Here is a 71,327-nt window from a genome sequence, read left to right as displayed (position 1 = left end):
GACTATAGATGCTTCTATGATGACAATCCCTTTTACCTTCACCTCAAGCTTTTGCTGCAGAGGCTATAGCTGTTAGGGCCTCTATATGAGCTATTCTTGAGGAAGTCGAACATAGGTTTGATGATGTTTTTGCTAACCTTGCTCTTAGTCAAGCTCCTTTCAGTTTCCCCACCTTAATTGAGCAAGAAATGAAGGTCATCGAGGCTATTGTAGGTAGAAGGTCAAGTCTTGAGGTGGTAAGGTAGCTGAACAAGATTCTCATAATTCTTTAAAACATCTCACTAATGTTTTATGAGAGCTATAACTATCATTTGGCCTTAATTGGAAAAATAGCCTTTAATGTAAAGAAATTTCTTGTATAACCTTTTAGTTTGGTTTTATGACCATTGTTCTTAACATTCTTGTTTTTAGCAGACTTTCATAATATGCGCAAATTTCAAGAGGTGTTGGACCAAGAGGAACTAAATAAGAGAGACCATTACTAAACATAGGGTAAACCAAGTTGCACTCTAATGGTTAAGGAGAAAACTGTTGTGGAGAACTAAGAAGCCTCAAGGTAGTTTATACATCGCTAAAGGAACAAATGCAAGTTGTTATTCTTCAGTTGAACTCCACTAAAAAACAACTTCAAGGCACTTATAATCAGGTGGATATCTTGAAACAAGAGATCTATAAGGCGAAGGCCACCTAAGATGGTCTAAAAGCTAAGCTTTTCACTGTTAGGGAAGAAGCCTAGAGTTCTTAGGCATGGCTTGAGGCTTTGATAAATTCTTCTAAGGAGTTCCAAGAATTTTTATGAGGGTGTGCAACTTTGTCCGAGATGGTTGGGGATAAGATCTTTATTGTCATGTTTAACCTATATTTCGTCAATCAATCAAGAGGAATGATGCCTTTCATCCAATCTTGATGCCTAATTTTGCAGATGTGTTTTCTACTAGGGCTACAATTGCCCAACATGAGGAATATCTAGCCGAAGAGCCTATCCTAGATGTCTAAGCCTCCACCCTCATCTCCTCTTAGTTATGTAAAGAACGCTGGTTCTATTGGGTTTATCCATATAATGCTTTTATTTTATAAATTGTATTTTTATCTTTCATTTCTATGTTGATTTGTGTAGCTTGTATAAGTATAACACCCATAGTAAAAAGTTTCATGCAGGGTCTAAGGTCTATAGGAAATTGTTTTGAGAATTTATATAGGTTTAACGCTTATACTTAGAAAAATATTGAGTGAGTTGTGCAAAAAAAAAAGACATATTGAGTCTTTTGAGAATTATGCAATCACACTATAGATACCATGTTTAATATTTACCAAGGTAAGTTGTGCAATCTTAAGGAGACTAAGTCAATCTCATCCTTTATAAGTTAACGGATATTTCCCTAGGGAGATCATATTAATCCATATGAAAGTGAATTATGCAATCGTACTAGGGATACTAAATCAATCCTATCATTGGTGAATTGTGCAATCACATTAGCGATACTGAGTTTAATATCTACCAAGTTAAGTTGTGTAATCGAATTAAGGAGACTGAGTTTTGCGCTATTACTTTAAGGAGACTATGTCAATCCCTACTGAGGTGAGTAATGTAATCGCACTAAAGAGATTGAGTCAATCCCATCCTTGGTAAGTTTGAGGCTATTTTTTTGGGAAAACCATCATGCCAATGAGTTATGCAATCGTATTAGGAAAACTGAGTCAATCTTATCCTTGGTGAGTTTAGGGAGAGGTCCTCAGGTATCGCCTAGAGAAAATGAAAATATAATTACTTTGAATAAGTTAATTCATATATAAGAAATATACATGCTTAGCCATTAATTATGGTATATTTTTATTACCCTCTAAGGTATAGTTCACTTGATGAATTGGGTACCAATTTCTGTTGAGATTATAGTCTCAGCTCTATAGAGTTTTTTTAGCAGTCTTCATAGTTGGCTTACTTTTCCTTAGATAGTTGTTAAAAAGACTTCATATCTTTATGGTTTGAACAAGCATTTCATCTATACTTTTTGAAGGATTTTAAGCTCTTGAGATTTGAATGATATTTATGAAGTTGATAGAAAGGTGTAAACTAGATTTGCTTATCTCACCAAGTCCAAGGCCCTGAGCAAAAATGTTGAGCAATAAAAATGTTGTATAACCTTTTAATTCTCTTATAAATAGTGCACATTAAGTATTCTGACTTATAACATTTATTATAGCCGTTTGTTTTATAGCATAAAACTCGTGTATTGTGGATTACAATAGTAAATCCATAATGTTTTTTTGTTGTTGGTCAAGTTTTTTTTTTTTAATTTTATCATTTTCATGCTTGGTTGATTTAGGATCAAACCTTATGGTTTGGATCGGTTGGCTTCATATAAGATTATTAAAGTGCCAGGAAAAAACATCTAGTGTTCGATTGATGTTAGGTTTGACAAAAAAAACCAAAGTTCATTTAATTGATTTAAGACAATTAAAGCGTTAGGGATTAAATCAAAACTTTCCAAATCAGGGATTGATTTGAATGAAAAACAAAAAAATATTGGGAAAAGTTTCTAGTGCGTATAAAGCATACACCAAAGCATTAGTAAGACCGTTGCATATGGATCGTGTGTGTAACAAACTCTAAAACCCAATTTCACTCATCTATAGTGTTATTCGAATAGTCTCATCTCGACTTACATCCACAACTCTAAATATCCAATTGATCCAACTTACTATAAATATCCAACAAAGGGGTTAGTAAGGTTAAGTGGATCATATAAACAGTTGTTGTTCAACTTGGCTCCAACAAATAATTTTTCTTCTCTTTCTTTTTTTATCTCCACACAACAAATTTTTCACCAGCACTCTTCAAAAGGCCAAAAAGGGCTGCCAAATATTTTTTTGTCAAATTTGATCCTTATTCTTTTAATTACTATTTTTACCAGTCTTTTTTATTTCAATTTCATCCTTCAATATTGAGTTTTTAAAAAATTAGGCCTCTAGTCTTTTTTGCTTTGCCTTCTATAGACTAATTCTAGTCTTATGACCAGGGTTGAGGCTTAAAATAGGGAAAAGATGCTGGTATAACTTTTTCATTAGCTTTTTTATGAGAATTTGCGTGCTTTTTTTTAAAGTAAATTTTTTTTCATCCATTTTTTGCTGCAAGTCGAATTAATTTTCTTTCTAACATAGAAAAAAATATACATTACTAATTTTCTTCTATTCTCAAGTAAAATTTTAATAATTAATTTTAAAATCTAGTCACTTGACCTCCGCTTTGCCGTGGATGGTACCAAAAGTTTTTTTAATGCAAAATATGAATGTGTAAGTGTTTCCAACATGTTTTTGACATCGACAAAAATCTTTATTGTGAATTGAAAAAATAATTTATATATTTAATTAAATAAATCAAGAATCATATTTTGTAATAAATGAAAAAAAAGGTTGTTAACAATAACTAAAAATTACACTGAAAAATTGAGAGATAAATATATCAATCAAATAACGCGGACTATAAACTTAGTTGAGTTTAATAACTTTTTTTCTTAGAATCAATTCTTCATTTAATAATAATAATAATAATAATAATAATAATAATAATAATAAAAACATGCACATTGAACTTATCAATCAAATTAAAGGGAAAAAAACTATGTAAGAATGAACAAAAAGAACGTCTGTTAATATTAAAAATAATGTTATATTCTTAGTAAAAAAAACCAAGTAAAAATTAAATGCTAGTATATTAGAAAATATCACATTTTTTCTTTAATTTATTTTAAGTAATTCTAATTAAAATTGAATAATCAATAGGTTGGGCATCCACACTTTTGTTTAATTAATATATTTTAATTAATCTTAATTTAAACTAAAAGAATAAAGTTACAAAAAAGATCAGGCATCTAGGACCGGGCAACCCAGCATGCCTAACCTAGTAAAAAAAAAAAATCCAAGCGAATGAGTCTACAAGCCCATGCATGTGCGTATTGGCTTGTTTTTTATTTAGGCAAAAGGGTGAACAACATGTTGTCCACCCTTATTTCTTTTTTTTTCTTTCAAAAAATCAAATAACACATCATCTATTTTCTCATAAATTGTCCACCATAATTGTGGCCAGAAAATCAAGGGGTTTTTTTTGTATAAAAAATCATTTTCAACCCATTTTGACTTAAAAATACCATAAAAACCTCCATGAACCACATATCCCCAAAGCATCGCAAAATCACTAAGAAAATGAAATTCAGTAGAATTAATAAAACTAAGTGGAACGTGATCTATTTTTTCTTGTATATTTATATAAAAAAATCATTATTAGCAAGCTCTCCTTATCGAATTGAACCTATTGATACTAAAAACAATGAATTTTGTTACTGAAAGATGGTTATTCTTAAACTTTCTCTCTCCTTCACAATTTTCAAGTGATTTTCTCTTTTCTCTCTCAAACTCAGGAACTGAAATGTTAAAAAAAAATAAACTTTTAATACGAGATTAATGTTGCAAAAATTAAAAGGATTGTAGAGTAATAAAAAGGAAAGTAAGAGGATTATACCAAATTTTTTTTAGCAAATTTGAAATTGGTTACGGTATTTTTCCTTATTTTACACCTCAATCCTCTATTATTGGATTTTTTTTCTTTCCCTAATTGTTTTTTAATAAATTGGTCATTAATTTGGGCACATAAGGCTACAATTTTTTGCTACCCAGTATAATTTGGGACCTCTAGAATTAGAAGATAAAAATGAAAAAAAATAAAGTTGCCACCTAGATCTTTAAGAAGACTAAGAGTCCTAAAATCTACATTTGTTTCAAAGATTTGAGTAAGATGTTAGTAATGCTTAAAATAAGATAGACATCATCCTTTCCAAGAAAAGGTTACCTTAACTATGTTTTTTCTTCTAAATTTATTTCATTGATGTCATTAACTACCTAAAATATTTTATTAGCTCATTTACAACTCATTTATTCTTTGAGTATGTTTGTCAAGTTAGCATTAGGCTCTGAATCAGGAATCTCACAACTTTATTATTATTATTATTATTATTATTATTATTATTATTCATGTTATTGTTGTTATTGTTTTTTTTTGTTATTATTATATTTCTTGACCTTTTTATTATTATCATATTTTTAAAACCAAAAGGTTAAACGGAAAACCACGCTTGACCCATGTTGATCCCTACTTGAAGAAGACTCATGGACTTATTATTGATCTTGTTTTTGGTTTAAAATGTCACTCAAGGTTTACGTCGGTCCCTATAAATAGAAGATACGTTGACCTAACAATTAAAATCCAACTCTCAATCACTTGACACAAACTTAATATAAACTTGTTGATGTATTATTGAACTCATTTTAAAGTTAAAAAGAAAAAGTCATGTTAGGCCTATGATGGTCTCTCAAAACTAGGAGACATATTGACCTAGATGTTAAAAATCAAAACTTCATCAAAAACATTTAAGTACATGTTCACTAAAATGCATTTAAGTACTTTCATGCAAACTCACAAGAAGAAGAAAAAGGGAAGGAAAAGGGTTTGACTTATCTTAAAGCTGGTAGCAGAGATAATAGTTGGTTAGTGGTGCTAAGATTTTTAGGCTTCCTCTTTCTCTTTTTCTTTTTCTTCTTCTTCTTCTTCTTCTTCTATTGGCTGACTCAAAACATATTTCTAGCTCAAAACCCATACTCTCTTTTCAAGTTTTTCTGTTAGAGTTTCCTTTTCTTTTTCTTTTATCTTCTCTTTCTTTTTCCTCTTTCTATTATAGTACTTTTTAGCTCAAACTCGCATTTCTCATAGCATATAACTCTCTTTTTTTTCTCTCTCTCTAGCATAGCTCTCCTTACTTCTTGTTTTGTCCCCTTATTTATAGGCAAAGATGAAACTCCTGAAACCTTTCTTGGTGGAGTGATCGTGGCCATTGATTCAATTTGGTTAATCTTAACCCTCCATCATGGTTGTGCATTTTAGGTAAACATGCTTGGCTTAGCCTTTTTGCACTTGTTACCTAGTGATTTTAAAGGGAAAGCACTTTTTTTTTAACATGGAGAACATATGCAAGAAAGAAGAATGGTGTGTTGTTTGACATTTTTGGGTGGCAAGAGAGAGGAAATGGTGACCAAAGATCTAGTCCAAACCATGTAAAATAAAAGACATGTTACGATAGACCCATACAAGGAAAAAGGACAATCTATAATTCATGCACTAAAATATCATTGTTTCGACGCATTTGTTTTTTGTTTTAGATTGGAATGAGATGATGCCAGTTTGTAAAAAACAAACTATTTCATTTAGGTTTTTTTTTTTTGTTAAAACAATGTTATTTTGATTTAAAGGAAATTTTTGGTTTTTTAAAAGGTCCTACAAGTTTGTCATCTTTTTTAGTTCAGTCTTTGGATTTTTTTTTTATTATTATTTTATTGGCCAATTACATCTTTTTTATAGAATTTCTCTCAATATGTTCCATAATTGGATTTAAAATGGTCCCTTCATATTAGTGTCTTTTCTTATTTAGGTTACGTTTGGGAACGCGGCTGCGGCTGCGGCTGCGTTCCCAAAAAATTTGAATTTTTTTTTGCTAAAATTTAATATGGTTTGTATGTTTTGGATCGTTTTGATGTTCTGATGTCAAAAATGATTTTTAAAAATAAAAAAACATCATTGGCATGTATTTTGGCATGAAAAGTTATTTGAAAAGCACCCGCAACCACACTGCCAACCACGCTCTTAGTCCTTGGCTTTTCAATTTTCAATCATTTTCTCCAAATTCCATCCCTGATTTCATTAAAATAGTCCATTAATATTTGCACATTTTTCAACTTAGTTCTTGACCTTTTAATTTTCAATTATTTAGCCTATTTAACTGCTTTTCTCAATTTATCTTCACAATTTCAACCCTAATTGCATTTTCTTCTTTTTATATTTTATTTGTTTTTGAATTTTTTTTTCATTGAAATAGTTTTGCCTTTTTCATTAGGATATTTGAGAGGGGTCAAAGACACAATTGAAAAAAAAAAGATTAAGGATGAAAATTAAAAAAAAAAACTTTGATTATTGTGAATTGCTAGTATGTGTTGTCATAATTACTTGATTTGTAAATATAACGGGTCAAAACAAAACTATGATCATATAATTAAGCCAAAAACTAGTTTCTATTTTAAAATTAAAAGGTAATTGGAAAAGGCTAATAATTATTGTAAAAGGTAATCGGAAAAGGCTAAAATATGAGTACAATTTCTGGTGGTGCTAAGGGAATCCTTCAAAATCAAGGATCATTGCTTAAGCTCTCAGGAAATGTAGAGTGTGCTTGAAGATATATCAAATAAAGTGACCCTATGAAATCCTGCAAGTGAAATGATATGGTGATGACTCATAATTAATAATACCCAAATATTAATTCAATAAACATGAAGAACAAGAAGTGAAAGGCAAGTTTAGTTCTCACAAAAACCAAAACTGAGATATTATTTTAGGTTTTTTGAACTAAGAAATTCAGTTTTTTTTGTGAAAAAAATTATTTTTTTAATATAAAAAAGTATATGTTTTGGTTCCTTGAATACTGTTAAAAGATCCCTTTTTAATTTTTATTCATTAATTTATTTTGAAAAAAGAGTAAGAAAACTTCATTCCAAATTAGTTCAAATCAATTACAAAATAGCATCAACCATCCAAGTCAAATAACATACACCATTAATTTATCAATTACAAAATAAAGGGTTGAACCATATATATATAAGTCTATATTAATGTTCAAATCAAATAAAGGGACAATGTATGATAGTTTAATGATAAAAATGACCAAATATGCCACAAACCGAATAATTAAGTGGCAAAAATGTCATTAAACCATTCAAAATCATTAATGCTTTCCAATTTTTCATATATATCATTTTTTTAAATCGCTTGTGATTGGATTCCCCCCCCCCCCTCTTAATAGCCTTTTTTCCAATGTTTATAGGTTGATCAAATCTTGAATAAAACTTTTAAAAAATATTAATGTGTATCATTCCTTGAAATTGATAGATGTAGAAAAAAAAATTGTTGTTGATATAAAAGAGAAACTTAATTTTATTTAATTAAAGGACATGGTTATACATTAAAATATAATACCTAATGTAGTATTAATAAGCCTATCAAAATGCAACAAAAAGATTAATGTATTTCACATGCAACAAAAAATCGATTTAATTTTTCTTTTGAAACTATTAGGATAACGATACTCATCTTAGGATTTTATTTTTACGTTGAAAAGGTAAACCATGCAATTTATGAAAAGTAAATAATGCAAATAAACTAGTTAAAAAAAAAACCTAAGGGGTGTGACAAAATTACTTTAGCACAAGAGAGAAATTAATATATATTGTAATAATGTTTCGTAATGATTTCTCTCTTTATTTTTTTTTTCATCCTTTGGCTATTTTTATTTTGATCCTTTTATGCCATGTTAATTAGGGTTTGGACTTGATGATTTATTCCAGTTATTTAGATAGGAGGATCTTGCTATGTCAAGAAAAAAGGGTTTGAAAATAAAATAAAATTTTATTAATTTAAAATAATTGAATCATTGGAGATCAAATTTGAATTCGTGACAAATGTTCAGCTCTTATTTCTAGCTAGATCCGGGACAAAATTAAGCAGACATGGGAAAATATTTAGCCCCTCATTTTCTAGTCTTTTGAATTTTGTTTTTGATTGCTTAATTTTTATTTTTATTTTAAATTGATCCTTTCACATTGAATTTCTTTTTAGATTAGATTTGATGGTTTATTTAAGTTCGGTAGATATGAGAATCTTGCGATGTCGAGAAACAATTCTAACACTTGGTTGGTTTGACAAAATAAAATATAATTCCATTGATTTAATTTTTTCATATTTATTAAAAGAATTGGGACCAAAATTGATAGATAAGAGAGTAGGAGTATGAAATTGAAAAAAAAAATCATAAATATTTCAAATAAACAAAAAGTAATAAAAATAATGGGGTCCAAATCTGATAAAAAAGAAATTCAATTATGAAAATGATAAGAGAAAAACAAATAACAATCAAAAGAATAAGGATTAAAATTGATATAAAAGTCAATTATAAAGGACAAAATTGAAAATAAAAATAAATAAAAAATAATTTAAAACAAAGTATATAGAAATTAAAAGATTGGGGGATCAACTTTGATATAATCAACAAATAACAAGATTTTTTTTTTTTTTGCAACTTCTGGAAAGTATATTCTATCCAAAATAAAAGAAAAACATTGTCCTTGAAACCAAATAATCTAGTTTACATTAAGGCCATATTTGTTTGTTGAAAAATAGCTTCCTTTTGAAAAAAGGTTTCCATGGAAAGTAAATTTCTAAAAAGTAGATTCTTTTTTGATATTTGACAGTATCATAAAAAATAAATTGAAAAATACTTTTTATTGTTTGGTTATCCCATGAAAATAAAGGTGAAAAATAATTTTTTTATTTTTTTCAAATTTATTAAAAGAATTGGGATCAAAATTGATATATAAAAAAGTTGGAGGATGAAATTGAAAAAAAAAATCATAAATTATTTCAAATAAATAAATAGTAATAAAAAATTAGAAATGAAATCTGATAGATAAAAAAATAATAATTAAGAAGATGATAAGAGAAAAAATAAATAATAAAAAATAAGGACAAAAATTGATATAAAAATCAAATTATAAGGGACAAAATTGAAAACAAAATCAAAACAAAATATATAGGCAATCAAAAGATTCGGGATAAAATTTGATATAATCAACAAATAACAAAATAATTTGTTATTTTTTTGCAATTTCTGAAAAGTATATTTCACCCAAAATCAAAGAAAAACACTTTCCTGAAAACCAAATAATCTAGTCTACGCTAATGCCCTGTTTATTTACTGAAAAATAATATACTTTTGGAAAGTGGTTTTCATGGAAAATATATTACTAAAAAGTAGATTATTTTCTAATATTTGACAGTGTCATGAAAAATAATTTAAAAAATACTTTTTAATATTTGTTATGCCATGCAAAGTAAGGTGAAAATAACTTATTAATATTTTAAGTTTTTTAATTTTATTAAAACAATTGAGACCAAAATTGATAGATGAAAAAGTTGGAGTATGAAATTGAAAAACAAATCATAAATTATTTCAAATAAACAAATATAATAAAAAAAATTGGGACTAAATTTAAAAGAAAAAAAATTAATTATGAAAATAATAAGAAAAAAACAAATAACAATCAAAAGAATGGAAACTAAAACTGATATAAAAATCAAATTATAAGGGACAAAATAAAAAAGGATTCAAAACAAAATATATAAAAATCAAAAGATTGGGAAATTTTTTTTGATATAATCAACAAATAACAATATATTTTTATTATTATTTTGCAACTTCTGGAAAGTATATTTCATTCAAAATAAAAGGAAAACACTTTCCTAAAAACTAAATAATCTAGTCTACACTAAGTCCTATTTGTTTGCTGAAAAATAATTTTTTTTAAGTAGTTTATGTGGAAAATAGATTTCTGAAAATTAGATTATTTTATGATGTTTGATAGTGTCATGAAAAATAATTTGAAAAACACTTTTTAATGTTTCGTTATGCCATGAAAAATAAGATGTAAAATAACTTTTTAATTTTTTCAAATTTATTAAAAGAATTAGAACCAAAATTGATAGATAAAAAAGTTGAAGTATGAAATTGAAAAAAATCATAAATTATTTCAAATAAACAAATAGCAATAAAAATAATGGGGACCAAATCTCATAGAAAAAAAATCAATTATGAAAATGATAAGAGAAAAACAAATAACAATCAAAAGAATGAATATCAAAATTGATATAGAAATAAATTATAAGGAGCAAAATTGAAAATAAAAATAAATAAAAAATAATTTTAAAAAAAATATATAAAAATCAAAAGATTAGGGGATCAAATTTGATATAATCAATAAATAACAAGATTTTTTTACAACTTCTGGAAAGTATATTCCACCCAAAATAAAAGAAAAACACTTTTCTTGAAACTAAATAATCTAGTTTACATCAAGATTCGATTTGTTTGCCGGAAAATATTTTTCTTTTGGAAAGTGGTTTTCATGGAAAGTAGATTCCTGAAAAGTAGATTTTCTGATATTTGGCAGTATCATGAAAAATAAATTGAAAAATACTTTTTAGTATTTAGTTATACCATGAAAAATAAGGTGAAAAACAACTTTTTATTTTTTATTTTTTTCCAAATTTATTAAAAGAATTGGGACCAAAATCAATATATGAAAAATGTTGGAGTATGAAATTGAAAACAAATCATAAATTATTTCAAATAAACTAGTAGCAATAAAAAGAATGGGAACCGAATTTGATAAATAAAAACAATTCAATTAAAAAAATGATAAGAGAAATATAAATAACAATAAAAAAAATAAAGACGGAAATTGATATAAAATCAAATTATAAGGGATAAAATTGAAAATAAAAATAAATAAATATTCAAAACAAAATATATAGAAATCAAAAGATTAGGAACTAAATTTAATATAATCAACAAATAACAAGATATATTTTTTTTTTTTGCAACTTCTAGAAAGTATAGTCTACCTAAAATAAAAGAAAAATACTTTCCTGAAAACTAAATAATCTAGTCTATACTAAGGCTCTATTTATTTGCCGGAAAATAGTTTTCTTTTGAAAAGTGGCTTTTATAGAAAGTAGATTCCTGAAAAGTAGATTATTTTCTGATGTTTTATAGTGTCATGAAAAATAAATTGAAAAATATTTTTTAATATTTGATTATGCCATGAAATTAAGGTGGAAAATAACTTTTTAATTTTTTAATTTGTTTTCAAGTTTATTAAAAGAATTAGGACCAAAATTGATATATAAAAAAGTTGGAGTATGAAATTGAAAAAGAATTCATAAATTATTTCAAATAAAAAAATAGCAATAAAAAAATAGGGATCAAGTCTTATAGATAAAAAAAATCAATTAAAAAATAATAAGAGAAAAACAAATAACAATTAAAATAATAAGGATCGAAATTGATATAAAAATAAAATTAAATCAAATTCTAAGGGAGAGAATTGAAAAAATAATTAAAAAATGATTAAAAGAATATAACAATGAAAAGATTGAGAACCAGATTTAATATAATCAACAAATAACAAGTTTTTTTTTTAATTTTATTGCAACTTCTATAAAGTATATTCTGTTTAAAATTAAAAAAAAAACATATTTCTGAAAATCAAACTAAATTCTTTTTATTATAAAATATTTTTTATTGTTTAATTTTTATAATAGTAAAAAAAAATATTAGAAAGTGGTTTCTAAAAAATTAATTTTATATAAATCACTTTTCATGAAATAAATCAAACCTTTATGAAATAATAATTTAAGGAGAAAGTCTCAAGAATATAGGTTACCTAGTGACGAGAAAGAGATTTGTTACGAACACATGAAGGTTTATCTTTATCGATAAGAGAACATGCTTTGCATGTTATCATCTATGATTTATTGCAAAATAATTTTATTATAAATATTATTGATCCGAGTATTAATTATTTAATGAAGGATTTTGTCTTGATGTACGGACAATCTACCACTGGTACCCTTACTTTTCTTTGTTTTTGTTTTTGAGATTGATGATACCCTTTATTATTAATAATAATAATAATAATAATAATAATAATTGGGTACAAAACTCAGTTCGTTAAGCATTTAGCAAAGGCAGCACAAATCTTGTAAAAAAAAAAAAAAAAAACAGCCCAAATCTTTCGATGATTAGTCATGAAGTCTTTTTTTTTTTTTCAAAGCCTCATAGAAATTAAAATGTTTTTTATTTAAAAGTATATTAAAATATATTTTTTTATTTTTAAAAATTATTTTTAATATTAACACATCAAAATGATTTGAAAACATCAAAAAATATTAATTTGAAAAAAAAAATAAAAAAAAATTAATTTTTTTAAAAAGTATTTTTAAAACATAAAAATAAACAATATTTTTATAAAAAAAAAGACAGAGAAGACAACTATTTTTATTATACTCCATAGGGCAGAGTCAGAAAATGAAATTAAAGGGGTCAAATTCAAAATCTCATTTTTTTCCCTGCTTTTTAGGCTAAACCTATAAATATTATTAAGAGAGCTTTCAGGGGTTGGGCCCGACCATTCCGAAGTTTCTTTTTCATTGATCCCATTCTATATGTTTCTCTTTGTTCGATCTGAAAATAAAAAGAAATGAATTTAAAAATGCTAAAATTTTTAATCACCAAATATATGGGAATTTTTGTATCAATATCATACTCACCAAATATATTGATATTTTCTATTATCTCTTGAGATATGCTTCATGTTTTGAAAATATATAAATTCCTTTTAAAATTATATTAAAAATAAATTTATTTATATATTCCACCACCACCGTGCTAATCCCCTGAACACTCAATTTAACGGTAAAAAACCCAAAACAAAATTCAAATTAATAATACAACGACAACCCAAAAAAAAAAACTAGCCGTTACAAAGAGCGTCAAAAACCTTAACGTTTCTTCCTCTCTTCAACGTCATCTATGCCCTCATTCTTTGCTCTCTCACGTAGGAAAGATCAAAGAAACAAACCCATCTCTCTCTCTCTCTCTCTCTCTCTCTCTCTCAATCTATACCCTCACAACTAAGAAACCCTTTATTGATTTTGGTGTTTTGAAGTGATTCTTCATGGAATTGAATGCCAAGAATCCAAAATCGGCCACTCCGGTAAAAGACCGTCATGGGTTTCAATCAAAATTATCTGAGAATTCGAATCCAAACCTTTCCCATTTAAGCCCTTGTTCAAAACCCACAAATTCTCCTTCAACAAAATCCCAAAAATCTGCCTCCAAGAACCCGACTTTGAATCCCAATCCAGCCATTTTTTCACCCAGAAAAAAGATTAGGGAAAGAAGGTTTGTAGTGGCAAAAAAGAATTCGAAGAAGGAGACTTTGAATTCAAATCCAACAACTGTGGACTGTAAGTGCAAAGAGAGATATGGGGGCAGTGTAAAGAAGTGTTTGTGTTTGGCCTATGAGACATTAAGGGCTTCACAGGAGGAGTTCTTCAAGAACAAGAATGACGTTGAAGAGAAAGGTGACACAGATAAAGGAAAGGCCTTTGATTATAAAGTTGGGAGAGAAGTTTCAGAGGAGGAGATAGAAGACCGTTTAATGGATCAAAATCTTGATATTGAGGATAGGGAAGGATCAGATGCTCAATATTCTTGCGAAATTGAGAAATCGGGACAAATGGGTAGTTCTAAAATCAAGAGAAGGAGAAATAAATTACTTGAAGAAGCAAGAGACAGTGCACCTGACAATGGGAAGGTGAAGCATTTGGTTGAGGCCTTCGAGAAGCTTTTTACCCTACCAAATCCGAAAGAATCAGATAGGACTGAAGAGGAGGAGATAAAGGAGAATAGAAAGAAGGCAATGCAATGGGCTTTGCCTGGATTGCAGCTTCCTAAAGTGTTGCCTGATACTGAGTTCTCTTCTTCATTTTCATTGCCAGGATTTCAGCATGCTGAGGTATCTGAGACAAACATCTCTTCTTCTTCATTCTGTCCATCTGGTTTCTTTTTGACTTCTGAGAATCTCGGTCTGGATACAAGGATTTCTATTTCCTCTTCATGGGATGGCAGTCAAGGCAGGTTAGTGATGATCGCTGAATCGATTTTATTGACCCCCACATTTGATAAATTGTTTCGTTTTTAGTTTAGCTTTCTATATTTTGAAATGCCAGTAATTCTAGCAGGTCATCTAATGGAGGCAGGAGAAGCCGAAGAAATGTGAGATTTTCTTTGCCTCCTTTTAGTTTCTTATTTGATCTATGTATGCGTATGATGTTTCAGCTTGTGATTTCTGTGACCTTGTTTGAATTTTTAGAGTGCCGAGTCAGGTGCAACAACCGGGGGGAGGAGATTGAAGAAGAAGCAAATTAAAATCACAAGCCAAAAGCCATTTAAGCTTAGGACAGAAGTGAGTAACTTTTTTCTTTGCATCATGAGAGCCGATCATGGAGTGTTGACATTGTTTTGTAATGAATCATATTCTAAATCTTGTTGATTGGTTCTCATTATAGCAAAGGGGAAGACTGAAGGAAGAAGAATTCACAAAGAAGATACAAGAAATAATGACGGAAGAGGAGAAGCTGCGGATTCCTATCGCACAAGGCCTTCCTTGGACAACAGATGAACCACAGGTTAGTCCTTTCTCTGATTTAAGTTGGCAATGAATACTGCAAGATGCTTTATAAACTTGAAGACCAGTTCCGTGTGCTGTATAGTTAATAGCGTGTTCTACACTTATGGTTTGAAAAAAAAATATAAATAGTGTATAGAACTGAGATTAGTTGACATGTTTGTGGTCATAAGGATTATGCAATTAAGGATTAGAAAAATATTTTTGTTCACAAGTTCAACGACATTGGGTTGTTCTGTCTAAATTTACATGCCTGTTTAGGAATTGAGACTTTAATCATACATTTGTGATCATTTATTACTCACAGTGGCATTTTCTGCAGTGCCTAATCAAACCTCCGGTGAAAGAAAACACCAGGCCCATCGACCTGAAGCTCCGTAGTGATATTCGAGCTGTGGAGCGTGCTGACTTTGACCATCAGGTAATTTTCTTACTAGTAATTAGCAGCATACGAGGTTTTAGTGCTGATTTTAAATGTCCACTGCTCAATTTATTCTCCTCTCATGGTTGATAAGTGTATGCTTCAATGTGCGAATAATCATGCCATTTAATGTTACCTGTTGATTCTAGCTAAATTAAACTTTTACTGCACCAAGCCTTATTTGGAAGTAGCTTCATCATTTGTCTGTATTAAAATGCAATCAGGTATCTGAGAAGATGAGCTTGATTGAGCAATACAAGATGGAAAGAGAGAGGCAACAAAAGGTACATATAGAAAGAAAAGGCATGATTTTGAGGTTATGTTGTTTCATTTTGATTAAAATCTTCACATTCACTGTTGGCTCTTGTAGGTGGCAGAAGAGGAAGAGGTACGCAGATTGAGAAAGGAGCTCGTTCCAAAAGCGCAGCCTATGCCCTATTTTGACCGGCCATTCATTCCCAGAAGGTAAGGTTTACCATCCACTTTATTTATGCACATGCACGTCTCTCGCAAGCACTTCATTTCCTAATGAAGCTCGTTTAAAGTTTTTAGAGCTAGGATGGCCATTGCCTCAACTGCCTTCCCAGCCCCTTGTCATTGCTCCTGTATTGTATGCAATACTTTCAATATCGATGCCACAGACTTGAATTTGTTATTTCTCTGAAGGATTTGTCTAGTTTATAGGAAATATTTTGTGGCCTTTTAAAGCGTTCTGCTTGTAATTCTTGAAAGCATCGCGCTTTGTTTCACAGCGCATTCACAGAGTTTAGCACTTCTATTCAATTTCTTGCTTGTATATTTTACATCTATATTTGGCATTTTGCTCTTGGATCATAAGCTTAGATTGTACGGCTTGTACTATACCTCGTTTGTTTGATTTGTAGATTGTGGTGCTTAATAGTGTTGTTGCAAAATGGTAAAGGCTGCTTTTCTGCGTCTCCTTTGTTTGCTCTGTTGTGTCATCCAGTCCTAGTAACACATAAAGTATATATCATTGTTACGTGGATACCTTCCCCTTTCGAGACATTTTCCAGTGCAGCTTACCGAATTGTTGTGATTTCAAGTCAATAATGACGTCTTTTCTGTCGTGTTTGGATTTGTTAAGGTCAATTAAGCATCCAACAATGGCGAACGAAGCAAAGCTCCGCAGACACAAGAAGATCAAGTCCTGTCAATCCTGGAACGATGTCAGCAGCTACAGTTATGATCAATAGAGCAACAAAGAAGATAGAATAGGGTGGTGGTTAGGCATATTCATTCATTCATTCCTTGTCAATTGGTATTTAATAAAATAATGTTGACCCTGGTTCTTTTTCTCCATTTTTCTTTCATCTCTTCCCAAATCTGTATAATATACAAGGCAACCAATTTTAGTTGCAGTTTTGAGAACTGTCTCTGGCTTCTTGTGTGTGTACTTGTGCAGTGAAACTCTTGAAAATAAAAATAAAAAGGACATGAAGTTCTCAATTCTTATTTGCCTTTTCCTTTAATATTTCCATTTCCCAATTTATTTTCGTGTCTGGACCTTGATTCCGGAGATAGGGTCACCGGGAAATTAGGCTGGTCTATTTCAGACTGGGATAAACACATTTTAGACACCTTGTAAAATACATTCACAACCTCTAATAATTCAGAAATTAATTTTAAAATCTGCAATCAACTTGAAATAAAAAAATTTATCGGGTTTAGATCTATCATTTCAGGTAAGTTTAGGAGGGAACACCTTGTATAAACTTTCTCCATCAAAAGGAACTCATTGACACCAAAATCATCTACTTTCATGGCTTGAGTCGGTCTTAACTGAAAATTTATCTCTCTATTAGGAATCTAGCCACTTTTTTCTCTCCTCTCTTAAACGGGACCAAAAAAATAAGGAAAAAAAAGTTTTGGACTAAAATTTAAATTTCATAAATTGTCAGGAACTGAAAGTTTATAATTTTAAAAGTTGGAGGATTAAAGTTTACTTCAAGTTTAGAAAAAACATATCTTTTCATTCCTTTTGTTTCATCTTTGAATCTTATCTTTTTTGAATAAATATGTTTTAATTGGTAATTAATTTGGATTTATAAAAGTGTAATAATAGAAAAACTAAAAAAAAAAGACAAATAATTGTTACTGTCCACAATGATTTATTATTTAGTAAACAGTGGTGTTTCTACAAAATAATTTTTAATTAATAATGCTTCCATGACGATGTATAAGGCTGAACATTTGGCGTCTGTGTTTTCAAGGTCAATACACATTAATTGCATCGTCTATGATTTTGTGTTTTCATTTTGTAGATTGGAAAGAAAAACTTACTTGTGAGAATTCGCTTTTTTATTTCTAAATCAATTATTTCAGTGTCACTTCAATTACTAGAACCAAAATGATATTCCACAGTATGAACATCTTTGTAAATCTTGTCAAAGTAATGTAGAGAGTCCAAGATGAGAGAAGAAAATGAGAGAATGATTATTCAATAAATGAAAACCTTGACATTTCCATATGGGTTATGTCCCTTTATATATGATTAGAGGACTTCATTTAGTAACTCATCTAATAACTTGGACCAGACTCGTCCATTATGGGCGGACCAGGCCCAACCCAATAACCAACATCTTCCACTCGCCCATGAAGGACTGAATCTCTCTAATACTTTATACTTCAAACTTGCACAAGAATTTCATACTTGACGAATGGACTGTGCGACCTGAAGCACACAGTGAAAGGAGCTCCAATATATAAACCTAATACAGGCCATATAGGAGACATCAACCTTATAATTAACTATTCCTTAAAGTGTACTAATATACCTCAAGCACTTTTAGGTACACATGACTGAATATAATTCAATCTCTCAAGAATTTCATACTCAATCCATCCTTACAATTACAAGTAATCTAAATCATATCAAATATATTCAAGTGATATGATCCCGGCCGGTGAATACAAGTAACAGGTGTAGAATTAAAATTACTTTTTATTTCGCTCTCATATCAATCAAATCTGAATTAACTCGTTTTTCTAAGTGTATTCCTTTAAGTCGAACATTCCATGACCATAAGATATACTCATAAAATAGTGATCATTAATACATCACCTCATAATATAGTCAAAGGGTAAGATTTTAAGATCTTAGATATGATCTTCAGGACTCACATAATAAAGAAGTAGGGATCCATTCTTTATTCCTGTAATGGTCGCTAACACATGTAGTATGAAATACATGTTATAGTGGAGTTTACTCTTTTCTTTTCTAAGACAAAAAGTGTATGTCGTTGCTCTCCTTGTTAAAGGAAATACACTATACGAGTCTTAGTCTTATTGCTAAAAATATAGACTTCAAATCAGAAATTCTCATTTGCTCATTTTTCATTAGTGGCAGATGAATAATTTCATACTCGACTTCAATCATAATAGACATATGAATTGTGGGAATTCATTCATGTCGATTCTTTTATTTAAGAACCTCATCTTGGTCCCAGCTAATGTGACATTTTAATAATCATTTTGTGTTAAAATTGTTCCCACTGCGCTCAAGTCGCTTATTGAGCATTAAAACTCAAGTAGTTTCATCTCTACTCACAATACAAGTTGTTAGAGGTGATTGCTCATGTGAGTGAGCCAATCTAAGTCTATCTATATACTTTAACAAATTGTACTATACGATACTCAATATAATCCATAAAAAAAATAACGAATAAAATGATATTCTAATGACATTTATTCATTACTCAATCACTGTAAGCTTTCGTATGATCCTTAAAACTAATTATATTACTAATTACATTCTACATAGGCCAAGGGATCTCACATTTCTAACAAATACATCCCTTGCTATTGGTTTTGTAAGTGGATCTGCAACCATAGAATTTGTAAAAATGGGTTTTAGGATCACATCTTGTTCAGTAATTGCTTCTCTAATGTAGTGATATCTCATCTTGATGTGTTTGGTCTTTTCATGGTATTTTAAATCTTTGGCCACAGCTATTACAACAGTGTTATCACAGTAAATTGTCACTAGGTCTGATACTGATTTGATAATTTTCAAATGATACAGGAATTTTTTTAACCAAACAACATCTTGTGTTACTGCGGAACAAGCTACATACTCAGCCTCCATGGTAGATAAGGATATGCAGGATTGTTTCTTGCTCTTCCATAGTATTGCACTATCATTAAGCAAGAAAGCACATTCTGAAGTTAATTTGGATTGGTCGACATCTCTTCCCCAATCAACATCAGGGTAACCAATCAAACATAAATCTTTCTTTCCTTGGTAACATAGCATGTAATTTGAAGTTCCTTCTAAATATTGTAAAATCCTTTTGACTGTCATCCAGTGTTTCTAACCAAGGTTTGATTGATATTGGCTAACCAATCCAACAACATAACATATATCGGGACGTGTGCACATCATTGCATGCATCAAACTACTAACAGCACTGGCATAAGGTACTCTGGATATTTTCTCTTTTTCTTTTAGAGTCTTGGGACACATATCACAGCTTAAGCTCAAACTTTTATCAAAAAGGGTGTCCATTGGTTTGTATCTTGCATGTGATAGCACTCTAACATCTTTTTAATGTAAGTCTCTTGAGCTAAACCCAAAAGCCTTTTAGAGCGATCTTTTATGATTTTCATATCAAGAACATAAATGGCCTCGCCCATGTCTTTCATTTCAAAGTTTGATGATAACCACTTTTTAGTAGTATCAATCATCTCTTTGCTATTTCCAACTATTAAAATGTCGTCAACATATAAAGACAATATTATAAAACTATTGTTAGAACATTTTAAATACACGTAATGATCTTCTTCCATCATTGTAAAACCATCCTTAAGGACAGCTTGATGAAACTTGATGTTCCGTTATTTAGAGGCTTGCTTAAGACCATATATGGATCTTTTAAGCTTGCAAACTTTACGCTCTTGTCCTTTAGTCTCAAAGCCTAAACGCTGATCCATATAGATCTTCTTATTTAGTTCTCCATTGAGAAACGCAGTTCTAACATTCATTTGGTATAACTTTAGGTCCATATGTGTGACTATAACTAAAATGAGACGAACTGAAGTAATCCTCACAACTAGTGAGAATGTATCTTCATAATCAATTCCCTCTTCTTAAGTATAGCCTTTCGCTATTAGCCGAGCCTTATAACATTCTATTGACCCCTCTGCCTTACGTTTAATTTTAAGAACCCATTTATTTCAAATGGATCTTTGTCTTGGCGATAAATCAACCAAGTTCTAGACTTGATTAATTTTCATCGACTCCATTTCTTCTTCCATAACTTTAATCCATTCTCTTGCTTTAGGACTAGATAAAGCATGACTGGATGTTTTAGGCTCTTCATCATCTTGTGGAGCAATCATGAATGCTTCCTCTTCAATCTTAAATCGATGACGAGGAATTAGTTCACAAATGCTTCTTCGAGGTTGGGATTGCTCATGATCTTGCTCCATGAGAGTAGGAATAGATAAAATATCACTCCCATTATTTCTACGAGGATTAAAAGTTTCATCCAAGTCCTCTGCTGAATGGCTTGTTGCACCATAATCTAGATTTTCCATTTCATATAATTGAAAATCTTTTTCAACCTCACATGTCTTTGAAAAAACCTTTTCTAAGAATACAACATCACGCAATTCAATCTTCGTCACTCTTCCATCAGTTTTTTCACCAATAAATACAAATCCTTTGGAATGTTCAGAATATCGTATAAGGATACACTTCTTCCCCCTAAGACCAAGTTTCTCATCTTCATGAGAAGTATTGTGAATATAAGCTGCATAACTCCATGGATGGAAATAACTTAGATTAGTTTTGACACCATTTCATAGTTCATATGAGGTGGATGAGATAAATTTAGAGGGCACACGATTAAGTATATAAGCAGCAGTTAACAATGTATCTCCCCAAAACGAAATTGGTAAGTTAGCTTGCATCATCGTTGACTTAACCATATCAAATAGGGTTTTATTCCTCCTTTCCGCTACACCATTTTGTTGTGGAGTATAAGGAATAGTTAGCTATCTAGCTATACCCTTTTCATCATAAAAAATTTTAAATTGTTCAAACAGATATTCACATCCTCGATCAATTTTTAAAGCTTTGATCTTGGTACTTAGTTTATTCTTTACCAAATTAATGTATCGAATGAAGCAATCCAATGCTTCAAACTTATGTGAGATCAAATAAACATGACCAAACTGTGTAAAATCATCTATAAATATGATGAAATAATTCCCTTTATGTCTTGCTCTCACATTCATTGGGCCACAAATGTCTGAATGAATAAGCTGTAAGGACTCCTAGCTCTTTTAGCTTTGCTAAATGGTAATCTAGTTGCTTTTCCAGCAAAGCAATGCTCATAAACAGGCAATTCCTTTTTGGTAAGTGATCCTAAAAGACCAGCTTTTGCTAATCTATGTAATCGATCTTACCCAATATGTCCTAATATAGCATGCCAAGTTATGATATTTCTATCATTAATAGTGCTGGAATTTTGAACAACATAAATTTAAACATCATAATTAATAGATACATTAACGGTGTCTAACACCATAAAACCATTTAATACAAAACTAGAACCATAAAAAATATTATCCATATGTATTTTTACACAACAACCAATAAACGCAATATTAAAGCCCAATTGGAGTAAAGCAAGAACAGACACAAAATTTCGTCAAACTTTTACAGTGTAGAGTACATCATGAAGATAAAGTGTACGACTGCCTTGCAAATCTAGTTTGCAGGTACCGATCCCAAGCACAACAGTGGAAGCATTATTCCCTATGTATATGTATTTACTTCCCTTTGAAATTCAACAGAATTCCACAAAGGTTGTTCGATCCCTTGCTATGTGGTCAGTTGTTCCTGAATCTATAGTCCAAAAAGGAACAGATTCAGCAAGCATTACACAACTGCTAACGTATAAGTTAGAGGGATGATTGTAAGATGCTGCCTCATTGTCTGATTTTGGCGCTTCTTTTAACCATCGAATTTGAGGGTTAGTTAGCGAAATCTAGTGGTGGAGGTTCTTCATACTGAATCTTTACTGTGTCCCAAACAGATTAAGCTGAACAATGCCTTTCAAAACACAGCCTGATATCATTTCTCATGCTGCTTAACATCAAAATATGAGCTACACGATCTTTGCGTTTATAGGTTTGATATGCTTCCATATCAAGCTTGTGATGAGCAGTGTTTCTTTGCTCAGGTTCAACCATCGGTTGTGTGATTGTTTCTAGCATTTCTTATATTTCCAGGAGATACTCAATCTTACGATGCCAAACATTGTAATTCTTTTCACTTAGTTTGTCTCTATGGTTCAAATCAGCAATAATACTCATAGATGCAGCCATATTAAGCGCTATTGACAGCAATTATAAATATTACTATCTAGTACAATTTGATTGACATATTTTACCACTCCATTCTAAATTAAACAAATAATAATCTAACACATACAATAGAATTGAAAAGAATGTTAAACACTTAATCAATTTTCATTTGTATGGTTTAATTATTATTGGAAATGAGTGTAAAATTATAGTTATTAGTTTCAACTAACAACTCCCACTAATCAGGGTTGCAGATATTATCATATATATATATATATATATATATATATATAATGTAATTAAAACTTAAATTACATAAAATATGCAGTTCACAATAAACAACCAATTACAAAAAAATACAATATTAAGAATAATAAATTTCAGAATTATTTTATATTGTAGGCACATAAGCAGGGTCTCTAATTACGTCATCCACTTCATCAAAGTCATCTCCTCCAAGTTCATTCTGCTCAAACCATGGAATGAATTTAGCAGCAGCATCCAAACGACCTGCGCTTCTTCCAGTGTGTCGTATACCCTTTTCGGCATATTGACGTTCCCTCTCAAGCAACATTTAATCTGCGAGATTGTTGAAATCTAAGGATTCCAGCCTATATTCCAATGATAGTCACACCAACATCCATTCCTCGGGCAGAGAATTGAGAACGATTAACATTTGATGTTTCATGTAGAGTTTATAAACACCACTAATAGCTAGTTTACTCATCCAATAATACATATAATCAATGTGCTCTTAAATTTTGTGAACAAGATTAAAGGCATAACCCAATAAATAATCAATTTATTGTTGCCTATCCACTACAACAAAATATTCCAAAAAGCACATAAATATTATGCTTAATATTTAATTAAAGCATGTATCATCATATATGTTAAAAAAGATATAGAAATTAAGCAATTTATTTTAACAGTAAATAAATTGGCACCACAATTTGACAATTTATATTAACAAAAAATATTAATTGTCTTAATATTATTTTTAATATTAATACATTTTAACTGTCGAATGACAGTTACACATCTCTTAAAAGATGTGTTCATTCGGGTTTTTTTTTAACTGCTAAATGGTAGTTCCAATTGACTACTGGGATTGTAGTCAATTGAAAATGGAAATATTAACTGCCGAATGGCAGTTACACATCTCTTAAAAGATGTGTTCTTTTAGGGTTTTTTTTTAATTGTCAAATGACAGTTAATTAACTACCAAATGCCTCTAATTGACTACTGCAATTAGAGTCAATTGGAAATGGAAATGGAAATGACAGTTTTCAATCTCCATTTCCATCATCAATTCACTCATGAATTGATAATAGAATTATACAACTACCATGCAGAAAGTCTTTTCTAATTAATTATAGAAAAGACAAATTCATAACTAAATTACTTCATAAAATTTTGTAAATTCAAAATTCTCAATGAAAGTATTCTTTTAACATAAAATTTACATCTATCGTTCATGTAATATAGATATACTGCATAAAAACAATATTAAAAACCATGGCTTTGATATCAATGTAGATTGAAAAGGAAAACTTACTTTTGAGAATTCATTTTCTTATTCCTAAGTCAATTACTTCAGTGCCACTTTAATTACTAGAACTAAAATGATATTCCACAGTACGAGCGTCTTTATAAATCTTATCAAAATAATACAGAGAATCCAAGATGAGAGAAGAAAATGAGAGAATGATTATTTAACAAATAAAAATTCATATAGGTTATGTCCCTTTATATATGATTAGAGGATTACTTCTTTTAGTAACACCTCTAATAACTTAGACCAGGCCTATCTATCATGAGTGGATCAGGCATAATCCAATAACCAACACATCTAATGGTGTGTAAGTCCACCTCTTCATACATGATAAAGCTAGCTTGAGATCTGAACATGGTGAGTCAAGAAGAGAAAGCACTCTTCCGTATATTATTATTGGATATTATGACATGGAACTTGAAATTACATGAAACAACTGTTTTAGAAAAGTATGTTTGTTACGTTAAAGTGATTATTTTTTTTAAAAAAATATTTTTAATATTAATATATTAAAATGATCTGAAAAAAATTGAAGCAAATAAAAAAAATTAAAAAATTAATTTTTTTTAAATATTTTTAAAACACAGAAAGAAATCAGTTTTAAATCAATTAGTAAAAGCAATTCAATACTAGTAATGGACATTAAACTTGCATTATTTATGGTGACATCTTAATCTTTTTTTTCTTTTTTCATAAAATAACTCTATTAAATTGAATTATAAAATATCCATAACTATATCAAAATTTATGGGACTTTTTTTTCCCCTCAAAGAACAACTTAAACCTAAAATAAGCATGGTGTTTAAAATGTTAAAAAGGTCTTCTCTCTCTTTTAATAAAAATAAAAATAATAAAAATGAGAGACTCTTATTTCAACTATTGGGCTACAATTAAGTCCGATCCACAATTGATATTAACATTCATTCGGCCCACTAAAGCCCAGATCTCAAGTGACCCTATCTGTGAAATTGAAAACCAATCGGGTCAAAAAGAAGAAACCCAAAGAAACGAAACCCTAATGAGATCAGCCGCTGCTATATAAATACCAATATTATCTCTTCAGAAACCCTACGAGAGAGAGAGAGATAGCTTCGCAGCAGGTCGCAGCTTTCGCTTGAATCAAAAGAGCTCTCTTTTAGCAGAAAAACAATGGCGACAGCTAAAACTGTGAAGGACGTTTCTCCTCATGAGTTCGTCAAGGCTTACTCTGCTCACCTTAAACGATCTGGCAAGGTAATTATTTTCTTTTACACACACAAATCTATAAGCATAGTTTTCGGATTCTTGCATCCTGGATCTGTTGTTTTAGTGAGTGATGATTTGGGTTTACGTTAAAATACCTTTTGGTTTCCAAAGTTTCTCTTCTTTGGTTTTCATTTCGTTTTGTTTTTATTGTGATATATGCATAATCATAAGCTTTGTGTTAAATTTATGGCGCTTAGGAATTTATGGTTTGTTGGTCCTGTGGAAGTTTTGACTGCCGGTGTCTGTTAGGTTTTTGCCAAGGAGTAAGAACTGGCCCGTGTTTGGATTGAAAGTATGGACTTTGGAAAATATGCACTACTGGATTTGTTGAGGTTAATAGGATTGTGGAATTTGGCTTTTTAATTTGGCACTTGTGAGGAGGAGAGGAGGAAGTTGTATAATAGGGAAAACTAGAGAAGTTACCTGTACTGTTGTGCCTGGTTCTTGGATGGTTTTTTTCTCTGTCCTGTTTGTTAGAGTTATTTCATAATGTATAATTAGGTTTAATACATGTGCTGCGACCATGATCATGGTTTGTTGTACAGTTTTCAGTGTCTTATATTTGGTTTAGTACTTTTAATATTTGGAGATGGGTGTGTGATGCCTGTTTCAACAGATTTGTTTTTTCTCTTTATCAGTGGTCCTTTCTGCACAAAAAAATGAAAGCTTTATTTGATTTTGACTGTGATACTATCTTGCTTTACTGGATTGGTGAATCTGGTAATGGTAGTGTTACAAGCAACCATCATTTTGGTGTTGGGTCAGAAGTTCTAAACCTTTTCTTCTATGTCCACAAACAGGTAGAGTTGCCTCCATGGACTGATATTGTGAAGACTGCTAAATTTAAGGAGCTTGCGCCATATGATCCTGACTGGTACTATATTAGAGCTGGTAGGTCTCTCTCTCCCTCACTCGCGTGCACACAGGCACACATGGGTGCCAGCTCATACTCGTTTTGTTTTAGCGTTTGTGATGCACTGTTAATATATTTTCTTTATATATGTAATGTTTAATCTTGATTTCAGCCTCCATGGCAAGGAAGATTTACTTGAGGGGAGGCCTTGGTGTGGGTGCTTTCCGTAGGATTTATGGTGGGAGCCAAAGGAATGGAAGTCGTCCACCTCATTTCTGCAAGAGCAGTGGTTCTGTTGCACGTCACATTCTTCAACAATTGCAGAACATGAACATCATCGATGTTGATCCTAAGGGGTGAATTATTTTCTTAATGCCTTGTGTTATAATGTTTTCAAACTATAGTTTCTTTAGCATAGTTCAAATTTCAATATGCTCTGCAATGAAATCCTGCGTTGTTGCTCACTTTATCATTTCACAATTGAACTAGATTGATAATTATAATACTTCTGATACAAAAAGGAGTTTCCTACATTCTGATGTGTTTATTTTTGCTTATGTAATAGTGGGAGAAGAATCACTTCAAGCGGTCAACGGGATCTTGACCAAGTTGCTGGACGCATCGTGGTGGCCCCTTGAACAATCAGTGTTGAGCTATGTTTCTGCTTTCGTACTTTTAGATTTCAATTTTCAGTCCTGTGGAGAGATGTGACTGCAGCAACAAGATTATATGTTATGAAATTTTTGGATCCAACTGTTGAATGTTTTGTATTTGGACGTGGTTTTTGTTCTGTTGCATTTTATGATTATGCACTTTTATCTTGCTAGATCTTTTATCTTACATTTTTGTTATGGGGTGCTGTTTTGTAATAATATGACCATATTATTGCAAAAAATGCACCTTACCAGTAACTGTTTTCAATTGTCCATTTGCCCGGTGCTAGCGCAGGTACTTCTGCAAGTTTCGCTTCTAGATGTTTCATGTGTTCCTTGATAATTGCTCTGGATTATAACCATTTTTGGCCCTCGATTATTTTGGTGTTTAGTCACAAGCATTGCACAATTTCAATGGAGTAGGCAGTGTTTGCTTCTGTGGTTGCACTGTGCGTTTTTAGCTTTATGTTTTTTTCTAGAAAAAGAAATTTCTATCATAATTTAAAAAGAAAATTCAGCATATTGGTCCCACTTGTGGATTATGAAAAGCTTATTGATCAGGAAAGTGAATATAATTTTACCAAATGAAAGAGGATAAAGTTCTTGGTGGAAGTGATAAATTGTGCAACTGTGATTTGCCTTTGTTTTTACTATAGTAGATTTTAATGTATATTTTTTCATATAATATTATTTACTATAATAATATGGTTTTAATCTGTAGTTTTTTATTCCATTTTAATTATATTTTTTAATTTATTATTTATAAGGTTATTTTAGTCTTGTGGGTTGTTTTGAGTTTGTTTTTGTTATTTATTTTCTATTGAAAATTAGACTTCTTGTTTCATGACTGGTGTAATGAGTTTTAAAAGTGTTTTTTATATCTTTTTTTATATTTTTTTAATCTAGAATAAATTAATAATAAAAGATTATTTGTTTTGAGTTTTTTTTTTACTATTCATTAGGATTTTTTTTTAACCTTTTGTTTTGGTATTTGTTTAATTTTAATTATATCTATCAACATTAAATTTATTATAAATTAAATGTTATTAAAAAAATTTAACAGGAGGGGATTTAATTTTACATTTTATTACAAAACAATATTTATTAAAATAATGTTTTTTCCCTTGGTTTTTATTTTTATTTTTTAATTTATGTTTTTATTTTATTTTAATTACATATTTTAACATTATTTTTGTTGAGCTAATTTGAGTTTTTTTTTTAAATTTACTCTTTAATATTGAATTTAATTAAAAATTAAGTTTTATAAATTGTTTTGATTTGTTTTCTATGAGGTTATTTTTGTTTAATGACTTGTGTTACGAGTTTGGCTAATTAATCTGAGTGACTCGATTTATTTTTATATTTTATTTTTATTGATTTTTTTTAATTTTATGTTTCAACAATGTATTTTGTTTCAATTTATTTTGTATAGAGTTATTTTAGTCTTATAATATACATTGAGAGTTTGACAGGTTAATCTGGATTGACTTGAATTTTTTTTTAATTAATTTTTTTTAATTTTATTATTTAACAATAAGCATTTCAGCCTGCAATCATAATTTTTTTTTTTTATCTTAATTCAATTTGATAATAATAAACGAGTCATGAAAAAAGAGTTTAATAACCTTAGAAACTAATGTTAATTTTTGTTGGTGGAAGAGGAAAAGTAAATAATGACAATAAGTTTGGAGGTAGCTTGCTTTAACAAAAGGTTTGAGCTCTTTTTATTTGCTGGATTGAAGTTCCTTTTCCTATTTCCGATATTTTAATATTGAAGTGAAAAAGAAAAGAAAAGGATAAGACAATATTTTAAATATTAAGAATTCCTTTTCATCTAAAATAAATATTATTTTTCAATTGATCATTAGTAATTGGATTAAATTGCAAGACTTTTATTGTTAAGGATTAAATTTTAACTTTGAGAAACATGAAAGGTCAATCATCGCAAGGTAAGTCAAATAGCAATACATTTTCAAAAGCTAGCACTCCCCTTGCTATCTGTAAATGATAATGGAATGACACGTCGTCGGAATGCAAACCAGAAGCCTCCAGTCCTTGGTGTTTTAATACACACTACAATCATAGATTTTCTTAGGTCTCCACTGTCAAATTCAACAAACCCTAAACACCCAAACCAAAAATCATGGCTTGGAAGCGCCTTCTAACCCTGTCTCGCCGCTCCCGCAGACCCCTTTCCACCACCGCATCCAGGTCCTTTTCCGATGCCGCCGTCTCCACCGCCAGTCCCTTGACTTCACCAACCCCACCACCACCAACCGCCATGATCTACGACCGATTAGCCGAATCGGTCAAATCAAAGCTCAAAATCCTCGAAAACCCGGACCCAAGATTCCTCAAATACGGGTCACCCCACCCAACTCTCAAAACCCATACCCATATCCTCTCTGCACCCGAGACCCGCATCACTACCCTACCTAATGGTCTCCGTGTCGCTACAGAGTCGAATCTCGCTTCGAAGACCGCAACGGTCGGGGTTTGGATTGATGCCGGGTCGAGATTTGAGTCCGATGAGACAAATGGGACTGCTCATTTTTTGGAACATATGATATTTAAGGGGACGGAGAAGAGGGGTGTGAGGGAGTTAGAAGAGGAGATTGAGAATATGGGAGGTCATTTGAATGCGTACACGAGTAGAGAACAGACTACATATTATGCTAAGGTTATGGATAAAGATGTCAATAAAGCATTGGATATTTTGGCTGATATTTTGCAGAATTCTACTTTCGACGAGGAGCGGATGTCTAGGGAGAGGGACGTTATTACTATGGAAATGAAGGAGGTAAATTTGTGTTTTTATTTTTTTATCAAGTTGTTTTGAGTCGAATAGGAAATGGGTTTGTGGTGTTTTGTGTTCAATATTTGTAAAATTTTGTCATGCAGTTGTTGGTTTTTGTTCTTTATGTGCTTATAAAGTTCTGTGCTGTCGGTTTAACTGTTATGAAAGTTGGTGCCTTTGTGGCATTAAGTTTATGGGATTTGACATGGTTCATTTTTTTTGGTTGACTATGTGGGAATTAGTGTTTCTTAGTTAGCTGTGCTTGCTGGTTCTTAATTTAGAAACGCTAATGGTTTGTTGATTGATTTAGAAGTACAATGAGGAATATATTTGTTGTTTACTAGTGTGGGTCATTTAGTTTACTTTTGGTGGTACTTGTTTTGTAAAGTTTGTGGAATTAGAAGATGTGTTTGTTGGTGGGTAGTTTTAATTTTCTCTTTGCATCAAAGTTTCAAACTTGCTTAAGTGAATCCTAGTTATGGAGAAATGGTCCTTATTTGTTGGATGGTTTTTAAATGTCCTTTCGATAAGAGTTTTATACTTGCTGAAATGGGTCTTTGTTTTTAAGCATACTGAGTTTTTTTGCTATGCTATATTGCTGTGTACCAAACAAAATGCTCCATTGCTTTTCAAAGCTGTGAAAGGGAGGATAATTTCCATGTGATAAATGCCAGGGTCGTTTTCATTTCTAGTATATGTTACTGCTGATTATCATTTTGTTTAGTTTCTCATTTTTTATGTTTAGCTCCATTGCTTTTCAAAGCAGTTGGAAAGCAGGAAGTGCTTCTAACAGTTATAGATTTTTGTCTGGAAATTTGTAGGTTGAGGGGCAAACTGAGGAAGTAATTTTTGACCATTTGCATGCAACTGCTTTCCAATACTCTCCTTTAGCTCGAACTATTCTGGGACCTGCTAAAAATATTGAAACAATATCCAGAGATGACATTCGGAACTATATACAAACACACTACACAGCTCCTAGAATGGTAATGCCTGTAGTTGGTGGGCTTGTTCCATTTTCCTTTTTGCCCGCAAATAAGATTGAAGGTTTGTTGTTGAATTTTCATCATGCATGTTTGTGTGACTTTCATTTCAGGTGATTGTCGCCTCAGGAGCTGTGAAGCATGAGGAATTTGTTGGAGAAGTAAAGAACTTGTTTACTAAGTTATCATCTGATCAAACCACTGCTGCACAGTTAGTTGCCAAAGACCCTGCATATTTCACTGGCTCTGAGGTGGGGAAATATAACTTGAAATCCACGCCATCCTTCTACGAAGTTTCTTTTCTCTAAACTATTGTCTTCACTTATTGTTGTGAAAATCAGGTTAGGATAATTGATGATGATATTCCTCTGGCACAATTTGCGGTTGCTTTTCAAGGAGCATCTTGGACAGATCCAGATTCCATTGCTTTGATGGTCATGCAGGCTATGTTGGGTTCTTGGAACAAGAGTGCTGGAGGTGGAAAGCACATGGGGTAACCTCTCCTTCTCTGTAATTTACCATGTTGTTTACTGACCTTTGAGATTTTTTTTTTTATCAGGAAGCTTTCATTTAACACATTAGGAATTTTATTAACCAAACATTTCCAGAGAGCAAATTAGTAAAGTGGTCTGTAGTCACAGATATCATGCTTGTGTTGGTGGAGCTACAGGCTATCAAGCTTAAAAACTGAAATTTCAAACACTATCAAATAGGGCTCTATGATTGACCCCTAATGTTTCAATGATTATTCTCGTCTCTGGTTTTCCACAACCTGATAAATTTCAAACATTAACTGGTTGAGCATTTGTGCAACACGCTTTTGTCTTGTTAGCATGCACAGTGATTAAATTTCAATCATTGGACAGCTCTGAACTAGTTCAAAGGGTTGCCATTGATGAAATAGCAGAAAGTATGATGGCGTTCAACACAAACTACAAGGACACTGGTCTTTTTGGTGTTTATGCTGTTGCTAAGGTATGGCGGGCATATTTTCTTTTCCTTCTTACTATTTGGAAAATTAGAGTTTTAGCATACCAGAGCAAGGAGTGGAAAGATTGTAAGCAATATTGAAGTGAATTTTACAATTTGAATAATGTTTTCACATAGCCTGCAATTGAAAACTTGACCGACTCTCTCTCATTAAATATATGTTGTTGTTTCATCTTTGAAAGCATGGGATGCTGAAGTGTAGCAAGTCCCTGCTATAATATATAGGACGATAATTTAAGTCATTTTGCCTTTTCATTGGATTCTCTTTCAAGATTTTTCCTTTTCTTTCAATGAAATTTATTATTTGATGCTTGCAGCCAGATTCCTTGGATGATTTAGCCTGGGCGATCATGCATGAGACAACTAAGTTATGCTATCGAGTTTCAGAAGCTGAGGTCACTCGTGCTTGTAACCAGGTACTTACTAATGTTCATGCTTTACTGTAGAAGTGGGTATTACATGTTAGTTACTGGCATCTGGACAATATTTTTTTTAAAAAAATTGAGTTGTAACTCAGAACGTGTAGCAATGCTTATTGACCACATAAAATGCATTACAATTTTTCTGTTTCTTTTTGTTGGAATGACACGTCGTCAGACTGCCCAATCTGTTTGTTTTTTTTTTTCCTGATATGCAGATGAAGCCCTGCAGATTTTAACTCACAAAAATCCCATGCCATCTTAATCTAGCTCGCATTATCTTTTATCCTTTTTGGATATTTATTATCTTGAATAACATTCTCTAATATTGTCTGCACTATAGATTATAGAATTTGTAAGATAGCTTGAATTATAAATGTTTGGTCTTTTTCATGATGTCACTTTGAATTGTTTGTAAAGAAGTAGCTTAAATATGTGTAGATAATAAACCCCAACATCAATAAGAATGATGGAATTGTCTAAATTTTAAGTAGAAGTGTCAATCAAGTGCTAATCTATTTTAATAGTGACATCATGAAAAAGACCAAACTATTAAAATAGATTAGCACTTGGCTGACACTTCTACTTAAAATTTAGACAATTCCATCATTCTTATTGATGTTTGGGTTTATTATCTACACATGTTTGATCTGAATAGACATGAGTGACAATTACAATTTTAACTCCCATATGAAGCTAAAAAGCTATTCCATGGTATAATCTTCTTCGTATTTAAAAAAAATGAAGAGGGTAAAACTATTTCTTGTCTTGTGTGTTTATATCCTCATAATCTTATCTTTAGTTCTTGTGTGGTAGGTGATGTGCGAGTTTTATAGATCCTGGAACCATCTGTTTTCTCTACAATCTAGTCATCTTTGCTTATCTAGCTATGTACTCTTTTGTTTGGTTGCAGTTGAAATCTTCCTTGCTACTTCACATTGATGGAACTAGTCCTGTAGCTGAAGATATTGGGCGCCAGGTATGACTTAATGCTATAAAAAAAATTCTGTCAATAAATGTTAGGACACGTTGAACAAGTCCTCGTAGCCATACTGTGAATATTTTTGCTTGAAGATATGTAATGCCTCACTATTTTTTCTAATGGTTTCCCAAATTACATGGCCCAAGTCATAATTTATGTAGTTTTAAGCATGATTGTCTGCTGAGACAATCTAAAAGAGTACTTGTTGTGCTGTCAATGTTGACCCAGCTGGACTGTGGTTTGTTACAATTTAAAGAGGTTATACATCTTGATGATTCAATCTGATCCTTCAGTGGATGACATTTTAGTTGGTGCGAAAGTTTTTAATTATTTCAATCAGTGTTGCCTAGTAAGTCGACAGAAACGAAATAATAATCACATTTGAATATGTTGTCCATGAAATTATTTTCTGTTACTTGAGTACTTAAATGAACTGACATTCTTTATTTATTTATTTATATCCATTTCTGTTGTTTTATATGCACCACTTTAGTGTTAGTTTTTTAGTCCTATCAAACTACAAACTACTATGTCACTAAGAAATGTGTGTTTGCAAATGTTCGTTAAAGGTATTGATATTTGAGGAGAACAATGATATCATTTTTAAAGGTTATTATGTGATATATTACTAGTTACTAGTTCCAGAACCTTCACTAGATCCTAGTCTTGTGAGTTGCTTGATATTTATGTTAAAACAAAATAGTAGTTAGTTACTTGCCATAGCTTCTATTGTCTGGCTTTAGATTATTATTCTTGTATGATTAACAGTTGGAGGATCATTGCTCAAAAGGCAGAATTGTAATCTGCTTTAATTACTATTCAATTTTTCCTTACCTTTGGCTGCATATGGTTGCAGCTACTTACTTATGGTCGAAGAATCCCATTTGCTGAACTGTTTGCAAGGATTGATGCTGTTGGTCCAAGCACTATAAAACGAGTTGCCAGCCGATTTATTCATGATCAGGTATGAGCTACAGAGTATTAGATCCTGCTTTAACATCAATCATATAAAAAAAAGCTGCATCAATTAGTACCTAATTGCAAGAATTTCTTTGAAGCCAGAGGCTCTGTTAGTTGCAGAAAGCAAATTTTCTATTTATCCATTTCCTCTTTCTATAAAAACTTTTAAAATGAATCAATTTGTTAAAATGGGAAAGTGTTGCGCAAATAATGAGTGCGCACAAAAAGTTAATCCTGAAGATGAGAGATGTTTTTTCCTGTTAAAGAACCTTGTAAATAAAATATGGCTGTATTCTAATGGAAGACAGAAAGCCGTACAGATTTTAATAGTAAAAGAAATTACATTTCAAAAACACGTTTCTTTTATTCTGCATGCCTTTATATATATATAAAACAAGAAAACAGGGCTTGTGCTTTCTGAACTGAACTGGCTGGAAGTTTTGGATTTATGTGCTACATAATGTTTTGTTTTTGCAGGATATTGCAATTGCAGCCATGGGTCCCATCCAAGGGTTGCCTGACTACAACTGGTTCAGACGCAGGACTTACTTGAACCGCTACTAGATTGTCATGCCATGCCGTTGTTTATTGCTGCATCCTTTTGTTTTGGGCAGTTGCCAAACATTTTGTTGCTTTTACACAACCGATATGGCTGCCAAAGTCCAATTATTTTTTTAGGTTCTTGCGTCTGTAATGGTATCATTGTTACCATAATAAGAATGCAGTCTCCAGTATATGTCCAGGCTGTTAAAAGGGATTTCTAATTATAAGTTTTTTTTGGTTGATACTTGAGCTTGCATCTTACCTTGCTTGTATGGGAAAAGAATATGGCTTTGTTTTACTGGTTCCAACTGTTAGCTTGCCCATCAGTGTGCTGTTTTCATAGATAAATTTTGTCGAGATCCTGCTCCCTCGTGCTGAGGAATGTGTACCCTGGAAAGAATGAACATAGAGTTTCCTTGGATATGTTGGATCTGTACATGGTTTTTGCAGCTTTTGTTTTTTAATGATTGAATCGTTTTAGCTGAAACTCTTGGCTCCTTGTTCTAGTTTTTACACCATAAAAGCTTTACTCGTTGGTCACTGCTTGAAAGAGCTTGTCTCGATTTCATCTGTGTTTTGCAGCATGTGCCTTTTGGACAAAAAAAAGTGGTCCGAGTCTGATATTTGGGCTTGTTTCCTTTATGAGAATTGATTTGCAATTACATCCCTAGCGTTGATAGAATCTTCTCTGTATGTATTTGACTTGCATTAGTAAATTTCACATATTAACGAATGAATCTGATCCATCAATGGTTACGGGTTTTTGTTTTTTTCTTCCGAATTTTGCTTTGGTTCTCCCATCCAAATCACAGTTATCCAGAGGGAAACGAAAACTAACACACAAAACCAAGTAAAGGACGTCGTTTCCAAGTGCTATTGTCCGACCATATGGTATTTTCGTTTATTAACAACACAAGTAGTCGAAAAAGTTTGTGAAATATGCAATTCTCGATTAATAAATATGTTATTTCAAAGAAATTGTTACACCTTACAATGAGAAAAGAGAAAAATAATAAAAAATAACTCTGAAAATATATCAAAACTCTAGTTACATTACAACTAATATTATCATAAAGATATCGATGAATTCAACATCTAGAAAGGTTACCAATAATAATCAGAGTGGGTTATAGATAATGAGTGGTTCATTTGCTTTTGAGCGGAGATTGTAACCCACTTTGATAATTGTTGATTTATTTTTTAGTGTCGTTAAATTTATCTTGTTAAAATATTTTTTATTACACCACTAATATCATAATTAGAATTTACCTTCAATTTTTTTTTCTCTTCTCATCGTAATTTGTGCCTACTCATTGAATTTCTTTGCGCATTCTAGGACATATTAACATGTTGCATTTTTTAATAATGAAATGTAGCAAATTGTGTTATTTTGCTAAAAAAAAAATTTCAAACTTGGTTATTTTGCCAATTGATTTTTAAGGATTACTCATTATTTTTTTTAAAAAAAAATCATTGTACATAACTTGGCACCTAGATGCAAATCCAAGATAAAAGTAATATAAGAAGATATTTTGATAATTGCCCAACTGTTTATATTTTTTTTTCCTGCTTTGATGTTCAGGGAGTTTTAATAAAATTATAAAAGGATGGTTGGATAATGATATACAAGGCAGTTCAATTACCGTCCTCTATTTATTTTTTTTTATTGATTTTAAGGGGAAAAAAACTAGAAGAGATGATTTTTTTTTGCGCGCTGGGAGAAAAAACATTGTGGAACAATGTTTCCTTTTTATTTAGTCTATTTTTTCAGCCACTGAGTTTTTTCCACTCTCTCTTGATTCAGTATTTATTTTATTTGGCTTGGTATTGGCCACTTGTAGTTTCGAGAAACAAAATCACATCTCGCTCGATTGATGCTTGATTTAATAAAATTAAATGAAATTAGATTGAATTAGAACAAATAAAGCTAAGGAATGAATTCGAACACTAGACAAGTATTAATCCCTTTTTTCTTGCAAACATCAAGGACTAAGATGCATAACAGGGGAGAGATTCAACCCTTTTTTTTATGCCTCGATTTTTCTATTTTAACTTGATCCTTTCACATTGAGTTTATTTAGGATGAACTTGGTTTTTTTATTTTATTGCCTAGATATGAGAATCCAACAATGATAAGGAAAGATTATAATAGGCGTTTGATGCTCAAACTTGAAAATTTTAATTTAATTTTATTGATCTAAAATAATTAAAGCTTGAGGGGTTAAATTTAAAATGTATTTGAAGCTTAAATTTGAAAAATAAACTTTAATTTTATCGATCTAAAACAATTAAGGATTGAGGGGTTAAATTTAAATTTTTTAAAAAAACTTCAAGGGATTGAAAAGAACAAGTAGAACAACTTGGATGACATATGTAATGCATGCACTAGCATGTGAGGTAAGTTGTTGCCCTCTAGCAATGCTTGTGGCTTCTTATGGTGGCGGAACATCGATGTTCACGGTTATGTTGGAAGACACGTGGGGAGCTCTTATTGATGAGTGTAGCGTGTGTCGACAAGAGTGTCAGTGGGCTCTGCCAACCTTTTCTTTATTCTCCTCCCTCTTTTTTCTATCCTCTACTCATGATTCATATTGGTCTACCAAAATTAAAAGGTGTCTTATAATCTTGTTTTTATATTAAATTTGGTCTCATTATTTTTATTGTTGATTTTGGTTTTTGGTCCTTTTTTAAAATTGATTTTTTATTCAATTTCTTTCTTCAACATTGGTTGGTTAGGAATTGAGTTTCATATTTTTTTTTCAATAGGGTGAACCACTTCTCATGATCGAGTTACAAGTTTGAAATGTTAATATGGGTTGACATCGATATTTTTTGTCTTTTTTTACACTTATTTTTTTCAACTTCATTATTCAACAATGAGTTTATTGGAGATTGAGTTCATGATTATTTTAATGGGGTGATCCTATTCTCATGATCCAATTCACGGGTTTGAAAAGTTAACCTTAGTTAACATTGGTCTTTTCATGTTTTTTTTTACAATAATTTTTTTTCAATTTCATCATTTAAGAGAGTTTGTTGGAAGTCGAGTTTCATGATTCTCTTTGCTTTTCTTTCTATGGGGTTATCACAATCTTATGATATAGATTGCAGTTTTGCATGTTTAGCATTGCGGTTGGAAAATGCTTTTGAAAAATTTTGAATTTTGTTTTTGCTTTAAATTAATATGTTTTTTATGTTTTCAGATCATTTTGATGTGCTAATATCATTTTAATCATTTTAATATATTTTAGAATGAAAAACACTTTGAAAAGCAACCGCTACTACACTCTAACCACCTTTTTTTTACTCTAATTCATTCCACTCTTTTTATTATAATAAACTAAATTAATTGAATTGAAATTTTCTTGCAAACCCCACTGATAGTTTGGGGTCTACTAGACAAATTGGAAGACGAGTTGCGAGGTGAATTATTAACAATGATGATCGCTCTAAACTGATAATCTATATACTTCATGGGCCTTTTTGCAATTAAAATATGTATTTATACTACTAGCTCCGGCATCAAGCACTAGAAAAATAACGGAAGCAAGTCGTAACTTTAATAACTTGCAAAACTAAGAAAAGGAACGCGAAATTCTATTTACAAACATGGTGTTTTCTTAGTAACCGAACTATCAGCCTGTAAATCTAATCTTTTATTAGCCTATGATGTTATTTCTTACAGCTATAAATAACCAGCTTCAGTTGTGCTATAACTTGGTCTGGTTTACCCAAGTTGATTATGGTAGGCTTGATTTATTTTTTTATTAATTTAATCTTGGCGGGAAAAAAAATTTAGAGCTGTTTGCAGTTTGCAAATTCTATGTTTTTGTGTTGATCGATTGTTTTTCCTCCTCAGTCTGCAACTTCTATTTTCAGTCTCTTGGTCCTTCCACGATCCCATATACTTCTCTTCTAGATAATTGTCTTGTGCTATGTCGCGTGGGTGATAAGAGTCTTTGAACATAAAAAATAAATGTACATACATTTTTAATATATTTTTCAGCAACAAGAAAATTCTTAATCATTAACTCAACACTCAACTCAACTTGTTAGTATTGAACTCCATGACGGTTAATCTAATATGACCTGGTTGATTTAGTAGGTCCATAAATAATTTAAATAATTAATAAAAAATCATTTGACTTGAAACAAAATTTCAAAATAATCTTTGTTTTAAATATTGAAATTGTGATATATTGGATCGATTCAGGTGACTTACTTAACTTGCCGCTCGAGTCATGAACCCGTGTAACATCTCAATTGATTAAACATATTCTTTCAATCGACCTTGTTGAAAATTATTAGTAACCTGATTTTTTTATAATTCTACTAAAATTCCAACAGAGTTTTGCCTAAAATAGAATGTGAGTTTTTCCTAAAAAAAATGTTTCAAGTTGTCGACAATTTCAAGTTTCATAAGCAAATTTCTTAAACCAATATTTTCATTTTCTTGATCCAATATCTCTTAGATCATTACCGCATCAATACATTTCTAGCAAATTAATTACTTTACAATATGTTAACATCACAACATAAATTTCCCTTTTTTTAATATTAACCAACCACACAACATATTCATAAGAATATATTATTTCATAACAATTCTACATCTATAACAAAAGAAATTTAATGCACTAAACATTTAATTCACATGGATCTATAATAAAAAATTTAACATGACTATTTACATACTCATAACAAAATATTCATACATATATCTTATAAGTCTAAAATAGGTCTAATATTATTATGTTACATGAACAAAATACAAGGTGTTCTACTCCTGAATTATCGTGAGGAACCTAAAAATAAGACTACAAATAATATAAACAATCCAAATAAATAAATAATTCCAACAAAAAAGAATTAAAACAATATCTTCACTTTCATCATTTCATTACTACCAAATATCATTTACTTGATAATATTTATATCAACAACCCAACATCAATATCAATTTTCAAATTGATATCATAATCATCTCCTCTCAGTATGGTTAATAAAAAAAAAATATTGATACCGAATGACTTGGTATCATTAGCCATCAATTCATTGGTCGGCTAATCAATAAATGTAGATGCCAACATACTTATGTTGACATCATTAGCCTTTCCTAATTTTCTAGGAATGACTAATCAATAAATGTTGATGTCAATCTCCTCATATTGACATCATTAATCTTCTTTATTTTTCAAAAATCACTAATAAATAGTATTAATGAAAATATCCTTGTATTGACTCATTAGTCTTCCCTACCTATTATCTGAAAATGACTAATCAATAATGTTGATGTCAATATTCTTGTATTAATATCATTAGTCTAACTATTATCCAGAAATGACTAGTCAATAATGTTGATGTCAATATCCTTGTATTGACATCATTAGTCTTCTTTATTTTTCAGAAATGACTATTAAAAAATATTGATGTCAATATCCTCGTATTGATGTCATTAGTCTTCTGTATTATCTGTAAATGGCTAGAAATAGATTTTAAGCACCTATTTATTGCTCGTGAAGCCTCAACACCAGTCTATACCTGCGATCAAGCTACTAAGGTATCCCCTATAAATATAGGATTATTTTGTCACCGCAACATTTCATAACTTCATTTTATATCATAATTTCTATTACAATTCATTATAAATCACACTTCAATTATTTCTTATTTCTTTTATTTTTCCAATTTCCCAACTTTCCTTAATCAAGTCTAACTACATAGAATTAATAACACAATTAATTAAATTTATTCACAATCTCTACAATTAACCCCACTTCTCATATATGAAATCCATGCATTCATTCCAAATTTTTTTTTATGCAATTTCATTTAATTTCCATGCATTAAATACTTCAATTAACCCATTTAAACATACATTCTATAAAATTAAAATTAATAAAATTCTCTCCTAAATATCATGTGTTGACCAAATTTTTCAAGCATAAGAACGCATTCAATTTTCTTCAATCTTTGAGTTAACATTAAAACCATTAAATTCACATGTTAATGAATGCCAATTAAATCAAAATCTTTATCAATATCATTTCTACTCATTACACTCAATTTCTCGTAATTATAAACCCTAACTTTCACACCTCTAATCTCATAAAAAACACAATTATTCTTAGCAACATGAATTCTCACATTCAAATCACAATTAATCAAGAAGAATTTGTAAGAGGAACAAGATTTTTATCCACTTTTCTCTCTTCCTCCCCTTGTTGCCATGACCACCTCTCTCTCAAATCCATTTCTTTTCACTTTTCCTCACTTGATTTCTCTCAATTTAGTGTTTAGAAGGTTTATCTTTCACAAATTTGCAAGGTTTCCCTTTAATTTTCTTATTTTTTCTAAGATCTTTTAAGCTTCCTTTTTCTTTTCTCTTCTCCTTGTATGGCCGATCATGAGCCATATATTTATACATAAGAATTTAAAAAACTTCCATTATATCCCTCCTTTATAACCTTTCAGGTTTACTGAATAATTTATCTCATATTTCGTTATCTGTTTATATAAAAACTAAACTAGACTATTTTGAATATCACCAAATTACACTCTAATATTTATTTTTTCACATAACTCATTTCCATTCAGTTTTTATTCGTATTTCTATATTTCTTTTATTTTGCATCCATTTTCTATATTTTTATTTTTTAAAGGAGCATCTAAACCTTTTATTCCAAATTTTCCTATTCATTATCATTCTCTTAATGTAAATATTTAATTTACACTCATCATGAAAATGGGATGCTTATCAACTTTCTCCCTCATTTTTCATAATCCAACGTCTCTCTCTATTTCTTCTCTCTCAAACTTAAAGAATAAAATGTGAGCAAAATTAAGTTATGAACTAAATCATTTAATTTCTAAACTAAATAAAAAAAATAGTTTGACAATATCCCAAGGCATAAAGGTGTCGACACAAGTTTTTTTAAGAAAAAAAACATCCTAATTTTTTTCTTTTTTAATTTTGGTCCTTGCAATTTTAATATTTCTCAAATAATAAAATCTAATTATTTTGTTGTGAAATCAAGCACTAACTCAATTGTAGGATTTTTTTTGAGATCAAGATAAAAACATAAAATGTAGATTGAAATAAATTGTCAACACAAATCCCATTTAACACAACATCGAAGAATCAAATTAAAAAGAAAAAAAACAATGATAGAAGGCAACAAAGAAAATAAAAAGGACTAGAATTGACAATATATTTTTTAAAAAATTAAAAGGCCTAGCATTTTTTCTTTGTTTAAGTTTTGATCCCCTCATTTTTAATTTCTTGCAAACGATAAAATTAAATTATTTTTCATGAAATCAAGCTCCTACATGATGCTAGAATATTTTTCCGAGTCCTCATTAACCACATAAAATAAAAATGAAAATAAATTGCTAACCCCAAATCTAAATAATTATAATAAAGAATGAAATAAAAAATAAATTGATAATTAAGAAAAAAAAGGATAAAAAAAGAAGTAAAACACCATGCAAACTCAAAGTAAACCACCTCACAAAGATTGTCTAATTTCTTTTAGTTTTTTTAAAGGACTAATTATAAAAAACCTCCTTTAGTTTAGTTAGTTTTTTACTTTTATTTTATTTGTTTATAAATTACACTTTACATCTTATATAGTTTATAATTTCATAACATGTTATATCCTTACTCTATTAAGAAAAAAAAAAGAACAAAAAAATCAGAGTGCTTATATTCTATTTAATGATAAAAGAAAAACCCTTGTAGTGTAAAATTACAAACTTACCACTCTCTCCTAGGTGATATCTCTTTCAGGCATTTCATCGAACAATTACTCTACTCATGTTTCATTTATAGTAAGAGAAACCTATCAAATATTAGAAAAGTTTCTATCTCATTGCCGGTTGCTTGGCATGAAATTTCAAGTTTTCCATTAGCCATCTCATCATCACCATTGTTTTCCTCGGATGCCACCATGTGAACTCTCTAAGATTTATTCCTCCAGATGTCTCCATAACTTTCTTTATCCCGTTTGCAAGCATGAAAATGCCCTCGGTTTCAATATCTGCAAGCACCATCCCACTGTGTAAGAAAAAGACCACATGCTGAGCTTTCTCTCCAAGTGAAAAACCACCACCACCACCGAATTCTTCCTGGGCTCAACCCTAGATCACCATCAGCTTGAGTAGTACTCTTGAGCCTTCTAATCAATTCAATCTTCAAATCCTCCTCCAAAAATCCTCTATTCAACTTAGTTTTAGTAGCAGATCTATTTCTAGCATCCCCAGAAATCTCCCCTCATCTTCTTTATGATAGCATTGCATCACATGCTTCTTCAAGTAATCAAAATCAGCAGGACCCACATCCTCAAATTCATCCTCCTCTGTGTAGTTTCCATGACCATAGCATAGCAAGTCTTAGATATAAAAGCAATTTAATTCCAAGATTTTATCATTTAATGGCTTGCTTACCACTCATAGCTCCATCTGATAATGGCTTGCTTACCACTCATAGCTCCATCTGAGAACACTGCTTTGTTTCTTTGGATTTTCGTGTGATATTGCAGAAGTCGAGATATTCCATGGATTCGTTCGTCAATGGGGTTGATTCTTCATCATCAAAGACTCGAAATTATGAGAGAGAGAAGGGAAGGGAGAGAAGGGATTCACAGAGAGGAGCCCCCACAAACAAAATCCATATCAGAAATCATACATTATTATTGACTCTTTATTCCGACTGGGTAGTCGTGTGCACAGCACAGTTGTTGGAGGGAAACACTCTCTTTGTTGCCACTTCCATGTGCCGTTGGGTGGGCTATACCCAAGACCTAAAACCGTGTACGTGTGTGAATGGCTCCCTCCCTCCCTTGTAAGTATCGAAACACGGCACTTGAGGGCCTAGCTGCTGTGGTCAACCGTGTGACTTGTTCTGCCCCCGTTCTAAGTTCGACCCTCTATGTGCATACCTGTCATCCCCGCGGTGCCTAACTTGCCTCTGGACTTGCAGGATGTCTAGTGGGCTGTGGGGAATAGTCGTGGTGCGCGCAAGCTGGCCCGGACACCCCATGTGAAATAATAATAAAAAAAAGTATCGAAACACGCAAGTTTTGTGCCTTTTTCTTTTCTTTTTGCCTTGCTCTTGAGTGCTTGGATTTATTTGATTCTTACAATTTAGTATTTAGTTTCTAATTTTGTTTACATAAATGTTTGGTTTTTATTTTTATTTTTATTTTAATGATGTTGTTTCTAAATATTATTTTAGGTGTGAGTGTCTATTTCATTCGATTAATGTGCAAAATAAAAACCTATTTGAACAGAATAAATAAATAAAAAATAAAATAAAATCAAAGACTCAATTGTGAAAATTACTCAAAACCCCTTCTTATTTTGGTTTCTCAGATTTCCCACAACACACACACGCACTCTCTTCGATCTCATCGCCACATTTCCCTACAAAAGTCCACCCTTCATCAATCTTTCTGTCAGTAGAAGAGAAAACTCATTAACTTTCTACATCAATCCTTGTTGGGTTTTGCTCTGAGAAGAGAGAGCATGGCTTCAATCTCTGTTCCATGCCCCAAGACTATTTTGGTTGCCGCCGGTGTTGGATCCAATGCTCAAAATTCACAACCAAAGCCCATGATCTCTTTTCCCCGAGCACCCATTTCCAATCAGAACCCTCCTCTCTCTTTGGGATCCACATTCTCTGGTTTTGAGGTCAGTCCTTCTTCCGGTGATTTGCCGCCTTTCACTATGTTTTCGAGCAAGACATGAATGGTTCTATGTTTCATCCATGTGTTTGTGTAAAAAGCTTGAATCTTTGATATTTTATATTCATATGCTGGAAAGTTTATGTGGCCTCAAGGAATTTGTTTTGCGATTAATGTGTTGAATTTGTTTGCCTTTTATATGGTCTGATAATTGACTTTGATCATAGTGTAATAAAACAGTACTTTAGGTTGTTTTTTTCCTAAAAAAAAATTGAAGTTTCAGTTATAGATTCCTATCCTGTGTTTTTGATATATTAAATGAAAGCATGTAGCTTGCAAACCTTGAATCTTTTGACTTTTTATCCCGGCTACTTTGGTAATTTAAATCAAGCTGAAAAGGGGGTGTTATAGAACCAATATACCTTATATGTCAGAATTTTGAATGACAAGTATCTGATTCTATCAACGCGAATTGAGCTTTTCTCTTGCTTGACTTGTCAAGATCTTTTCTTGTGATTGAATTTTCATTGATGTGATATGACGATTGTACGAAGACTAAAGTGCAATCTGTTTAATTTGCAGGAGACTAATGTCTCCGTAAAAATTTGCTGTTGTTGTTATTGAATATTCAAGGATTCGGTTATCCTGTGCAGTGGCCTAACAGGAAGCAGCAAGCTGTTATGAAGGCACAGGCGCAGCTGAATGAGGTAAGTTGTACTCGAGAAGTTAAAATTGTATGTTTACTGGAGGCTGTATCATTATCTATTTACAAAACCTGCTCCTTAATCGAAGGTTATGGTTGAGAAATCTTCAAATTCTGTACTGGTGGGGGACTTTGAATCCAAAGCGGCATCATTCGAGGGAAAGGATGAGCCCACAGAAAGTAAAATCCCTGACGTGTCATCCATTTCAGCATTTATGACACAAGTATCAGAACTTGTCAAGTGAGTCAAAGACTTAAATTTTGTAATATCCAAGTGTGCATATGTCACTGGCTGTTTTGTGCTTGGCAACGCTATTTCATTGTTTGAGTTAATGTAATCCTCATGAGCAGACTTGTGGATTCAAGAGATATCACAGAGCTGCAATTGAAGCAATCAGGTTGTGAACTCATAATAAGGAAAAAGGAGGCTTTGCAGCAGTCAGAACCAGCAGCTCCTGTTCTTCCAATGCAATCTCCTTACCCGCATGCAATGTTTCCTGCTCCACCAGTAGCTGCTCCTGCCCCGGCTCCTGCAAGTCCCTCTTCAGCTCCTGCCTTGCCTCCCCCTGCAAAGGCAAGTTCATCGTCTCATCCACCACTGAAATGCCCCATGGCTGGAACCTTTTATCGGAGTCCAGCTCCAGGCGAACCCCCATTTGTGAAGGTAAGTCCAGCTCCAAGAGAGAATCCTTGCAAGATTTCCCAATTGCATATGTGAAGATTCTAATGTTCTTAAAGTTCGATGACAAGATAACCCTTTTCCCATCTCTGTGTGCTTTCATTCTACAGGTGGGGGATAAAGTGCAGAAAGGTCAAGTTGTTTGTATCATTGAGGCCATGAAGCTAATGAATGAAATTGAAGTATGTATCACCTCTTTTTGTCCCAAGTCTCTTTAAGCTTATTACTTTTTAGTATCCTCTCTCATTTGCTGTGCTTTTGTTCCAAGCATTGGGTGGTTGATACTTGTCATTTAATTTTACTTCTTATTCTATCTTGTGGTTTCATAGGCTGATCAATCTGGAACCATTACCGAGATCGTGGCAGAGGATGGGAAACCAGTTAGTGTGGACACGGTAATCTCTTTCTCCCTACCCCTCTCGTCCAACTTATTGTAGACTCGTATAATTCCAAACGCTCTTTTTTTTTTTGTTCCTTCCATGCAGCCTCTTTTTGTCATTGCGCCATGAATAAGTTGCAAGGAGCTTCAAACTTTGTAGCGGGCACTGTTTTTGGAGAAGTAACTTGAAAAGTCTTTTTATTTTTATTTTTCTCTGTAACTTTAAAGGAATAATTGTCTCATCTTGGTTCAGGAAAGCCTCTCTTCTATACCCTTTAGTATTGTATTGGATGTGTGGACCAAGCCTTAGGTGATACAATCAATGCAAGGGTTTGAGCATTTTTCAAACACAGTATTCAATAGCATCAGTTGGAAACCTGTGTTTTTTTTTTTAACCTGCAGTGACTTACCAGTCGTCTCTCCTCTGTGATGCCAAGTGCTAAAGGGGCAATAAGTGGTAGATTCGAGTAAATCAGAATCAAACTAAAATGATAGTCTACGTTTTATCCGTGGCTGCAAATATAACAAGCTGTTGCTGTCCTTATCTTAACTTGAAAATCTTAGGCTTCAAGAATGGGTTGAACCCTTTTTCCCTGAACAGCAAGGACGCTGAGCTCCCTCGACCAAGCATTCCAAACACAAGGTGTCCCAAGTTTTTTTAAAGCCAAAACGAAAATTCAATTGTAGTAACTAACGTCGCATGCTGGGATAACAAATTTGAGATAGATGAGATCAAAATTAATCCTGCACGGGGAAGAAAACGTCATTTCACGTACAAAGAAAGGCATAGTGATGGATGCTAGCGCGAGTGAAGATGCAACAAAATGACTTCACTTTCCACATTGCTGTTTACAACCTTCTTAGTATTTCAGTCTCAATTTCCCATTCTTGTTTCTGCAAAGCATTATGTAACCAACGCAGGATTCTTGAATTTCATTGAAGGCAAAGAATGTAGTCGTGTCAACTGTCAAACAAATTACAAAAGGGAGATGGATAGCTTGAAAAACTGCTTCCCTACCATGAAGACCGACCATGCTTCTTTCTCCCGTTTCAAAAAATTCTATTCTTTTGCTGTCATTCTATCCTACTGCTATTTCCCTCTCTCCTGCACAATAATCTACACGTGTTAGCCTACCCTGTTTCATATTTACAAAACTATCGTCGGTGCCTACCGCCTCTAATGCTGTTGTCTTTCCTCCCACTACCTTGCCTCCGACCCCCACCCGCCCAATCTTCATCGTCATAGTCATCTTCATCATCTCCCATCATACGTCCAGATTTCAACTTTCTTGGGGTCAGTCTTTTCCGCTTGATGTTTGCTGTGTACGTTGAATAATCAACTGTATCCTCCTTTAAGGCACCTTTGAATTCCTGTGCAACAACCAACCATTTAGAGACTAAAACTCAAGCCATGTGAGTATGTGACCATGTCATCGTTGTTCAAGTTACCTGATATCTCTGAACCAAATCTTGATACTTGGATGGCACACCGGTGCATGCGTGATTGATGTCGAAGGGAATGTTCTGCCTCGAGAGAGGCTCTCCTGGCTTTGGGGGTTCAGTTGGAGAAAAAGCCTGGCAGATATGTCATGTAAAATTAGTGATACATGATCTGGGCAGACACACCATGCTGTAGGGCAAAGTAATGAGAGAAACCAAATGTATACAATTTTTACCTGGCACCGGGAATCATTTAGGCTATACACAGTTTTCAGGTGCGTCTTGAGCTTCAAAAGCAGCTACAATGCATTTGCTGCAAGGCAGTCAACCTGTATAATGACCAAGAAAGATGAGTTAGAAGCACTACTGGGTATGCGAAGTTCAGGATTCTCACCTTGTATAAAGATTTTCATCTTGTATTTGTTCAAAGACAAAAGGCTGTTCTTAAACTGTTCCACTCAGATCAAATGATCTCAAAGGACTGTAATCAGACTGACCAGCTGGCTTTGGTTGAATTGTGCCATTCAAGTCTATGTGATGGGAAATAGGCTCCGCAAATTCACTTTGAAGGACAATCTTGATTTTGATTCTGATATAAACAGGGTTTCTCAACTAATTTAGATTGAACACTGGATAGGGAAATCAAAGCCTTTGTGAGGTTTTATACCAGTTTATGGCTTTCTCAACATCTAATCATTTTTCAAACTTCTATCACCATCATCATTTCTAGACCTAGCTTTCAAAAGCATCATTTTGGCATCATAAAAAAAAAAACCTAAAAACCCACTTTAAGGCTCAATCAATTATCATTACTAACCCACCAATTAACAAACACATTACAAATTTATCAATTATAAAAAAACTTATTATTGCTAATCCAAAAAAGACCGTAACTTTACATTAAAAATAAAAACTTTAAAAGCCTTGAAGAAATAAATTTGAATACAATTAAGCATATATGAAGGATAAGATTGTAGAATTGATAATTGGAGTATCCTGTGGAAGTTGTAAAAATACATCATTGGATACTCCTGGAAATTACAAGGGCAGGTGCTCATAAAGTTCCATCAAATAAAAATAAATTACATTTGAAAAAAGCAAAAATAATTTATTTTCAAATCACAAAATATGTTGAGGATTACAAAGAGGAGAGAAACAATTAATTACAAGGAGAAGATTTTGTTTTGATTTGTGTTTGATTTATTGTTCATGGAAAGAGAAGAAATAAAATGTTATGTACATTGGATTGATAAGTTGTTCCCTTCATTTGGGTAATATTATATAAAAGGTTTTTTTTTTTATTCTTTTAATCAAAATTTAAATCTTTCATTGATCCATTAGATAAGATGTAATTTCTAAAACTATGAAGGAGAAGTGAAATCATGTGCAAACTTTCAAAGGGTCAAAATATTTATTTTAAAAAAATTATCATGAACACACTTTAATAAGTTTTGAATAATTGTAGAAGTTCATCTAATTTAATGATAAAATTATATTTAGTAGTGGTGTGTAAGATATAGTAATTGTCTATGTATCTTATTCGTTTGATAGTGGACAAGACATGATAATTATTTTTATATCTTGTTTGCTTGATGGTGAACAAGACATCATAAAATATAAAACAATTTGTTTTACCCTTAATATATATTGTTATCAAACTTATATATTTTAAAAAATAATTACATATATTATTTTTTATTTTAGTTTATATTGAGTGTTAAAATTAATAATAGTATAATAAACATTTTTGTCCTTACATCACTTAGTTAGATATTTGGTAGTAAATATCAAGTAATATCAAATTAAAATGGCTAATTAATAATGTACATTTTCATTCATTTACATGTTCATGGTTATGAAGAGTGATTTTTTTTGTATCAACACAAGTTAAAATATAAAATCAAATATAATAATTTCACCAACTCAACCTATATATATTAAAATTAAAATTCATTAAGCTAACAACATATAGCCATATTCTACAAAGGTTTATAATTATAAATATTGAAATCTAAATTAGGTTGAATGTAACTCTATAATGATGAGTTGAGAAGTGTTATTACAAATAAATGTTTTTCTTGTTATCATTCGATCCCTATAACCTTATTTTAAAATGAAGGTTCTTTGTAAACTTAAAGATAACTCACCACATTATCATCTTTTAATCCAATATCATTAAACACATAACCCTCATCATTCACACGAGTTGTAGCCTTCATGAAAACATTTTTTTTAGGTAACCATGAATGTTCGGGCGAGTTTACACACACCTCAACTAATCTCTCAATGCCCTGAAGTTAACGACCATATAAGTTTCTAGTGGTTTTGAGGTTTATGGCACTCGAACTGGTGACCTCTAGAGAACAAACCCAAAATCTAACCAGTTAAGTTACACCCCTCAAAAACTCGAATATGATTTCCTTATGAATCCATTGTATACCTAAAAGTGTCAACCAATTTACCCAACACCATGACTCTTTCTCTATATAAGTAATTTCTTTACTTGTTTACTATAGGAATAAATTATTGTGGAAACACCCAATTAAAGAACTACTAACATTAGAGTGGGGTATTTCATTGAATCCAACACCACACAATTCCATTTCAACTTGATACATAGCTAGCATTTCTTCATCTGCATCATTACTGCTCAAAGAAATGTTTCTAATAGCTAAATCCTTTTGAAACACAAATTAAAAAGGATTATAAAGTAGATATAGTCTTCCAGGACTTTAGAATCTTAAGGGATTTTTCTATAAAATAAATAAATAAATGTACATATATTTAATATTCTGAACTCAATCAAAGTATTGAAATATAATGTATGATAATTAAAATAAACTAAACCACCTTTAACCACTCATCTAGGACTTGTTTACTATCCACTTTCACATATTGTTTCTCATCATTCAAACTAAATCCACTATAATTAAACTTGTTTGTTGCGGTTTGGTATTTTTATTTCAATTTCTTATGCTTGTTCTTCAATGTTTTGTAATGTGAGCACATTTAGGAAATTTTTTATTTATAATAATTTCAATTTTTTCAAATGTTCTAGGTTTGAATTGACATATGTCATCTCTATTATCCTCATTTACCATTTTCTCTATCAAACAAACAAATATATTTGTTTCCTTTATACACTATACACATAGTTGCCCTTTTTATTTTTTATTTTTTTTATCCTTGTCATAAAGAATCTAAACACAGCTTGAAAATCATAATGATAGTAACTAAAACTCAATTAAAGATAGTATAAAAACATCCAAACATGATTGAAATATCCCAAATTTAAATTACAATTTATGATCATTTATTCGGAATTAGCAATTTCAAAAAAATGCAATTAAAAAAAATTTGACAAAGTCTCCTTCGTATTTTTAATAACAAATTATTGACTCAATAATTTCTTAATGTGCAACATCATTCATAATGCACGTCCTATCATACAGGACTTTCATAACTCAACCATAGTATTAGCTTTCCATTTTTTATAAAATTAATATTTTAATATTCCAAGGAACAATATTTAAAGCTAATTAGTCCATAACACATATCATTTTCTTTTAGAAAATAAATATGGTTATATAAGTATACAACAATACTATAAATCAATTTAATGAAAACAACTTCTTTGAATTACATCATTCATAATTAATAAGTTAAACATTATATTTTTTTTTAAAAAGGTTTATTACAACAAAATAAAGATTCTTCCAAATACATAGTTCATTTAAATAAAAAACCTTATCTATAAATTATTTATCAACCCAAGAGTGTGAGGTAACTAAAAATATTTGTTGAGTATATATATATATAAACAATTTAACTAATTTTTTTTGTAAACATGACTTCCTATTGATACTTGAATGATAGTTTAAATGTTTAAAAATTATAAAAATTAATTAATAACAAAGTTACTAGGATTTCGGTGAAGGATACTTGAAGGATAGTTTAAACATTTTAAAATTTTAATAATAATTTATATAAAAAAAATTAAGTAGGATTTATTTTAAAGATACTTGAATGATAATTTAAATATTTTAAAATTATAAAAATAATTTTAAAAAAAGTTACTAGAATTTCTGTTTAGGATACTTGAAAGACAGTTTAAATGTTTTAAAATTATAAAAATAATTTATTAAAAAGTAAGTAGGATTTCTGTTTATGATACTTGAATGATAGTTTCAATGTTTAAAAATTATAAAAATAATTAAACAAAAAGTTACTAGGAATTTTTAAGGTGGTTTTGACCGAAACCTTGAGAGAAAGAGTTGCAAGAGTTCTTTCTCTTTTCTTTTGGAATTTTTTCCTTCCTTCATATCTATTAGCAATCCTAAACACACCATTTCATACAATTCCAAACAATGCATCAAATTCTCTAATTCCTCAATTTGTTTTTCTATGGCTGAAACCATCAATTTAGGAGGGAGGGGATACAAATATTATTCAATCAAAATTTGTAACAATTCTATAATTAATACTATAAAACTCCAAGTTCACAATGTCCTAACAATTGAATTTCTTCATACATAGAATCATAACAATTAATTATTTGAATATGCTCTTTTACCTTAATTGGTTGATGTTTCAAGGAATGGATTCAAGAAAAATCCTAGTTCCCTTCTCTTTCCTTTTCAAATCCTAGCTTTAGGATTTTTCTCTTCAAAATAACCCTCCGACACATAATCACCTCTATTATTTACCTAACTATGTTTAATCACTTAAATTATACTTTTTTTTAATTTAACAAGAAAATAAGTAGAAAAAAATCGAACAACTCTTACCCTTTCTTTGTGTAGAAAATCGTCAGCCAAGGAGAAGAAAAATGGGCATTTATAGTCAAAGTTTTACTAATTACATGTTAACCCTTGTTCTTTCTCATTTTTTTCCTTTTTGCCCCATTACTTTTCCCTCTTATATTTATTGTACCATGACACTCTTTCTCTTATTTAATTTCATCTCTCTCTTTGTTATCTAAAGTTCTTTTATTCAATTTAACCTATATGTTATTTTCAGATTAAATAAGATTTTATTTTGCTCAAGATAGGTTTTTAACTGGGTTTTTACATTTATTTTGCTCAAGATAGGTTTTTAACTGGGTTTTTACATTCTCCCCTCCTAAAAGAAACATTTATCTTTGAAATTTGAGCCTCAAACCTGAATCTAGAAACAATTTAGGGTATTTCCTCTTCATTTCTAATTCTTTTTCCCAAGTTACCTCTTTGATTTGGAAGCTTCTCTATAATATTTTTATCATCAAAATCTTTTTGCTTCTAAGTTTCTTCTCATTATGGTTTAATATTTTCACCAGCCTCACCTCAAATGTCAAGTCTTCATCAGTTCCTAGGGGAATTTATGGCAGAACCTAAGATGGCTCCATTTTGGCCAGATAGATCTTGGCTAGAGACAAAGGCAAAGCCAATTTGTAAGCCACGGGTCTAACCCTCTAGGTGATTTCAAAAGGTCTGATGTATCTTGGTGCTAATTTTTCTTTCATGTTAAATCTTAACATATGTTTCCACGGGGCAACCTTTAAAAATACATTATCCCCAACATTTAATTCAAGAGATCTTTTTCTGTTATCTGCATAGCTCCTTTGTCTATCTTGAGCCGCTTTCATCCTACCCTTTATGATCTTTATCTTTTCTGAGGTAACCTGTATCAACTTTAGCCCTAACAGTTTCCCATCCCCCACTTCTTCTCAGCATACGAGAGTTCAACATCTTCTACCATATAAAGCTTTATAGGGAGCCATTCCTATTGTATCCTGATAGCTGTTGTTATTTATGAATTCTACTAGGAGTAGGTGATCTTTCTAATTACCACCAAACTCGGATATACAAGCCCTAAATAAATCTTCCAATACTTGAATTGTTCTCTCAAATTTTCCATCAGTTTGAGGATGATAAGCCATACTCAAATTCAACTTTTTTCCTAGAGCCAATTGAACATTTGCCTATAATCAAAAGGTAAACCTGGGGTCTTGATCCAAAACTATTGATACGGATACTCCATGTAGTCTCACCACTTCATTCACTTACAACTTTGCAAAAACCCTGTTGGCTTCTGGTGCTCCACATTTACCTGTTGGCACACTTCACACTTGGCCATATCGTCACTTTTCTTTTTATATTTGGCCACTAATAAAATTCCCTTAAGTCCTGATATATTTTTGTACTCCCAGGATGGGTTATGAGCCTCGATTCATGGGCTTCTCGTAATACTTCTCTTTGTAAGGTCTGATCTTCAAGCAAAATCATTTGCCTCCTCTAAGCTATTATTCCACCTTCCAAAATCTAGAAAGGAGTCTCAACCCCTGACTTCATTTTGTCCCTTATCTTAACTACTTTGATATCTTTCTATTGAGTGTCTAATAGTCTATCTTGGAGCAACGATCTCAGTTTTAATTGAGCCAACAAGGATTCCTTAGGAACAATTTCTATTCTGGCATCAATCTTTCTCAATTCTAATAATTCTTTTTCATCACTATGATCCCATGGGTATCGTCTACCTTATTTTTATAACTAAGAGCATCTATGACAAAATTTTCTCTTCCTAGATCATAATCAATTACACAATTATAATCTTTTATCAATTCCACCTAGCATCTCTGTTGTATGTTCACTTCCTTCTGAGTCATTAAATGCCTCAAACTCTTATAATATGTAAATATGTAGACTCGAGACTCATACAAATAGTGCCTCCAAACCCTCAGACCCATATAAACATTTGGGGTTAAAAATAGTTGATGCTTTCTCAGGGTCATTAATACATGTCTTAAATGTTGTTCATGCTCCGAGTATGAGCTAGAATAGACTAAGATATCGTCTATGAACACCATTACAAACTTGTCCAGGTAGGGTAAAAAAAAACTCGATTAATTAGGTTCATGAACATTGCAGGTGCATTTATTAACCCAAATGACATTATTAAAAACTTGTAATGCCCATAACGGGTTCTAAATGTGATTTTGGCCACATCTAGTTTCTTAATTCATAATCGATAGTATCTAGATCTCAGGTCTATTTTTGAAAATACCCTGGCTCCATTGAGTTGATCAAATAGGTCATTATCCATGGAAACAAATATTTATTTTTCATTGTTGCCCTATTCAACTGTCTATAATCTATGCAGAGCTTAAGGGTTCCATTCTTCTTCTTCAAAATAACACTGAAGCTCCACAGGGTGAATTACTTGGACGTATAAATCCCTTATCTAGTAATTCCTACAGTTGAATCTTCAACTCAACTAATCCATCCGGCGCAATTCTATATGGAGACTGGGCTATCAGGGATGTATCAGGTAGTAGTGCATCGATAAAGACTTCCACCTCCCTCTCCAGTGATACCCTTAGTAACTCATATGGAAATACATTTGGAAATTCTCTCACTATAGAGAGATCTGCCAATTGGTTTTCTTCCTTCTCCGACTCTAATACATAAGCAAGATAGGCTTCACATCCCTTGTTCATCAATTTCTTTATGGTTATTGTTGAGATACAGTTTGGGATGATGTTTCTCTCCCCTATAACTATCACTCTCCTACCATTTGGTCCTTAGAGAGTCACTATTTTTGCAAACCAAACCATATACGCCCTAAGGATGAGTTGGTGAATGAAAACTGTCATGACATAATTTTTACCCCCTTAAATTTTCAGAAAAAAATGTTTTTTTTTTACAATCATTTTCAAATAAAAGTTTTCAAGGAAAAATTTTTTGGGTTACAATCAGGTAAGAATTTAAATCACAAATGATCAGAAAAATAATGTGGGCTTGTAATTAATATTTTAATTAAAGAAAAAGGTTTAAAAAGACCAAATTTGCAAGCTAAACACCAAAATGAAAATGGTGGAAAAGTTCTTAAGGCCATGTTAATTTAATCAGGGGCTTAATTAAAGAAAAAATAGAGATTTAAACTCAATTTGATAAAAAAAAAAAAGAGATTGAAGGTCCAAGGACTAAAATCAGGCATTGAAATCAGAAGGTACTTTTGGTTTCAATCAGGGACCTAATTGAAGAGAATTTTTTTAAAAAGAGTCAATTTGATATAAATTACATAAATTGAGAAACTAAGGACCATGTGGTGAAGCGTGTCGAAATACACGAACCAAATTAAAAATGATTAACGATGAAATTGAAAGGATTTTAAAAAATAAAGCTAAATATAGGACTAAATTGAAGATTTTCAAAAACCAATGACTAAAATTTAAAAAGTGCCAAAGTACCAGGTTTGGGTTGGACTTCACGTAACGACGTTGTTTCAATTAAACAATCCTAAGTCTGCCCCAATACATGAATGTTGTCGTCTGCTTTAAATGGTCCAAATCGATGTTGTTTAATTTAAAATTACAAACCCTAATTAATAAAAGGAAGAACGACGTGTTGCTTGTTTTCTTCTTCAACCTTGAAACTTTGGTTTTATAGTCAGCATAAGAGAGTAATATTTGGCCAATTCTTTCTCAATGGTCCACCCACCGTCCAAGCAAGAAAACACGCTCCTCCTAACCCCTGATCTCGTACCTCACTTACAGCTCCTTTTTTCTTAATCCTTAAATATAGTGCCCATACTTACCAGCCAAAACCACTATGAAAGCTGACACTAAAAACATGTAAAACAAAGATAAAAGTGTTACTCTTATGCCCAATGCTCAATGATCTTGATCTTGACATATCAAAACCACCCAACCCCAAGTAAAGAGAGCAACAAAGAAGAGAAAACAGTGGAATGAATATAGAGAAAGAAAAGAAAAGGAGAGAGAGAAGAGACAAAAGAAATAGAGGGAAAGAGAGAGAACAAGCAAAGAACAAGGAAAATAGAGAGAAAATAAGTGTAAGGATGAGGCAAAACTAAGCTTTGGATTTGCAAAGTCATTGTGTAATTATGGCTAGCTAGGAAACTCGGCATAAAGAGATGAAACAACAAAACTAGTAGAAAGTACAACAATAATTAATTGCCAGTAGAAGATATACAAGGATTACTGTAGTTTCAGGTATGATATTCTACCTCAGATCATTCAATTATTTCACTTGAAAATTGTAATGTGGCTAAAGGGCCTCCTAGGTTCATGTTACTGCTACTTTGTTTTGTCTTGCAAAATGCAATAACTTGAACATTGCAGTAGCTTCCCTTTTAATAATAGAAATAAATTGGTTTTGATCATGATCATTCAACTCTAATGTATGTTTAAAGTTATATTCTACCTCAGATTGGCATGTTACCTGCATATTCTTCTGGTAATTGCTCCACATGCTTAATGATTTTTGTTGGTAGAACATCTCTCATGGTCTTGGTTTGTAGGAAAATGGGCAGCAACCATGACTTTCATTCAACCATTTGTATGTGCATGCATTCTTGTATACATATGGATCATATGGGTTTGAGATCTCTTACTGTATTTTTGTTAATTGTGGTACATATATTCTATTCATATGCACAGCATCGTCCAGGCATCATAGACGAAATAGCTCAGCTAATCTGGAAGTTACCATTCTCAAAGCGAGCACTAAGAGCCTATCACCTTCCTGATGAAGAACAAAGGCAGATTCAGATGATCACTGCTTTGCTGATTCAGTTGGTTCAGAGCAGTGCATACCTTCCTGATGCTTTGAGGCAAGCATCGAGTGGTAATTCCATCTTAGAAAATCCACACACACACACACACATAAATTCCAAAACGGATTAGTTTTGAACAGAAGATAGCCTCCCTCCAACTCTTAAACCCACTGTACCATTTGGAATTTTAAACTTCATGAAAAAATATATGTAACTTAATATAAGGTCTGAGTGCAGAAAGAAAGAAAAAAGATTAAAAAACATTCCTTGTTGCTACACTAATAGCATCAAGAAGCTTATCCCTTCAACCTGCTTGCTGGACTGGAACTAAAAAACGACTTCTCTTGCACTTCTGAATTGCGCCATTTAGGGTTCAGGTAGTGGCCGCATTAGATGAATTTTGCATACAACAAGGTTTGTAATCTATAATATAAACATAAACAACACAAATCACTACTATTAGACAAAGTGTAATTTCTAAATAATTGAAAAAATAAATAAACAAAAATTTTCAGATTTAATTAAGTCTCTTCCCGAATGCAAGACATTGCCAAACATGAAGCAAGTGAATTGTCAAATTACCTTCTCTTGAGTGGTATGGTCAGCTTTGTCAACTGGAACAAACTCGGGATTAATTCTAAATTCCTCTACCATCCATTCAGTTTCAGTTCCATTAGGAGGACTTCCTTGATAGAAAAACAGTGTCTTAACATGACCAACAATTTTACCCTCCCATGTGATCGGAGCTGCACCGTCGGGATCGATCTCATAGTAACCACCATCTATTACCGTAATGTCGTCGTCTTTACTCTTGGTGGAAAAGAAAAACCACTCGTTGCCCTGCCCCAATTGAAATAAACCTAGAGATCAATTACAAAAGTTAAATTCTGAACAAAGAACTTGATTATAGAGACATAGAAAAAATGGAGGTGACCATTTTAGCAGTCGTGGCCAGTCTACAATCATTTTTGCCTTCAACATTATGTTGAAGCCTTGTATATATCTACTATCAAACATGTAGGGTGCATAAACACAACAGCAGGGGGGGTTAAAACCAATTAATCATAAGACAAACAATTTTTTTTAAAAAAATATGGAAAATTTACCCAAAGGGAGTTTATCTGGGCTTGATGCGTAAACATCAATGGTAGGAATAATGTTAGCAGGAAGTTGTTCACCTAGAATTTTCCTCTTCAAATAATATACAACAAGATCATCATCCGTGGGGCAAAACTTATAGCCAGCAGCGACAGCAGGCACGCCACTAGACATTTTGAGGTGTACAAAAGCGTATAGAGAGAGGAACAATGATTGTATTGTAATTGTAATAAGAATTAAGAGACTAGCTAGTTAATAGATGACAGTATGATTTGTGGATGGTGGGGGTTGTAGCATATATATATATATATAGATGGAGAGAGAGACTGGAAGCTGAATCAAGTCCAATTTCTAGAACTTGATCCTTCCAGAAAGATGTTTTCCATTTCTTCAAGACTGCACTGTTAACATGGATTCTACGTGGAAAAGGGGAAATAAAAAGAGCATCGTTTTGATCTAAAAATCAGCACGGTATTCACATTTTGAAGGGACTAATCGCATGAGTCTCCAAATAGAAAAAGGATGAGCGGCGGAAAAGTGAATTTTCCTATCCAGGTTTTTTGACCTAAGGCTAATGTAAGGGCCAGTCCCTTCTTATATTTTATTTTTTTTAGCTTTTTAATAATATTGTGATAGTGATTATTTTTTTAAATAATTTTTATTTAAAAATGTATTAAAATAATGTTTTTTTATGTTTTAAAATTTATTTTTGACATCAGCACGTCGAAACGATTTAAAATTATAAAAAATTTAATTTGAAGCAAAAATAAATAAATAAATTTTTAAAAACGCTTTTAAATACAAAAATATACAACTCAAAATCTTTTAAGCTAGCCAATTATAGCTCAATATGTTTTCGGAGGTTGATATACTCAGTAATTCATAACAATATTGATACCAGTGCAACAAATATGAGAGTGATATAGGGATTTTAAACAGTCAATAGATATATACATTAATAACACATTTATAAACTAGTGGAAAAGATTTAAGTCTAATTAAGAAGAGGTCTCGTCTTATCAAGCAATAACTCTCAACTTTATTGTTAGATTGTGTTTAAATTTTACCAAGATATTCTAAAAGTCTCTTTCTATATTGTGGTTAGTTGGCTATGTCGATTTACATATATTGAAAAAGTTTTCAAAAGATGTTATTTGATTTAGTTATGTTAATTTTCTATTGAATTTTGGATTTTCAGTCTTAATTTTGATTTTTATTTCTCTCTTATTTGTGTAGGGATTTTTATTTTCCTTTCTTGTAAGAGTTGGTTTTGAACCTATTTAAAGGTTGTAATCCTCTTTGGAGAGGAAGACAATTAAAGAGAAAATCTATTCAGTAATATGGTTACAGGGGGTGCCAGATACAATCTTTTTAGACCGGGATCCTAGGTTTACTTCACAGTTATGTCCTAGCACACAACGTGCTTTGAAAACAAAGTTGAATTTGAGTGTTGTTTTCCATCCCTAGACATATAGGCAATTTGAAAGAACAATTTAGACTCTACAAGATTTGTTAAGAGCATGTATACTGGAATTTGATGGCAACTAGGAAGAGCATTTATCACTTGTAGAATTTACGTATAAGAATAGCCATCAAGCCACAGTGGAGATGGCTTCTTATAAGGCATTGTATGGTAGAAGATGTACAACATTGATATGCTGGGAAGAAATTAGGGATGAAAAGATGATTTGATCCGAGGTAATGGAGGTTACTTATAAAAAAATGAGAATTATATGGAACAAAATGAAAGCAGCTCAAGACAGACATAAAAGTTATGCTAACACTAGGTGGAGACCCCTTAAATTTCATGAAGGAAATAAATGTTTCTAAAGGTTGCCCTATGAAAGTATTTGTTGAGATTTGGAATTAAAATGTAAATTGATATCAAGATATATAGGGTCTTTGGAGGTGATAATTAAAAAGGATTGGGCTTATAGCCTATAAGCTAGCCTTACCTCTCCATATGGCCATGATACATGATGTATCCCATGTCTCAGTTCTTTAACAAGCCGAAATAGACCCTTTCAAAATAATGCCCTAGGTTTCCTTGGAAATTGAAAAAGATTTGATACTAAAAGTGAAGCCAGCAAGAATCTTAGAATAAAGTGAGAATGAACTTAGAAATAAAATAATTCATATAGGGAATATATTGTGGAAAAGCTCTCAAATTAAATAGAAAACTTGTGAGAGAGAGTCTAAAAAATGAAAGAAGTACCCTAAATTATTTTTGAAATCAGGTATGTGATGCGAATTTCAAGGATGACATTTTTATTAGGGGAGGAAAATGTTTGTATACCTTTGAGCAAATTCATGCGATAAACGTAAATGACTTAATATATAAATAATATTTTAGGATGTTAGTATTTGTAGTTACTATAATGCTTACTTTTATTATTTAGTTGAAATTATCATGTGAGAAACATAAATGACTTAATATATAGAGAATTAGTATTCAAAAGAGAATAACACTATGATTTGGCTTCTAAAAATGGGAATGCTGAATTTAATAAGCATCCATATAGGGATACTAGAGTTCATGTGGTATTCAGAAAAGAATACCGGATTGATTTGGCTTTCAAAATGAAAATGCCAGATTTAATGAGTATCTATGTGCGAATACTAGAGTTCATGTGATATTCAAAAGAGAATATTAGTTGATTTGGCTTAAAAAGAGAATGCCGGATTTATGAGTAATCGTTTGAAGATACTAAAATCTATATGGTATTCAAAAGAGAATATTGAATTGATTCGCTTCAAAAACAGGAATGACAAATTAATGAGTATCCATGTGAGGATATTAGAATTCATTGGTATTGAAGAAAATATAGGACTTGTAGGATTTTTGTTAGAAACTTTTAGTAAATAAATACATGGTTAGGATCATTAGACAAAGAAATAGAGTGATCAGAGAGAATTACCAATGATTTTGGCAATGAAATATAATTGCTAGATTTAAATTATTTATCGAATGGATAATCAAAATTTTTTGTTAGAGTAATTGGATTGATTATTCCTTCTAAAATATTATTATTATTATTATTATTATTATTATTATTATTATTATTATTATTATTGGTGGTGGTGGTGGTGGTAATTTAATTAATGTATTGATAATAATATAATTCTTAAATTTTAGGTTCATCTCATACTCATCAGGATTAATGCTCTACTGCAATTAAATCTTTTTTATATGTATTTTGTTGTAAATAGTTTTGTTTAGTAATGATATAATGAGAAAAATTATGTAATTAACTTAGTTTAATATTTTTGTACGAGATGTTTGGATTATTATGGATGGTGGAAAGGCTTAGGATGATTAGACCATTGCATGTAAGTATATAATGATGATTATTGATGTGTAATACTTGATGTCAACACAAAGAAAACTCTATTAAGATTTTGGTAAAAGATTAAGCATATAAGATGGGATGAAAAAACATTTATTGTCTTTCATTAACCTTGAATTGAGATTATGCCTAAAAGGATGGTGTGTGTATCCTTTTTGAGCATTATGGTTGTATTCTTTTATTGCTATCATTTATTCGTTTTGGATTACAAAATATTTTTCCTATCTAAATTCCGACATTTCTAAATTACATAAAATTTACATAATTAATTAAAAAACCTCGAGTTAAATTAGAGGAGACTTAAATGAGAAATTAATTTTATAACTTAGAAAAACAATAAAGAAAAAATAGAACACACAGACCCTATTTAATATTACAATTATTCAACCATAAAAATAAAATTACATTGGTCTTTAATGTTCATCATCATCCATCATGCATAAGAACATATTAATATGTATAATAAAATTATTGCATGCTTTAATTCTAATTATTGGCTTTATATGCAATTTAAAATAATATTTCTAACACTTATAAATATTAAATTCAAATCCAATTTGATAATTTTCCAAGTATAATAATTTTTTTTAAATATAGATTCTTTTATTGAAAAAAATAAGTTTCAAAATTTAATAATAAAATTAATTATATTAAAATTCTTAATAATATTCTAAACTATTTTAGGATCAATTAAATAAAAATATTTTAGTTTAAAAACTCTCTTTACTTTAGAAAAACTATTTTTCTAAAAGTTATTTAATTAAATATTTTAATTAAATCCTAAACCTATTAGGATATGACAAAACTAAAAAATATTGGTTATAAATATTTTAATTCAATCCTAATCTAATTAGAAAAATTAATTCTATAATTAATTTAATTTAGGGTTTCAATTTTAATATAAGATCATTATTTTATATATGAAGGGCAAAAATCATAATTTTATCCACAATACCTAAAAATAATTATATATAAATTGTATGGGTAGATATGTAATTCTACCCCTCAAAAACCTTAATCTAAGTAGTAGGGGTAGAATTGTAATTTTTCCCATGTCATTTTCTTCTTTTTGCAACTGTTGTTGTTGCTGGCATGGTCTGCCCATGCCGGTGGTAACCATAATCAGTGGTAGCAGTATTGTCGCTGCACCTAGTGGCTACGCCGGGCAAGAGCCCTCGCACTACCTGCGCAGCGCCCATGGTAGCACCAACAACGTTTGGCGCTGTTGTCGCCTTCTAGTAACGGTGATTGGCTGTGTGCATTGCATAACCAGGCGTGTGCCAACAATATTCGTGCCGCCATTGGTGGTTGTTATAACGACCTAAAACCATTTTTTTATAAAAAAAATCAATGGTGAATTCCAATCAGATTTGGTCAGAACAATAACAAAAAAGAATAATAAGAGAAAACAATACTTTTGAGAAAAATAAATTTGCACATAAATTTAATGTGTTGTTAACGCCAATCAACAACACTAATTGTTTAGCAAAGGTTCTGCTACAACTGTTGGGTTCTCAAATATCACACACGCAGTAAAAACTGTAAAACAAAATTTTTTAGGACTTTTTATGATCCTGTTATATAGATCTAGAGGATTTTAGGGATTTATTACCTAAAAATTTGATTTTTTTAGCTTTGAATAATTCTTTAAAGGTTGGATTGTCGCAAATCACAAGGCGTCCAATTGTTTAGCCTCTAACCGTAATCCACACAAACTACCATTAAAAAATCTCTTAAATTTCTATTTAGAAGAGATGGATTGCTATGCTTAGAGTGTTAACTCTCTATTCTGTGACTTACATAGTTTTTTTTTTACTAACAGACAATCACAAAAAAGAAGAAGATATAGCTTATTATTTATAGAAAAATCTAAAAAACTCTATAAATAGTAAAATATCAATTCGCCGCCTGCATAATATTCATATGCTAATTCAAGATAATTTTAGAAATTAACTCAATTAAGTCCTTACTTGATTTTTCTAAGTCTAGAAATATAATCCCTGTATTAATTATATTGTAGTCTTTAATTTCTAAAATATATTTTAATCAAGTCATACTTAATTAAATCATCTCAATTTAATTTCTGACTAATGAGTCTTAATGTGCGTGACTCATTAGGTTCCTAATATGTTGGCCCAAATATACATTATAATTCTAATTAAATAGAATTAAACAATTTAATTTATTATCAATACATTATAATTCTAATTAAATAGAATTAAACAATTTAATTTATTATCAATTCAACAATTGATTAATGTATATTTGAAGATCAAGTGCATTGTCTAGCAACATATTATGATCCTCCAAATATTAGAAAAGTTATTATTGATTTGACTTAAACTTTTAGTGACCCGTTTCTCAGTGTAATTAATATTCTTTCATCAACAATGTTTCAATTTAATATTAAAATATGGAGTATGTCTGTCATGTTAAATCATGTTTGTTCTCTGTCTAATAGTCATTGATTGTTTAAATAAGATTTGAAACTCTTTTCAAATCTAATTCAACTTTGCCCATGGATTTCTCGATTAATATAATTTGAGAATAGATAAAACATTTTTCTTAATTCACCTAAAGTAATGAGTCATCTCTTGATCACTCAAATACCTTCATACAGTTCTTGTCATACCAAATGTCTGCCCCTTCGTTACCTAAATTAAGATAACATGTAACAAGATTAAAACATAATATTCTTTATATAAGATAACTTAGTGATCACAAATCTAAAGATCACTTACACAACTATCACGTGAGCCTTTCCAAAGACATAGTTAATCTCCACATATAAAATTCTCATACGGGTCATTTCAGTCTACATGTCTTATGACAAACACTTACATATTAGTTTTAGATATCTCTCATACCTCAACTTATGTGAACACCCACTTACTTTCATAAATGAAAGAACATAATATATATCAATCTCTATAACTCTAAAAAATAAGTATTTAAGATAGCGTCGACCATAAATATTTTATAAACAATGATTTGATGTAATATGAATTTCATAATCATAACTTTTATAATTTTCTTTACAAAACATTTTTATCCCATGAACTTTATCTTTACTCTAAATTTGTAAATTAAATTTTAGATTCATTAATCTAATATTATATAAATATTAAAGATAAATTCAACTTTTATTTAAAAATATATTTATATAAATATAATAATATCAAATGTTGGCTGCATGTATTAAACTAACAAATGTAAGTGAAATGTTTCGTTCACCATTCCTTTCGGTGACTTCATGAAAATTCCTTTCGGTGAATAAAGAAATTTGTAATTATCTAAATAATTTATTGGAAAATATTATGTTTTAAACAAAATCCGTACTTAGAAAAATAATTAGCTCCTTTAATTGTTTGAATTACCTCAAGCTAAAAGCCGGTAATCTGATGGTACCAGATTCTAGGCTCTGCAAACAAGTTTTCTGCAGCTTTACCTGCAGGTTAGTGTGGTGGTTTTCTGAACAGGTTGGGGGTTGACGAAGAGCACCATCAGGGGGGGAGTGCTCACCAGCCAATTTTCCTTCCTTCTTTCTTTTTTATCACAAACAAGATGGATGTGCCAATGGGACAAAAGGAGTGCAGAACTTGACAAATGAAAATGCAAAAGCTGCTATGCCTTTCCCTTTCGACATTTGCTGAGAGAAGGGCTACAGATGACAATGTGCAAGGTCAATTGCCTTGGCGGCAGCTAAAAACAGCATCATATTCCTATTTCCTAGTAATGCTTAAGCAAGACATGAATCCTTGGTTATATAATATCATTTTCTCGAGTCATCCATTTACCACATTCATGGTGATCAATTGGAAAGGAACACAGTTGGCTGAACTTGATATACAAAAACAAAGCATAATCCACATAGTCAAGGGCTCCTCCCACATGTGCCTTGAAAAAATAGGTTAAACAAGAGGAATAGCTAAATCACATATAACAACATAGAGCAAAAGCTTTAATTACGCACCTCAACCAAAAGCTACAAACAAATACATCAAGGATAAAAACACCATGTTATTCATGAATTACTTAATGCTTAGATTGGATTGAGATACGTAGAGGACCCTGTGCAGACGCTCCCATTCCAAACGAGTGAATAGATTGCCACAGAAAATTTAGGAATTCATCACAAAGATTTCATATTTATTGACACAAGTCGACAACCAATGAAGAGTGCTTACGAATTTAAACATTAAATAAAATGATATAAATCGAGCCATACTGGTACTGAGTTCAGTTCTTCTCATCCCTCGGCTGATGAACCCTTCACTTCCAATCAAGTATGTCAAGCAGCCACAAAACCTCGTCCCTGGATTTTGCAGCATCACAAAAATCCATTTCAATCCCAAAAACATCAATGACACTGTCATTTCTATCATCCATGAATAGCAAAGAAATCCAAGCCCGGATTCCTGGAACAAAAGGGTGGGCTGGTGAGAGGCCAAGATAGTCAAATGCCATGGCCCTATAGGATGTCCGATCTATATAATCAAAGACAGATTTATTGATTATGCAAGCAACCCTATTGGAATCCTTCCGCCCCACAAGCACTGAAACACTTACAGTCTCGCCTAAAGGGACTTTGAATCTCGGCTCAACAGGTAGAGTCATCTTACAATCAGGGCCTTCAAGCTGAAATCTAAGCCTATCACAAATTCCAGGAGGTGGGCTTTTGATTCCAGTGTGCAGAACAGGGCCTGGGACCACTTCAGAAAATATCAATTTATCATCAGTCCAAATGTCGATGAAGAATTCCAATTTGTCAAAGGAAAGTCTTGGAGGAAGCAGGATTTGTCGATGCTGTCGCTTGTAAAAGGTCTGGTATAGTTTGTAGTATGTGACAGTTGGAGGATCTGGCCTCTTGCAAATGGAAGGCCATCTCTTGGCACAAACACATTTCCAAAAGTAATCATCTTGCGCCATATCTCTCCACTGTTTGCACACTGCCATGCAAGAAGCAAGGTCTGCACCCTCCAATAAAGGGAAAACAACCTTCAGAATTTCTTCATATGACATTTTCAGCCAGGAAGGAACAATTAAAAGAAGATATGCCTCAGCAATCACTTAAAGCATTTCAGCGCCTGGAAGATTTCCCTGAGAAGAAGTTACTCAGAATTTAGATTCAAAAGCATCCTTTGTAACAAACAGTATTCGAGCTTACAACCAATGTGCTTGAAAATGCCAACAAGAAGTTGCCAGAGAACAAATTTCGATAATCTACACAAAATACAGAAGCTACAAACAATGGTCATAAACAATTATATCCAAAAGGGTACTTCAACTCTATTTATCACTTTCTATTAACATTGGTGATCCAAAAGGCCCTCCTGAACAGCAGAACCACTTTCTTTCTTTCCTCTTACCAAGTAATCTAATTAGGTCAATTAAATGCATCGGACTAATTTTGAATGGTTCATGTCAACTAGAACAATCACATTGTTGCGCATGTCATAGAACACCAAAAATGCAGCACAATAATACTTTTAAAAATAATGATCTCAAACTAAAATTTCAGATCCAAAAACAAAACACTTTGCACCACTAATTTAGTTTCTCCACACTCTTAACTCCTTTCCTGTAATAATAACTTGAATGAGCAGTCACTAGATAACACTATTCCCTTTCGCACAGTCATAACCAATATCAAGACTTAGCACACAGTTTCTCAAAAAATACATCATAGATCGAATTGCTCTCCGAAGCTCCAATCACTGACCCTTCGACGCCCTAAAACTCAAAAACAAAACCAAAATCAGATATTGCGAAAACTCTATAAATTGACCCAAAAAAGTGTTATTTACCCTCATGGCCATGCATAACCCCACAAATTCTTCCACTAAAACTGCTATAAATAACAACCAAAACTTACATAAACCCAAGTCAATCTATCAAGAACCCATAAATTAATAGCCCGTAAATTAATAAATGAGTAGCAAATCGCATAACACACACACACACACACACTATTTTCACAAGAACATGAATAGAGAGAGAGAGAGAGAGAGAGAGAGAGAGAGAGAGAGAGATCGAAGACATGAATGAAGAAGAAAGATATGAGAATAAAGGGTACCTAGTAATTTTCTGGAAACACGCTTGATTTGATTTTGTTGGGATTTCTGGTTTGAGACCACAAGAAAAAAATTAAGAAAGAAAAGAGAGATCTTTGCCTTTGCTTTTGGAAGAAGAAGAAGAAGTGAAAAAGTCAGGTTAAGAAAAATACAGGAGTACCAGAAGATAGATTGATTGACTGCCTGCTTGTTAATAAATCTTTCATTAGAGAGTGTATTTAATTAATTAAATCAATGATACACACTCATCCATAGATGTTTCTATTTAAGCAAAAAGGTCCCTTGAAGTTTTGTTTTCTCTTCTAATTCAATCCTCCATAGCTATCTTTTCTTTTTCTTTTTTTAATTAAAGGTAGCATGATTTGTATAAACCCATTATTTTCAATTTAGTCCAAACCAATCTCAAACAAATTAATTAACTTGAAGAAGAGTAAACCTAAAATCTTTTGAAGATGAAAGGGTCAAAAGATGATATTCAATGTTCAATGACACAGTAGCATCCAAAAATCTCTCATGCTAATCATAACGGATGTGGATGGAAATTAACAAAAACTTATATGTGGTTAGTTTTTCATTATATACCCAGATTAAAATTACTATCTTGTTCACCAATAAAATAATTATTTTACTCTTTATAAAAAAAATAAAATTAAGCCTTCTAACTAGAATATAACAATTTTTTTTTATTACCTTTTGCTCTATTTGAAACAATTAATAAAATCCTAATTGTTTTTCAATTTTACCATCTTTTAATTTTTTCATATATCATATTTGGTTTTTATTTTTTTACTATTTTTTTTGTTTTTTTATCCTTATCTTGATATATATTTTTTTATTTCATTCCTCATTTTTTTTATTTCATTTATTTTTTATACAGATCTGTTTCTCATTCTTTTAATTGCTATTTATTTTTTATTTTTAATTTTGGATTATCGTGAATTTTTCTATGTCATTTTTTTGGATTTGTCTTTTATGGGATAAGCTAGTTTCATGACCCGGGTCATGAGTTTTGAAAATCAGCTTGATTTAACTTCAATTTTTTTAGGTTGTTATTTTTAATTGATTTTTTTTTATTTTCATCATTCGACATTAGATTATTGGACATTCAACTTCGTGAATTTTGCTGCTTTCCTTTCTACGAGGTTACTCTAGGTTGAGAGTTAGTTGTGTTGACCCAGGTTAGTTGAGAGTTAGTTGTGTTAACCCAGGTTAACTCAGATTTATTTTAATTGATTTTTTTTAAATTTTGTATTTTATTTATTTAATTTTTTTTACGGGTTTATCTTGATCTCACAACCAGGCCATGAATTTGGTATCTTGACTCAAGTCAAGTTTTTTGTCCTCTTTGAAAATTGATTTTTTCTTTCAATTTGTTCTTCAATGGTTAATTTGCTAGTAATTAAGCTTGATTTTTTTTTATAAAGTTATCTCGTTTTCATTTAATTTTTGTTTTATTATTGAATAAGATCGTTAATTTTTTTAAGAATATTTAGAGGGTATATTTATATAATATTGACAAATGATTATTTTTTTAATTAGTCATTGTTGTTTTTAATTATTGTCATTAGCCTTTTTTATAACTGTATTACTAAATTAATTGAGTTTATTGGACTCATTTAAAATAATGATCCGAGTCCTTATTTTTTCATACACCTTTCAAAATGTTATTATAACCTTGATATTTTTTTATTATGTTAGAAAAAATTTAACCCGACTCACATTATAGTGTTTTTTTTTCCTGTAACTTGTAGCTGATTTCATTGTAAGTGTGATTTATTTATTTATTTTATTTTGATAAGCTAGGTGGAATGAAATAAAGCATCGTATGACCAATAGGCCAGCATGAAGAAAGAAAACAAAGATGAAGGACTTCTAAGGAAAGCAGCAGCCACACAAACGGAAAATATGAACAAAAAAACAAGGCAGGAACTTTTCTTGACTTTTCTTTTTTGGTGTTTTTTTACAGTATTCTCAAATCAATTTTTACATATTTAAACTAAATTCAACTTTCAAATATACCATACATATCTGAACTGAACACATATATTTATAAAACAAATATATAATTATAACAACCTTTATAAGTATTACTCTAAAAGATATAGGTTTTTCTTGTGCAAGACTTCACTATTCATCCTATTATGCATTATTTTTGATAGGCTGTGTAAAATTTTATATTTTTTCAATTTGATCCTCAAAATTTTTTCTTTGGAGATTTAGTTCTAATTAAAGACCAATTGATTTTGATTTCTTATGAAAAGATAGGATTGAAAGACGAGGAACTGAAATGGAAAAAGGTGCCACACATAGGTGGCACGCTATAAGTTTCACAAAAGATACATTTGGTCCTTGAACTTTAAAAATCACGAAAATTATTCAATTTTAATACCTCGATATTTTTTCAATTCAATTTTGGTACAAAAATTCATTTTTTTAAATTTTTTTAGTCCATGATTGAGAGAAAAGGGATAGAGGTTGCTAGATTTCAGCGGTAGAGAGAGAAAAGTATCATTAACACCAATTTAAGCTAGAAAAACGGACGATATTTGTGTTAAATGGTTTTATTTGATGAGAAGAGTTTATATTAGGTTTTTTTTTTTACTTTTAAAGTTCATGAAAAAACAGATTTGAGCTTGGTTTTATGAATGGAGGCAGGATCGTCTGGTGGACTCGATAGAAATCGAGTGTACAGACTCTCCAACACTAAAGCCAAGAACTTGTGGGTGACTTGTAGTGTGTCAACCATTGGGAGCTCCCAATCGGTATCGAGCATCTAGTCTCAGGAGTTCGTGGCCTTGCAACAACACATGGCTCGTCTCACAAAAAAATATGAGCAACTCTCGACGGATTATGAACAATTCTGTCAAATGATCATGGACATGAGATCATAGATAGGTGGTACATGTACACTTATTTTTTAGCCATATGATCTCGGGAACAACTAGTCTCCTCCTCCTCCTCTACTAGTGCCGCCATTGTTGTAGTTTAATTTTTATTTGTACAAATAAAATTGTAATGAATATTTGAATTTTATATTATTTAAGTTTTTTTTTTACATATTTCAATTTTATACAATTTTACTTTTAAAAATATTTTTTAATTATCATGGACGGAGTTATCGACGGATTAGTCCATCAATATTTTCTAGAAAGTTGAAAAAAATTTACTGTATATGCCACTATCACCGACATAATTAATCTGTCAGTGATTTATCGATGAGAATACCAACATGCTAGCTCAATCCTTATGTGTATTCTAAAGAGTTAGGAAAAAAATTACTACATATACTACTATCACTAACAAACATATGCCGACGGAATAATTCCGTTAACCTATTTTTAGGGGGTAATTTGTTTTTTGGCGCGCATTTTCTATCTATAAAACAATCAGAAAATATATATATTTTGTGTGTGCATGTGTATTGTAAGAAATTGATGTATGGAGGTGTTATATAAT

At 31.3% G+C, this 71,327-nt stretch overlaps 6 protein-coding genes and 1 long non-coding RNA gene across 12 annotated transcripts; 4 read left to right on the top strand and 3 right to left on the bottom strand.

Moving 5' to 3' along the window:
• Positions 1–13,506: 13,506 nt before the first annotated feature.
• Positions 13,507–17,068, top strand: LOC133698763 (microtubule-destabilizing protein 60-like). 4 transcript variants are annotated; one of them, XM_062121809.1, is made up of 8 exons: positions 13,509–14,630; positions 14,735–14,768; positions 14,866–14,958; positions 15,062–15,181; positions 15,503–15,601; positions 15,826–15,885; positions 15,972–16,066; positions 16,707–17,068. In XM_062121809.1, the coding sequence occupies exons 1-8, from the start codon at positions 13,666–13,668 to the stop codon at positions 16,813–16,815; spliced, it is 1,575 nt and encodes a 524-aa protein (XP_061977793.1). In that variant the 5' UTR covers positions 13,509–13,665; the 3' UTR covers positions 16,816–17,068. The 4 variants fall into 4 exon arrangements, with proteins under 4 accessions (XP_061977794.1, XP_061977793.1, XP_061977792.1 ...); XM_062121808.1 differs by having other exon boundaries at positions 14,732–14,768; XM_062121807.1 differs by having other exon boundaries at positions 14,723–14,768.
• An 8,475-nt stretch (positions 17,069–25,543) lies between these two features.
• LOC133698299 (small ribosomal subunit protein eS19x-like) lies at positions 25,544–27,412 on the top strand. Its single transcript, XM_062121183.1, has 4 exons — positions 25,544–25,721; positions 26,534–26,624; positions 26,759–26,942; positions 27,152–27,412. The coding sequence occupies exons 1-4, from the start codon at positions 25,638–25,640 to the stop codon at positions 27,222–27,224; spliced, it is 432 nt and encodes a 143-aa protein (XP_061977167.1). The 5' UTR covers positions 25,544–25,637; the 3' UTR covers positions 27,225–27,412.
• A 1,816-nt stretch (positions 27,413–29,228) lies between these two features.
• On the top strand, positions 29,229–35,157 carry LOC133699239 (probable mitochondrial-processing peptidase subunit beta, mitochondrial). Its single transcript, XM_062122406.1, has 9 exons — positions 29,229–30,039; positions 30,858–31,022; positions 31,133–31,270; positions 31,361–31,512; positions 31,886–31,994; positions 32,327–32,425; positions 33,342–33,407; positions 34,267–34,374; positions 34,848–35,157. The coding sequence occupies exons 1-9, from the start codon at positions 29,383–29,385 to the stop codon at positions 34,932–34,934; spliced, it is 1,581 nt and encodes a 526-aa protein (XP_061978390.1). The 5' UTR covers positions 29,229–29,382; the 3' UTR covers positions 34,935–35,157.
• A 9,105-nt stretch (positions 35,158–44,262) lies between these two features.
• Positions 44,263–46,705, top strand: LOC133698186 (biotin carboxyl carrier protein of acetyl-CoA carboxylase 2, chloroplastic-like). Its single transcript, XM_062121036.1, has 7 exons — positions 44,263–44,603; positions 45,250–45,303; positions 45,389–45,540; positions 45,651–45,963; positions 46,089–46,160; positions 46,308–46,373; positions 46,464–46,705. The coding sequence occupies exons 1-7, from the start codon at positions 44,439–44,441 to the stop codon at positions 46,485–46,487; spliced, it is 846 nt and encodes a 281-aa protein (XP_061977020.1). The 5' UTR covers positions 44,263–44,438; the 3' UTR covers positions 46,488–46,705.
• A 556-nt stretch (positions 46,706–47,261) lies between these two features.
• Positions 47,262–48,516, bottom strand: LOC133698187 (uncharacterized). The gene is made up of 3 exons (XR_009843024.1): positions 48,034–48,516; positions 47,807–47,932; positions 47,262–47,728 (listed from the first exon to the last, which is right to left on the bottom strand). It is a non-coding gene; the product is annotated as an uncharacterized LOC133698187 (long non-coding RNA).
• An 8,962-nt stretch (positions 48,517–57,478) lies between these two features.
• LOC133698131 (NAC domain-containing protein 83-like) lies at positions 57,479–58,992 on the bottom strand. The gene is made up of 3 exons (XM_062120960.1): positions 58,459–58,992; positions 57,935–58,212; positions 57,479–57,775 (listed from the first exon to the last, which is right to left on the bottom strand). The coding sequence occupies exons 1-3, from the start codon at positions 58,622–58,624 to the stop codon at positions 57,719–57,721; spliced, it is 501 nt and encodes a 166-aa protein (XP_061976944.1). The 5' UTR covers positions 58,625–58,992; the 3' UTR covers positions 57,479–57,718.
• A 6,893-nt stretch (positions 58,993–65,885) lies between these two features.
• Positions 65,886–68,065, bottom strand: LOC133698181 (F-box protein At5g39250). 3 transcript variants are annotated; one of them, XM_062121031.1, is made up of 3 exons: positions 67,874–68,065; positions 67,480–67,530; positions 65,886–66,897 (listed from the first exon to the last, which is right to left on the bottom strand). In XM_062121031.1, the coding sequence occupies exon 3, from the start codon at positions 66,817–66,819 to the stop codon at positions 66,070–66,072; it is 750 nt and encodes a 249-aa protein (XP_061977015.1). In that variant the 5' UTR covers positions 66,820–66,897; positions 67,480–67,530; positions 67,874–68,065; the 3' UTR covers positions 65,886–66,069. The 3 variants fall into 3 exon arrangements, with proteins under 3 accessions (XP_061977015.1, XP_061977013.1, XP_061977014.1); XM_062121029.1 differs by having other exon boundaries at positions 65,886–67,530; XM_062121030.1 differs by lacking the exon at positions 67,480–67,530 and having other exon boundaries at positions 67,874–68,064.
• Between the last annotated feature and the right edge of the window lie 3,262 nt (positions 68,066–71,327).

This window comes from Populus nigra, chromosome 7 (genome assembly GCF_951802175.1).
Source record: "Populus nigra chromosome 7, ddPopNigr1.1, whole genome shotgun sequence".
In the NCBI taxonomy this organism is placed as follows: Eukaryota; Viridiplantae; Streptophyta; class Magnoliopsida; order Malpighiales; family Salicaceae; genus Populus; species Populus nigra.
Note: the sequence above shows the minus strand (reverse complement) of the source record. Positions and strands in the feature narration are given on the sequence as shown.

Excerpts from the sequence above, each read along its gene's own strand:
- LOC133698763 (XM_062121807.1), top strand. The coding sequence starts at position 13,666 with ATGGAATTGAATGCCAAGAATCCAAAATCGGCCACTCCGGTAAAAGAC. Across the intron at positions 15,182-15,502 it reads GGACAACAGATGAACCACAG|TGCCTAATCAAACCTCCGGT; the intron begins GTTAGTCCTTTC and ends CATTTTCTGCAG. Across the intron at positions 16,067-16,706 it reads CGGCCATTCATTCCCAGAAG|GTCAATTAAGCATCCAACAA; the intron begins GTAAGGTTTACC and ends GGATTTGTTAAG.
- LOC133698299 (XM_062121183.1), top strand. The coding sequence starts at position 25,638 with ATGGCGACAGCTAAAACTGTGAAGGACGTTTCTCCTCATGAGTTCGTC. Across the intron at positions 26,625-26,758 it reads CTGGTACTATATTAGAGCTG|CCTCCATGGCAAGGAAGATT; the intron begins GTAGGTCTCTCT and ends TCTTGATTTCAG. Across the intron at positions 26,943-27,151 it reads ATCGATGTTGATCCTAAGGG|TGGGAGAAGAATCACTTCAA; the intron begins GTGAATTATTTT and ends CTTATGTAATAG.
- LOC133699239 (XM_062122406.1), top strand. The coding sequence starts at position 29,383 with ATGGCTTGGAAGCGCCTTCTAACCCTGTCTCGCCGCTCCCGCAGACCC. Across the intron at positions 31,513-31,885 it reads GGAGGTGGAAAGCACATGGG|CTCTGAACTAGTTCAAAGGG; the intron begins GTAACCTCTCCT and ends ATCATTGGACAG. Across the intron at positions 33,408-34,266 it reads CTGAAGATATTGGGCGCCAG|CTACTTACTTATGGTCGAAG; the intron begins GTATGACTTAAT and ends ATATGGTTGCAG.
- LOC133698186 (XM_062121036.1), top strand. The coding sequence starts at position 44,439 with ATGGCTTCAATCTCTGTTCCATGCCCCAAGACTATTTTGGTTGCCGCC. Across the intron at positions 45,541-45,650 it reads CAAGTATCAGAACTTGTCAA|ACTTGTGGATTCAAGAGATA; the intron begins GTGAGTCAAAGA and ends CCTCATGAGCAG. Across the intron at positions 46,374-46,463 it reads AACCAGTTAGTGTGGACACG|CCTCTTTTTGTCATTGCGCC; the intron begins GTAATCTCTTTC and ends CCTTCCATGCAG.
- LOC133698131 (XM_062120960.1), bottom strand. The coding sequence starts at position 58,624 with ATGTCTAGTGGCGTGCCTGCTGTCGCTGCTGGCTATAAGTTTTGCCCC. Across the intron at positions 58,213-58,458 it reads CCCAGATAAACTCCCTTTGG|GTTTATTTCAATTGGGGCAG; the intron begins GTAAATTTTCCA and ends ATTGATCTCTAG. Across the intron at positions 57,776-57,934 it reads ACCATACCACTCAAGAGAAG|ATTACAAACCTTGTTGTATG; the intron begins GTAATTTGACAA and ends TTTATATTATAG.
- LOC133698181 (XM_062121029.1), bottom strand. The coding sequence starts at position 66,819 with ATGTCATATGAAGAAATTCTGAAGGTTGTTTTCCCTTTATTGGAGGGT.